Source organism: Pinus tabuliformis, chromosome 9 (genome assembly GCF_031772625.1).
Source record: "Pinus tabuliformis cultivar Carrire ecotype Pingquan chromosome 9, CPIR1, whole genome shotgun sequence".
NCBI lineage: Eukaryota > Viridiplantae > Streptophyta > Pinopsida > Pinales > Pinaceae > Pinus > Pinus tabuliformis.
In genome coordinates, this window is record NC_142307.1 from 339,480,218 (window position 1) to 339,552,306 (window position 72,089).

A 72,089-nucleotide genomic window follows, 5' to 3' on the forward strand; every position below is an offset into this window, starting at 1 on the left:
TTTTTGAGCGCGGGACCCGCCTGTCGGTTTTAGCACTTTTCCCACGATTTTTCCGGTTTCCCTTGTGACTGAGCACTTGGGGCATTTCCTTCTCGAGTGGTTTTGCACTAATCGCATTACAAAAATAGCTTTCGTTTCTAGGTTTGATCTTCCCAACTTCCATTTTTGCACCATGCACAGTCCCCATGGGCCAACAGTTAGCGCTTTGACCGAAGGTCCTCGTTGCTCCGTGCTAGCTACAAATTATCATTATTCAGAGGTTATTTCTGATAGCTATAAGATTTCTTGAAGTTTGTCATTCATTCTTAACAATGATGGAATTGTTTGAGGATCCAGTTCGGATCATCTAGAGTTTTGCATTCAAAAATAGAATTTCATGAGATTTGATCCCTCTTAGCGCTTGGTAAATCAAAAGTTAAGATGGTGGTTAAAAAGTTGATATTTCAATTATTTTTAAATGATAATAATGATTAATATTCATTGAGAATAAAAATGGTTTATTAAACTTTAAAAATGTAAAATATTATTTAGACTTCTTTAAAATTTTATCTCTATTTGAAAAGTATTGAGAAAAACATTCCAAAATAACCATAGTTTCGCTAAGATAAAAGGTCAAGAAGCTTGGTAGCGTGACAAATATCTTCAAAATTTAAATATAATTTAAGTATATGATGAAATATTTAAGTGAAATTTATTTTTATTTTCAACCCTATTAATGTTGCAAAGGTCACAAACTCTTTCATCCTAAAGGGTTTTAAGAATTGACTAACTCTTAATTTTACTATAAAAATTCACTAAAATTTATTTTTATTTTAAATATGTTTATTTTTTCCTTTACACTACTGAAGACAAAAGAATACTTTAGATTTTGAAAATTTAAGTTAACCACCTATTTATAAATTTAATTTCTTTTTATTCTTTTAACACATTAATAACCACTAGTGTAAAAATAAAAAATATATCCAAAGAAAACAATTCTTACCCTAAACATCATTAAATCAACATAAAAATCTGAAAAGAAATTTTAAGGGAATTTGTGAATCTACTTTGAAAATGAATCTCATTTCCCAACTAAAAGAAAAATGTCACATTAAATATTTCTATGTAAAAATATCCTCTCTTAATATTATAAGAAATTCATGCAGTTAGCATTGTCCCAGAAATCCCATGGAGCACAGAATAGATGGTGACACAATGTTTTGTTAAGGTACTCTGGGGTAGAAAGGCTATCGGTTCGATACCTCATGGGAAAAAATATATCCATGCTAAGCTCTAGTGTGGCCCAGGTCGGGTACGATTTGTAAGGGATTTTATGCCACCCCTCGATCATAGCTAATCAAGCCATATGTTATATGTTCCAGTCATCCCAAGACTCACATTACCTAACAAACCAGAAAAAACAACATTGCTCGTAGAACCATGTTTAACAACAATAAATTTCATTTTTTTTTAATCTATGGAATTTATGATTTAAAAAGTTCAAAAAATGTTGGTAATTGTAAAGAGTTTATTAAATTAATTGCTTTAGTATTTTTTATATTTGATTTTTTTATTTTGTGGTGAAGATGTTGGTAACTATTATAAAAAGAGAGATAAATAAAACCATAATAACGACCCATAAAAATAACAACATATGAACACGATAAATTATCTTGTGAGAAAACCAACTCCTAGTAATAGATCTATTACCCTTTGGCTCAAGGTTGTCATACAACGGAGTCATCATTCCTTTAAATATGATACATTACATGAAAATAACATTGGAAAAACCATGAGTTATTATATCTTGAGCTCATAATGAGCAACGATAAACATATTAATTACTATATCAAATTGACTTTCTGATGAGGAAAGTTTAGCCTAACTATCCTAACAATTATTCCCTTAAAATTGACTTGGGAAGATTAAATTAGATATTTTTTTAAGTCCATATAAAAAAATTGATCATCCATCAAAACACATGGGCAACCATACATTGTATTCAATAGTTTTCTTGGAAAATTTTTCCTTACATCAACAGTCTCACATCTTAACATCTCACATTCCCCCATCAAGATAGCATATGAGTACACCTTCCATCGTAATACCTATTCAAGTGGTTCATTCCATAACTTGATCATATGTAACTCCATGTGTTGCTACACTATAACATGTATGCCTGAATAATAGGTCTTACAACAAAAACCTCAAACTAGTATACGAGTACACCTGCCATTTTTGTACCTATTTAAGCAGTTTATTCCACAATTTGATCCTTTCTCTTCTCTATGCATGAGAGGGATGACATAATGTGAATCATTCTATAGTGTATGTTCTTGAATAATAGGTCTTACAACAACCTTGGGCTATACATCTTGCCTATGACTAGGCTTTACAACTTGGACGAAACACTCTAGGCTGTCATGCATTACTGCAACTTTGTATAACATGCGAGATCCTTGACCATGTTTTGACACCATCGAATCCATATATATTCCCTCTTCCTTACATTTATGCAGCCTTTCTCTCACTCTATACCCATGATTTTAAGTGTCTTTATATTATGCCTCCACTTGGTAATCAACTACTATGATTGTCTCACCCTGACCTTCCCTTTCAAACTCATTTACACTCATCAAATCAACAATTCAAATCCAAATCCGATGCTCTCATTATTCCAGTTCATCACTATTAACATCATAAGTGATGTATATAGCCGTTGACCTCACTAATCCATGTGCCTCCTAACTACAACTCAATTATCCTCAACACAACCTGGATATGCTAGACTCATATCTCCATAGTCCATGTATAACCACACAAACTTTATTGCATAAAGTGTTCTAACCTTGACTTTGATTCCACTATTCGAAAAAAAAGAGATAAATGAAAACATAATAGCAACACATAAATGAAACCACACATGAACACCATAAATTATTCTAGAAACTCTTGTGGGCAAACTAGCTCCTAATAATAAATCTATTAATTTTTTTTCCCAAATATGTCTTACAATGGAGTCACTCAAATAATTGAGTCATCGTGCCTTTCAATAAACCACATTAAATGAAAATACCATGAGTTATTGAAACTTCAAACTTATATACTACTAATGTCATGCTTGTTAATGATCATATCAAATTGATTTTATGACAGAGTGAAGTTTACTCTAACAATAATTTTTAATCATCATCCTTTTCAACTTGTATGTCAATATCGTAACAAATAATATAAGTACAAGTAAATATTAATTCAATCTCTTTATTAAAACAATTAACTAAATTAATAACTTTTTTATGAGCTAAATTAACATTTATGTATATTTAACTTGTGGAGAAATAAATTCATGTTTTTCAAATTAAATTTTAGTGTTTTTTATTAATATGTTTTTTATAACTAATATAAAATTCAATGGATGTAATTATAAATATCATTCCAAAGATTTTTTTTTGTTGGAGATTAAGGGATAGTGTTTGGTTTTTAAGGTTCAAATGCTATTAAAAATATATGACTCCATTAGAAATAAGCTCTGCCATGTTTTTAAAAAGTTAGTTTTCTTACAAATATTATTTAAGTTATATATATATATATATAGATAAAAATTATGGTAAAAGACGAACTCTATATGATAGACTAGGAAATCATCTTCCTTCAATTAAAAAAACCATAACAATAGTTCGAAACCCTAAAACTTCATGTAAAAGTGAAAATCTACTCCCTTATTAATTATTTTAAATAAAAATGTTAATTACATTTCCTAATAGTAAGTATCCTCCTTACCAATATATAATTGGATATAATAAATTTTATCACGTAAGAAACTTATAATTAATCATCCTATTTAAACTCAATTCCATTAAAGTAAAAAAATAATGTGAACTATTAAATTCCTCATTTAAAAAATATTTGCAGATGCTTTAATTTCCTTTAAAAAATTTAAAGGCGTTCTAAGCAAGTGCCTATGAATCAGGTCTTTTATGAATTATTGAAGGCTGCCGGTGACAAAGCCATCATATTTGTGAACAGGAAAAGAGATATGTTAACATACGAAAGGTTGGGTGGTGGATAGCAAAGCGGGCCTTTGGGAAGTGTAAGTATCACGTTGATGTGGTTTAAATGTGTTTAATGTTTATTATTGGAAAAAGCGAGCTTTCAAATATAAGTATGCCCGAATTCCTTTTAAACGTGTTCGAAGGCTGTGCTTTAATTATGTTTTTTTTTTTTTTTCCAATTCTTCTCTGAAGCGTCATAAAATATTTAAAGGCTATGCTTTAATAATGTTTTCTATTTTCGAAAGTGTTATAAAATAGTTTTTGCTTTTATGCAGAGAATACTATTATATTGAAGCATTTTCTTATTAGTTTTTGTTTGGTTATGGATTATAGTATTTGTCCCGTGGTCAAAATGTGTTGACTTTGCATTATTTTGATGTGTATTTGCAATTTTAATTAAAGTTTTAGGAAAATGCTTAATATTTTTATTTTCGCGTAAATTCAAAAATATTTTTCTAATTTTTTAGAAAAATTTTCTCTAATTTTTTATTGGTTGAGTGAGATCTGATGGGACGTAATTCCCCTAGTGGAGGGTGTGTTATTTTTAGTATTTGCGAGTGTTTACAATTCATTTAAAAAGAATAAAAAAACTAATTTTGTGAGTGGTCATTATGTCGATGAGTGCTCTCACACTCACGTTGGCACTGTTATGGTACTGCTCTACCTAATAATTTCAGAACTAACACAATTGCATGTCCTTTACGTGGGGGGTTGTGAAAAAACCGCTTAAGGCCACATAGTTTGTGAACATTATGAAATTATTAATGTCACCAGAGCGAGAGCTTTCACAACATAAGTTTTTCCCACATCATGATTGCATCTAATCATTCCTCTTCTATTATGTCAACAACCACAAGATACAAATACAACCACTCATTTTTGTGACTTAAGTATTTTTTTAACATATGACTTCCACCCTTATAAAAATATTTTATCTTAATCAAATCATAAATAATGTGGAGATATGCAATGATTGGATTATCATAAAAACCTAAGAAGATAAAAAATATTATAGAAGCCATACATTATTTTCAAAAAGGATCATAGATTATTCATATGAATTTCCCCTACATTTAAAAAATGACTATCTTATTTATTAATTTGTTACGTATATTTGTATTTCTGCAACATATAACCGTTGTGCAGAGGCATTCATTGTGGGAAGGTGCGAAGTAACCTCCACTCCTCCACGCAATGAAATCCTCTGCACAATTTGGGGGGTCTGAATAAATCTTTAATATTATTGTGGAGCTTTTCTTGTGTGGACCTCTACACAGTGAAAGATTGGCACAAGCAAAGCCATTCCTCCGCTATTTTGTATTTTGTTAATTTTACTCATTTCACATTTTAGAAGAACAATAATTAATTCATTAAATAAAAATGAAGCATTAATAACCAGTTATGTGTCTCCATAGACACAACTTGTTAGAATATTGATTCGAATATGTAAATTCTAATTTTATAAAAAAAATTTCCGCCTCCAAACCCAAAAGGAGACACACCATGGCGTTTACAACTCCAATATACTATAATTATACTCCCCTCTGTCATTTCCTATAATTTTTTCCCTTGTCTTGGTTTGGGGTGTTAAACGAATAAATGTCATTAGTTCCTCACTTTAGAGGGATTATTTGGTGATGATGCCAATAGAGGACATATGTCATTGTTAGACCATGGGACAAATGACATTGCAATGACAAAAAAGTAGATGAAGGTTGGCCTGACCATTTTCAAGAAGAGATGCCTATCGGCCTAGCTAGAAAATCAAGTATGACTCAACATTTACACATTAGGATCTGATATGCATATAAGGAAACCTTGGGAAAGAAGTCCTAACGATCCATTTTGTATACCAAACTTGATGCACCCACATAAGTCCATATAATGATTTCTTCATCATCATGTTTTGACGTCATCATATTCCTTTGTTGGTGTTAATCATCACATTGAAGTGTTAGAGATAAAATTCTAGACTAAATACTTCTTGTAATATTCCATCATTCAATCACAAAAGATATTTATTTTTCATCATTCTCCCATAATCTAAATCATTTGCAATAAATAAATATATTATTTATTTTATTGAATTTGTTTTTACATGGATGAGAAAACACATTAAACATGGTTGAAAAATGAACATTCTACATAGAAGTTTCTTGTTATCCCAATCCAAGGCAAGTAGTGATTACTTATGTTCTATGCAATATTCCAAACAACAAAGTCCTCCAAAGGAAAAGAAATGTACCTATGATCCAAACATAAACAAGAACACAACATAATACAAAACCATAAATATAGAGATGAAACAAAAATAACACTTCATTTCATTAATATTAAAGAACTGAAATATGCTTACATACAGAATGTAAATAAACTAGCTTGGGCGATGGTAGCTTATCTCTGAGAAGAGATGTTGTGGCTACATGCCTCTTAACTGTATTACAATGAGGCTCGAATGCCTATTTATTATTGAGAAAAAATGGAAAACCATAAACATTCAAAAACCTGACCCTAGTAGATGAAGCAACAAAACTATGGGCCTCATTGGGGTAAATTGGTACATCAATTTCCCGAGGTTGTAACTTTCACATACGATCTTCGTTTGACATGCATGATACCTCGTTAGAAATATCTATCACAAGAAAATAACTTTCTATTACGAACATGAACCAAAGTCTTCTATTTCCCCATTTAAAAAAGCCATCGTTTAGGGCCTCAAAATGACTTGGAAAGTTTAGGACCCAAAAAACTGCCAAAAATAGTAAATTGTGCTACAATTGAGAAAACTGAAAAATTGAAAGAAAAAATGGTGGGAGTATAAATGGAATAGGTGGGTGGCCACCAATATCCATTTGGATTAACTTGGAAGGACAACAAACAATGAAGCATATTATATTTCATTGATAAAAGTCTTAGAAATAGCTAGGGAGTATGGATCCAATCGAATTGTAGTCTTCACCAATTATGAACTTGTGTGCAACTAGATGAAAGGTGTGTACCAATTCAAAAAGGAGAGGTTAAAAAAACTACATGGAGAAGCAAAAAATATTGTTAGTCAATTTTAATCATTTAGCATAAGAGATTGTGTAAATGTTAATAGGATGTCTAGTGATCTATTTTATGAAGCAATACCAATTCAAGATTTGTCTGTGAAAGATGAATTCGTGTCAAAAATATTTCCATCAAAATTTACTAATGGACATTGTAAGATATCTTTGATATGTGTGTTTTTTTTTAGTTATAAATGAGGTGTTTTTAATGATCATGTGCTTTTTCAATACTATACTAAGTGTGCCCCCACTATGTAAGCACAACTTGGTAAACCTAACATGTTTTAGAAAAAATTATATTTAATTCTCAAAATGTGTGCTTCAGTATTTGTGTTTTTAGTCTTGAGTATATTTAAGTGAAGAATTTACACCAAATAATTTTGAAGAAACCCTTGGATGGTTAAATTAATTTTCTGAATTCTTGATCTTTTTAGATAGAATTTTTAAATGCATGAGGTAACTTCAAAGGTTTTTTTAAAGATCATATATATATATATATATATATATATATATATATATATATATATATATATATATATATATATATATATATATATATATGGATCGATGGCCTAGATCATCACATGGATAGTTTCCACTTGATTCTTTGAGGCATAAACAAGATAGAGCATCAACTGAGTCTCTTGCATCGACTAGAGGGAGAATTTTTATGCATGCTGACGAGATTGGTCATGGATTGAGGAGATTATTAGATGAATCAGGGGAGGGCCATCATTCGTTACATCATGGTCATGGTATAGATATGTTTATGTGCATGTTTTTAAATGATATTTGTATAATCATATGTACATTCATATGAAATTGATTTTTTTTTAATTTAGCTTTATTAATTTATCATAAGTTTCATTGTTTTTAGGAGAATCTCTTACTAGGTCGAAAACATTATCAAATCAATGAATGGAGTGTAATCATTCACATCATCCTCGTATGGTATATATATGTTTATGTGCATTTAATTAAATCATACATCGGTAGAATCATATGTACATACATATATTGAATAGATTTATGTCAATTTAACTTAATTAATTTATTATATTTTTTGTTTGTTTTAGAAGCATCTCACACTATGTCATCATGTGAGGGTGGTAAACAATCTCACGGTGGTCAACAAGCTCAATCAACTCATGTACTTGGTTGTGATGGTGCTCAGCCATCTCTGAGTGGTCATCAATCTCAACCGGATCTTCATGATCCTCATCATTTTGGTAAATTATATAATTTATTCATTTTATATGTTAATACAAATTTGTACATGTAAATTAATTGTATGTACATATGCATGTACATGTCTAGCTTTCATGTGTATAAATACATTTGAAAATGTTTTTATATTTATGTAATTATATTGAAGAAGGGGGTGACAATGTTGATCGAATTAAACATAGGTGAAGGAGGGAAATTCAAGAAGAATACCATATGCCAACTACCACCTAGCCATCTGATATTCCTTATGAGATTCATTTGGAAAAAAAAAATCCAACAATGTACGTAATAGAGGTGCATCGGTCATCATTCAAAATTGAAGAAATATCTGGCGAGTTTGGAGCTCCCTGCAAAGAGTCGACAAAGCTTAGAAATAGTGTTGCACTCTCTAAGCTCATTTCTTAATATTTACAAGCAACTTGGGACAAAAAAATATTTCTTTATAGATATGATGAGCCATATAAAGGAAGTAGTGATGGGTCCCAATAAATTGACTGAGGTAAGTAGAAAGGTTCCATTCCAAGATCACATGCCAAGTCTACGTTTAATTTCAAAGAATGGCCGAAAAGAAAGATGTTAAAGGTGCAATATTTCAAGCACAATGAAATAATCCATCATTTGTATGATCGGTTCCTTGCAGCGTATGGTAAGATGTCATGGACTAATGAGATTCCACATTATTTTACAAAATTATTTTACGTATAAAAAAAAATTGGGGTACGAGACCTGATTATAGTGACCTTCCATCTGAGTTTTATGGTACTGGGAGAGGTCGTACATATGAACGTAAGGGTACATTAAGGGACACTGAATTGCCTCAAACTTTGTAACCTTTCGTACCTCAACCTCCAGGTATGGTAGCTTTGTGGTCAGAGATGGATGCCACTTCTCAGATTGGTCGAGAAGCAAGGTATGACATTAGAAACAACATACAGATTGCATTGACTTGAATTAATGTCGGTCTAAATCGACAAAGAGAACGATCTTGTGCACGTGCTAATTTTGTATATAAATAAGATAAGGAGATAGATAATATGAATATTGAAGAGGTTAAAGCGTATGCAAAGGGTTTTAGTGATAGTTTGCAAGACCTAATTGGTCATGAGGAAGAGGGCATGGGATCAATATGTGTTAATGGTTAGGGTGGATATTTTAATGTAATGTAATGTATGTGTTAATATTGATTCACATACATTTTGTAAAAAAAATTAGACATAATCTAACACAAATGTAACATATGCTCACCATTTGCAGTTAAGTCGTTTGTTGAAGGAAAATTTTGACAATATCATCGTCCCGGGTTCAAGTTCCAATAAAATTATGTTGAGAGATGTTATTTTTTTTTTAAGTGTTCATCTTGATACTATTATTCTACTTTTATTATATCAATATTGTGAAGACATATTTGTAAAAGAAATAACTACATATATAATTAAATGTTAACAGATTCTAATTCCATCTGACATTGTCAACATAGTGACACCCTCTTCCTCCTTATTAGGAGATGTGTCAAATATTCTCTTGTCACAATTATTGAATATTTCACTTTTGTTTTTTAATAAATTGAAGCAAGTTCCATTAAAAAATGAAATATCTCTATCTTACAGTTTTAAAAATTTCAAATTTTAGGTTTGTGGAGACGGTTCCCTTCTCGAGAGATATTAGTGATGGAGTCAACTATGGGAATAGGATCATCTAAACATTTGGAAAAATTTCTTTAACAATTTATTTAATATTGCGAGTTTATGCATTTTCATGTGCAATTTTAAATTTTTCATATATACATGTACATGTATTGTATAGGGCATCCATGAGGGAAAAATATAGGGTGAACAACACGAGGTATTGCATGGAATTTGAAACTTGGTTCGGTTATAGTGATTGAATCATCTGAACAATTTTAAGAATTTGTTAATTGATTTTTTTAATATTTCGATTTTATGCATTTTCATGTGAATTTTATATATATATATATATATATATATATATATATATATATATATATATATATATATATATATATATATATATATATATTGTACAGGGTATCCATGAGGACGCAATGCATGGTGAACACCACGAGGGAGAAATGGAGGAAGAACACCATGATGCATTGCATGGAATTTGAAACCTTTTGTAATTTTGTTTGATGATTACAATCTCATTTAATTTTAAAACATTAAAATTTTAATTTTAATTATATACTCTTATGTATATATGCATATTACACATGTTGTGCAGGGCACTCATGATTCTAATGAGAGCAGGAGGATGTTGATAGATCGTATATTTAGGCAAGATTCTCTTTGATGCAAATTTTTGTTTGACAATCTTTTTATTATATTTACGTTTATCATGATATAAATTTTGGAGATATTTAAAGTAAAGCTCTCTATTATGAATTGATATTTTTATTTGACAATTTTATTTATATATTTACTTTTATAATAATATACATTTTGGACATATTTTAAATAGAGCTATTTATTATGAATTGATCTTTAATATGCTAATTTTGGAGTTTACGTACATTTTTCATGATGATTCTTATAACGTTAGTAGAAGATAATACGGAATTGGCTTCAAATTCTTTGGTTTTGTGAAGTTTTTTTGTCAAGTTGTTTAATGAATGGTAAAATTTCAAATTACAAAACATGATATATTTTTCATTCATGAATCTGATCATGGTGAAGATGTCTAAAACAATCATAACTTAAAATTACATTATAAAATATGGTATACATTTTGCATTCATGAATAGATCATCATCTTGTATAGAAGAGATACTATGGATGTGGGTTGATACTTAACTTTGAATATAAATTTGTTCATGCAAACATACAATAAAATTGCATTATAAAACATGGTACAATTTGCATGATGTATGATTTTATTCTTAAAGGTTTTACATATTTAATTTCATGAATATGAAGCAATGAAAGTAAATTTGCATTTAGTTGGTACATTTTGAATGATGATTGTTATAATGTTAGTATATGATTCTTAGGTTTTGTTCAAATTTGTTTTGTCAAATTATTTAATGAATAGTAAAATTGCAAATTACAAAACATGGTACATTTTGCATTTTGAATGAATCTTATAATGGTGTTGATACTTAAATTTTAATATAAAGATTCTACCCAACTTTTGATACCTTTTATAATAGTTATACTTTCCCCATACCATATTTTCAAGTGATGTATGTTTCAAATTAAATCATAAGTATAATGCATGCCATTTTGGATTTCATTATTACCCACCAAAGTTCTCATGGATCAACCTTTTCTTGGTTTTTCTAGTTCATTTCCAACTTTTTGTTTGATGTAAGGTTTCAATTTATAGTTTGTGAGTTTAATCAACAATAAAAATTATTTAAGCCCACGGGGCTTTGGATTGACGGTGAATGGGTGCACTGTTAAGGCACTCCTTGCGATAGGTCACCGGTTCAAATCCCTCGTGGGTACTTAGGTTAGTCTTAACTAAAAAAAAAACAATAAACATTATTTAAAACATGTTACATTTTGCATGATGCATGGTTTGATGCTTAAAGGTTTTACATGATGATTCTTATGAATATGAATATGAAGCAATGCTTGTAAATTTGCATTTAGTTGGTACATTTTGCATGATGATTCTTATAATGTTAGTAGAACATAATAAGGATTTGGGTTGATTCTTAGGTTTTGTGAAGTTGTTCAATGCAAAAATACTATAAAATTGCATTATAAAACATGCATTCTAAATTGTACCTTCTTTGTCTTAAAGTCTACTTTCAAATACTAAATTTCATTTTTCATGAAATTTGAGAAAGATTAGAGATTGAGATTTAACAATTGCAATGTTGAATCAACTGAAGTTGCATTAATATCAAAAGTTGCATTAACGTATTTATGAAATTTTCAAATATTAAATACTATGTGTGGAGCATGCATTGTTAGTTTTAATAGGTTTTGTATGCACTACATGTATAGGACAAACACAATAAAATGAATTTCTTTTTAACTTAACAACAAAGCCACCATATTAATGAAAACAATTTTGTAATACTTAGTAAGTTAGCTAGAATGGACAACTTAAGAGTGCACAAAAGGAAAGGCTAACAATCTACTTGAACTCTTTCTCAAAGATGAATAAGGAGAAGATATTGTTGGACAGTTCAATTAAAAAAAATCTAATGGAATTCCATCCTCAATGATCCGTTCATGGTCATCTTTTGACATTCTCCATTTTTTAACTTTCATTTTTTTCTTGATTGAACTTCTATCAACTTTATGCATGTTGCACATGCCAAGTGACTATATTGACAACTTATGGAATTGGGTTGATAGTGTTGAAAGTGAACATGACTCTTACTTTGATGAGTTTCTTGGAAAAAATATCGTTTCAGTATAATAGACCCTCTTTCATATATTAAATTGTTATCATCATAGTCCTCAAATAACTTCATATTTTGTTTAATGCAGCAAATCAAATAATACTTGACATTTTCTATGTATTAAATGGGTGCAACTACAGAAAAACTGTCTTCTGCATAATAAAAGAAAATGTAAATTCAGATCATAATTAAGAAGAAATTAGTATATTTTGACTTATCAACATGTACTTGATTTTATTATCTATTTATACCTATATTTCAACTATTATCTAGATACTTATACACAATGATTTTAAAAACATAAAAGAAAGAAATTGAAATGTTACCTTCTCTAACAAGATCATAAACTTGATCACCTTCAGTTGACACTATAGTCTCCTATGGATTCCATCTCTTCAAAGCTTGCAAGTGACATTTTGCCCTAGTATTAAATTATGTATGTTACCAATAGTTTACACACATATTGCTTTCATAAACATCATTGAATTGTGTGTCCTCTATGCAAACAAGAAAAAAAGAAGATTATTTTCTTCTATCAAATGCAAACACAATTTGATACACTTTTGTTTTAATTGCATGCAATTTTCAAGTCCCTTTAACTATTTTAGCTTCATATGTAATCAATCTATCTACATCTTGGACTCCAGTATGCCAAAAAAACTATAGTAAATTCAAACAAGAATTTAAATATCTATTTAAAATACAATTTACATATCAATGATAATCATCAATCAATTATTTAAAGTATGTAATATATAAAAGTTTAAAATTAGAAAATTAATAAAAATATATCATATATTAAAAATATATAATTGAGATAATGTATGTGTACATACTTGGGTACCTCCTTTGATGGGTTAGTCTCATGGCTTACTGTAGTAAGGCACCATTGAAAAACTTGCTCAACTGAGACAAGTTGGTCTACAAATTGGTCCATTTGATATCTTCAAAGTGCTAATTTTATGCATGCGCCTACGCCATCACATTCTCCTTTTCGATGACCAGTCTCAAAGAAATTCCAACACTATTTAATGTTGGTTTTCATATGAAGAATATATGACTAATAGAATGATCGTGAAGATTTGAATTGACCCGCGCATCCATCTAACCATATCCAATGTTCATTGAATTTTATACTACCTTTCAATGAGTCATAACTCTTGACAAAGAAATGTTGTACAAAATGTGTATCATGTGTATGATCATCATTGATATAAAAATTATATTATTTAATAACATGTCGATTATCACTAGTGCTTTCTATATGATCAATATTTTGTTCACCATGTCTATATAGAACATAGAAAAGCATAGAGACTTGATCAGAATGATAATATTCATTCTCTATTTTATTTTTTGCAACAAATATGTAATTTTCTGCAAAATCAACTATTGACAAAATGGTCCCTAGTGGAAAAAATTCACGAGACTTTTTGAATTGCAGGTCTTTCCATCGAGCTTTATGAGAATGTTTGGTGTATTTATAAATTTTTGTCTCAAACTTCTTCAAAAATCTATGACATAAATTTCTTCTTCTTGTAAAGAAATCATTTTAGCACTTGTACTACTACTTGAACCAACCGATGTATGGATATACTCATATCTCTTCCCTTTCACTTTTATTTTGGATAGTGATCGGTCATTTCTATCAATAGGATATTTGTCATGAAACAAAGTCAAATTTCCACAATGATCACATTTTTACCACCCACACATTTATTTTCGTAAAATATTTCCTGATTTTCTCTTCCATATAAAATTTCAGATATGAAATCATGGATAGTAGAACGAGCAGATGATTTTTTCCAAAATGGTTTACCAAAATTAAGGAAGGTGTCATAATATAATTGGAATTCCACATGATAACAACAACAAAAAGTGTAGCGTATAGTGATAGGTTTAACATACCATGGTTTTTGTTGCACAAAAGTACTGATTGAGACATTAATTCCACGAATCTCTTCTATGAACTTATTGAACAACTCTATCTGAGTGGTGTCCAAAATATGTTTTGCATGTTCTTAATATTGATTTCATTTTATTCTTCACCACATCACATTCCTTACTTTTGGTGAAACACGTGCATTTTTCATCCAATATTCATATAGTAAATTTTTAACATCTTCTCCAAGTCAATCTTTGTATAGTTGCCTCCAAATAACTGTCCAACAAGCAAGCTCATAATTTGCATCTATTTTCAATCGAAATTCCCTATGCTTGTGCAATGTTTTTTTTGAAGTCCCTAATTCTTTTTCCATAGATTTTACCAAACGATTTTCTTTAGTACTTGATGAAACCATTGCCATTTTTATTGTTCTACGTGCATCTAGATCACTTTTCTTTCCTAGACCTTCCAATTGGTTTTAGAGTAGTATTTATATTTTGAATCACATTTTACTTCACCTTTTTATCTTTCGTTGATTCTTGAATACCCAAAAGTGTTGTAGCTTCTTTTAATTTCTTTGTTGTTAAGAGACCTCTCAAAATCTGAGCTTGAACTATCATATTTTCATTTTTAAAGAACCTATCAATAATTAGCTTAAGACGATATCATATAACATGGTCAGATTTTTTATCTCTATATGTTCTAGTGTCACCATTTTCTAACATCTGATCATCGATATTGATTTCATCTGTACATATGAGAATTAAATATAAATGAGTATAAATATGCATTAAATAATTAAATTAAAAAATAGATATCATAAAATTAAAACTAATAAATATATATAATTTCAATAATACATAACATATGTATGCATACCTAAGGGTGATTAACCTTCTTCCCTTGAATCTCTTTCAACATATTCAACAACATCATCAATCATTAGTTTATATTTTTTTTCACTTTGTCTTTCAATATTTTCAATCTCATCATCAATGTTATGAGGAAAACCTCCCTCTGTTTACATTGCAAAATATTTTTCAAATTAGTTCACAAAATAAAAAAATAAAAAATCAATACACTATTAAATATTAAATATCATTTATAATATTTACATTTACATACCTAGTTCAACTTCTTGTTTATATTGATTTGTCCTTTCAATATTTAAGAATTCTTCTTTCTTTCATTTGTGATAGTTTCTCTAGTATTCTCTACAAGCCTCAATGTTTCTAATTTGATCATATTTTCTCTTGCAATTTATTTCGCTTCCCATGATAATTCAATATATGTAGAATTTTTAAAATCAAATCCATAAAAATCACTTTTAAAATCCAAAAAAAAAAAAAACCTCATTTTCAAAATTCATCCCAAAAGACTTACTTTCAAAATTCAGCCCAAAAAACACACTTTAAAAACTGAGTCCAAAATCATTTTTTTTGTCAAAAAAATAGATTCCAAGAAGTTTGGAATTCAAAAGCTGCACATGAAGAATGTGCGTGCGAAAATAACATTTCAACCGAGTTTATTTATAGCATTTGGCCATTTGGCCGAAGCACTTATATCGGAGAGTCACACCCTTTCAATTTTCCGGCAGAGGGAAATTATGGATATTTTTCTGGCTGAACTTTTAAAAATGTTTGACTAAATTTTTTTTCCATTTATTTTAACCACCGCTCAGTGAAATAAGTAATTCAGCCATTTTTTAATGTTTTTTTGCCAAAAATCTACAACTCTAGAAGAACTCGGTTCTCATCACCTTTTTCCAAGTTCTGAATGATTAAACTCCATCAAATATAGTGAATTTTTTTCTTCTCCAATAACAACATTTTCAGAATTGAATCTAATTTTAATAGATATAAATTTTATGGAATTTCATAGATATTTACTAATTTTAACTAGTTTTCTAGTAAAATGTGTGCAAAAAATTTCTGAAGTTCATTATGATTCAGTAAAATTAAAATTTTGTATCTTCCAAAATACACTACAAAAAAATATGGAAAATTTATGGTGCATTACATTGGTCCGTCTTCTTTAATGGGTAACTTTTAGATTTTTAGTTTTTAGCTAATATGTTGAGAAACATGGTGTTATGCTAAACATCTTCAAAATATGCAATTTTTTCATATTAGTTCAATTCAAAAAATTCTAGTAATTATGATGCGCATCTGTTGATTTCGTAAGTCATATTGAAATACAGTTTGTCTAGATTGTTGCAACACAATTTTTTTTTCAAAAACGCAAAAATAAGTCATATTGAAGTAGAGTCTCTCTAGATTGTTGCAACACAATTTTTTTTCCAAAAACGTAAAAATAACAAAAAATAGAACGGTGCCAAAAAACATGACTTTTTATGAATCACTTGATTTTTAAAGAACACAAAGTCAAACAATTTCTACGTTGACATATCGAATGTGAATAAAAAAGTCTAAAAAATAAGCAATAGAAAGATAATAATATTTCTCACAAGTTTATTTTTTAGTGTAAAATTAAATTCTAAATAGAAAAATTACTTTGGCTTGCCTAAAGTTGAAAAACTTCTAAAAGTAATACTTTTTCCTCAAAAAGGGAAAAAAATGTAACCCAACTTCACATTTTTCTTTCAAATCTAAATATCTTATATTCTTTGACCAAGCTATATTTTTCCCCACGCCCTTCTATTCCATTCAGATTATCAATGAAACTCTCGAAATTGAAAAATATCTTCATAACTTTAATCCAAAAAAAAACAAATTAAACCATTCATGACAACCTCTAATTCTAATCCTAAACATTGAATTTTCAAGATTCCTTGTCCTCCATATTTTTATCCTTTTCTTTAATTTTTATTAATAATTTCTATTTATTTTCCATTCTTTTTAATATTTATTAATAATTTATATTTATATCCATAATTTATTAATAATTTGTATTTATTTTGTTTTTTTTTTTCTTTCTTTCCTTTTATTACCTCTTCCCCCATGTCTATTTTTTCTCCCTATTGCCCATTCCATTCTTTTCAACTTTGCACTTTCATTTTTCTTTATTCTTTAAATGAATTAATCAAAATTCTTAGTAAATCATTTCAATAATAAATTTTATTATCTCTACACAATTATTATTAATAATAATAATCATTATTATGTTTTAACTATTTACACCCTCCTTCCTCCTTTTATTTCTTTAATATAATGAATTTATTGAGAATCATTAAAATATGTAAATTTTAATTATATAATTATCTCTACAATTTTCTCAATAGAGTGTGTTTGTAACATTCTCTTTTTACCTAACCATCTGAATGGTTTGTTTTTTTACCTAGCATTCGAAACATCTCTATTCCATTCACATTAAATGTCCCACATACCATATTTTTTCATCACTTAACTTCTTTTCTCCATCAAAATGGGTGGAGTGTCCACCAAAAGGCTTCGATATTACCGACAAGTTATTTACACAAAAATATCACTATTACATTAATTATTTGATGATATATTAATTTTGGCTCAATTAATAATATCTTGATTTCTTTTTTTAACTTGTGAATAGGTTTTATTACTATGTACATTTAAATTTAAGTTAAAAGTCAACTTGTTATATCTTGTTTTTTTAGTAACATGTGAATAGGCTTTGTTACCATGGCATGGACCAATACCAGAGCTCATCAATACCACAAGCCAAAAAACCATCAATTATTTCACAATCAAAATATTTGACAACAATATGACACCATACCATGGCTTATTAATACTCAATAGCATCAATACCACATGCCAAAAAACCATAACTTATTTCACAATAAAGATATTTTATAACCATATGACACCATACCATGGCTTATCAATACTCAATACCACAAGGGAAAAATATTTTATTTTAATTAATTTTATAACATTTTTTGAATTAAATCATAAAAGAGAAAGGTTATCATCGCTTTTAAGATTCTCATAAAATTAAATCAAAGTTTCAATAAAAATAAAAATTAGAATATTTTTTCTATAAAAATGTTAAATATATATAATATAAATAATATTACTAAAACCTTGCATAGATCCATCTTAACTAAGAATCTAAGCCATGAGAGTAAGCAAATTCACTAACAATAATAGAGGAAAGATATTTCATGATTGTCTTAAGTTTTCATTATTTTATTTTTTTTTATATGATTGACCTAGGTTATAGGCTTAATATTTTACAACCAATTGAGTTTCTTTAATTTAGGTACTTTCCTAAAACAACATCATGGTATCAAATTTAAGAGAGAGAAAGGGAGATAGTGACAAGGATGGAAGGCGAAGAGAAAGAGTGATGGGGAGAGAGAGAGGGAGTGACAACGGAGAGATGTGGAGAGAGTGAGGGAGAGAAGGGGAAGAGAAAGATACGCAAACACAGAGTTGAAGGGAAGAGAGATAAGGAGAGAGAGAGAGAGTGATAGTGAAAGAGTTAGAGAGAAGAGAGAGACTGATGGGTTAAGAGAGAGGGAGGTGGGAGAGAATGACACAGAGAGGAAGGAAGAGAGAGATGACTCAATAGAGAGGAGAAAGACAGAGAGCGGGGGGTTGAGAGATGGAATTGGAGGGGGAGAGAGAAGGAGGAAAGAAGAAACATAGAGGGAGAAATGTGGAGAGAGAGGGAGTCATAAGGTGGAGAAATTTCATCAAGTTTTGCACTAAAAAGTATTTGCACCCAAGAATCTTCTCAACCCCTTGATAGATCTAGAGTTAAAATGACTCGAGTCTAGTTATAAACTTTGGTTTTCTATCCTTTTTTGGTTCAATACTGGTACACTGAGATTATGCGAAGGATAAACAATGCCATGCGCATCAACAAATTTTCAAAATAAATGCACACACGAGGTTGTTGCACTGATAACCCTGAACGCACCCCGCTGCTCATCATTCACAAAACAATTTCAAGCCTATTGAAACACAAAAAATGAAATATCCGCTGGTTGCTAATTTAGATACCCAATACTTTGGTCTGCATTCAACCATATCAGAAAAATGGGTTGTTGCAAAACTTTTGTCATCTACATGTAATAATCATAGAGCTGAAGGATCTTCTAAGGGAAAAGAAACTGTGGGTTCGTCTCGAAGGCAACCGTGAAATGAGGCACAAGACGGATCTCTACATCGACACCTCCAAACCCTTCCCTCTCAGGATATGCAAACATTTTGCCATCAAACTTGTTTTCCCACCCACTCCTTACACACACGGGCCATCCCCATCCAAAATTGTTGTCATACATTGGAAATCTTGGAGAGCTTCCCATAATCACATTGTTATCACTAATCATTCTATCCAGTTTCATAGCAGTGGGGTATTGCTTATATTTTTGCAGTGCCACCCTAATGTTTCCATCGCGGTGTGACCATATGATGTCATGGAGCAATCCCACTACAGAACATATATCGCAGGCTAGGATCTCCCCTGCGGTGACCGTGGTGCTAACGATTTGGATGGCGTTTCCGAATTAAGAATAAGGTAATGGATGTTAGAAAAATTGAAGAAAAATTTATGTGGAGAGGCAGAGTAAAATATTTCGCAAAGCTACTTTTGTGCAGCTCACCTTCTCGCACCGCGAAGGTAATTTCGTGCATCTCTATGACATTCACTAAATTGATTTTGCAGACCTAGATTTCGCGGAGCTATTGTAGAGACTTAATAAATGAACATAATTCACTTATGGAAAAAACAAAGGTAAAAGCTTGGAGAATCACAAATAAAACTTAGTATTGATTTCTAAATCTTGCAAATACGTTCACATGAGGTTGCAACTCATTTACTAAGTAAAAAAAAAATACTTCACACAAAATAACACAGTAACTGTTGTTTTCATGCGCCCACCAAACTTTGCTCCACCATTTTCTCCTCAGAGACTCTCACTCTTTTTCTTGAACTCTCTTACCTTGTCACATTACAAAATGACTTTTACATTCATATTTAACTCAACATATGATTTTACATTTAATTCATGACAGAGAAAAATAATTAATATGATGTTGTTGTTGAGTGTGATCAAAATCATGCAGGTGTTTGTGGAGTGTGGGCAATAGTCCTTGAGTGAATGCTCTCCCATATCTATTTAGCAAAATACATTAAATGCTTTAAATTCCTTGTTGTGTTTTAGAATGTTTTGTGCCTGAATTTAGTCCTTCCATCTTCAAATTGAGACACAACCTGCAAAAATGTTTCTGACAAGTATGGTTGTTAGGGTGATTATTATGGTGGTTGGGATTATTATTTCCAACACTCCCCCTTAATCATAGTTTCCGCCATTGACAATTCCCAAATAGTTTCTGAGATAAGAAAAACTTTCACGTGCCAATGTCTTTGTGAAGATATTAGCAAATCGATCCTGTGACCTGCAATGCTGCAACACAATTCCATCATTGTTAATCAACTCTCTAATAAAATGATATTTAGCATCGATATGCTTGGTCCTTTTGTGGAAGACAGAATTCTTTGACAATGCAATTACTGAGGTGTTGTCACAGAAAATAGTTGTCGCTCCCTCTTGGTCATGACGAAGATCCCTCAACATCCTTCTCATCCAAAATGCTTGACACACTGTTGTTGTTGCTACGACATATTCAACTTTTCTTGTTGACAGTGACACTATTGGCTGCTTCTTGGAGGCCCATGAAATGGCTCCGGAACCCAAATGAAAAACATATCCTGACGTGCTCTTTCTGTTATCGACACTTCCTACGCAATCATTGTCAGTGTAACCAACCAACCTGAAATCACTTGTTGTTGTGCAAAAAATTCCACACTATTTTATTCCATTGACATACCTTAGAATCCTTTTCGTTGCTTGCCAATGTCTCCTTGGGTGTCTCCATGAACTTCAACACAAAACTCACTGCATACATTATATCCGGCCTAGTTTTGGTCAAATACATCAAGATTCCTATGATGCTTTTGTATAATGTTGAATTGACATTGCTACTGCAATCTTCATTGCTCAACTTCAACCCCATGACAGTTGGAGCTGGTGTGGACTTTTTGTTGTGCATTTTAAGCCTCTCCAAAATGTTTGCCACATACTTTGCTTGAGAGATAAAAATGCCATTTTCTATTTTCTTCACTTCTATGCCCAAAAAATATGTTAACAATCCCAAGTCAGTGATTTCAAATTCACTCTTCATGACTTTTTTGAAATTAGCGATGAGGAAATCATCACTACCCGTAAAAATCAAATCATCTACATATAAGACGACAATGAGAATATTACCTTTGCTCTCTTTTATGTAGAGAGTAGGCTCACCGTCACATTTGTCAAAACCATTGTCCAACAACTAGGCATCTATCCTATTGTACCATGTGTGCGATGCTTGCTTCAACCCATAAAAACATTTCCTCAACCGATACACTTTGTCTTCTTGGCCTTCTACCACATAACCAGGCGGTTGCGCAACATACACTTCCTCTTTCAGCACTCCATTCAAGAATGTTGATTTTATGTCCATTTGATACACTCTCCATTTGTGTTGCATGGAAATCACCACAATTGCACGCATTGTCTCCATCTGCGGGACTGGCCCGAACGTCTCCGCGTAATCTCTTCCATGATGCTGCTTGTATCCTCTGATAACTAGCCTCACTTTGTGGCTATCAATCTTTCCCTCAATGTTGCTTTTGGTCTTATAGATCCACTTCACTCCAATGACATGTTTTCCTTTCAGAAGGTTCACTAACTCCCATGTGTCATTCGTTTCTATTGCCTCTATTTCTTCCTCCATTGCCGCAAACCACTTCTCTTCTTTGACTGCATCTTCAAAATGGATTGGGTCATCTACATGACAAAATAATGCAAATAAGGAATTCAAACCAGCGCTACTATCAACTTCTTCTTCTTCATAAATTTCATTTAAATTTGTGAATTTTGGTCTTCTTGTGCTTGCTGAAGATGGGCTTGACATGTCACTTGGTATCACGCTTCACAGTGTTCTTGGAGAAGCACTTTCTTGGCTACACGAAACTATCCTATTATTTGTTGATGGCATTTCTTGCTACCTACTTTGTTGTGCTTGAATAGGAGTAGAGGGAGTCATTGTTGAGGAATTACTTGCTCCTGTTAATTCCTCTTTGTTCTCATGTGGTATACATGCTTTCACATTGACTATCTTCTCTAAACTTCCATCCCATGTTTCCTCTTCTATGAACCACATATCTCTGTTGATTATGACCTTCTTGGTTGATGGATTGTAGAGCCTGTATGCCTTGGATTCATCACTGTATCGAACAAATACACATTTCTCCCCCTTTATGTCCAAATTATTCCTTAACTCATCTAGGACAAGTGCATACACCACACATCCAAAAGCTCTCATGTGAGACATTTTTCTTTCTTCCACTCCATGCCTCTTTAGGAACAATGCTCTGGACACTTTTGGCTGGACATCTATTCAAGATATATGTTGCACAAGTGACAACTTCAGCCCAATAGTCACTTGGAAAATGCTTTGCCTTCAACATACTCCTTGCCATCTCCATAATGGTCCTATTCTTCCTTTCTGCCACACCATTTTGCTGAGGTGTATACCTTGTTGTAAATTTCTTGTGAATTCCATGCTCACTACAAAATCGAAGGAAATCATTTGAGATATATTCGCCACCTCTATCAGTCTTGAGGACTTTGATGTAGTGTCCACTTTTCTTCTCAAGAAGAGCCTTGTATTGGTGAAAGTGCTCAAACACTTCACTTTTCTGTTTTAGGAAAAAGACCCATGTCTTCCTTGTGTAGTCATCTACGAAGGTCAATACATAGTGGTTGCCACCAATTGATGGTGTCTACATTGGTCCACATAAATTTGAGTGGACAATATCCAAAGGTGCCTTTGCCCTTAGTGAATTTCCTGCTGGAAATGTCTCTCTATGTTGCTTGCCCAAGATACATCCTTCACATAAGGTGTTTGGTTTTTCTGTGAGTGGTAAACCCTTCACCATGCTTTTCCTATGCAGCAAATTCAAACCTCCAAATTTGAGATGTCCAACTCTCAAATGCCATAACCAGTTTTCATCTTTTACCTCTGCTAGAAAGTTTACTTCTATGACAACTACCTCTTTTCGTGCAGCTTCCTGTGAGTTCATAGATAGTTGTGCTTGTGCACCTTCTTTCTACAAATTTGATTTTAATTTTAAGGGAAACATTCTATTGTTTGTCATCTGAATCTTTGCAATCAACTATCTGCTTGGAGGCATATGCAAAATTGTGCATACATCATCCTTGAAAAAGACATTGTAGCCCTTTTGCATGAGCTGTCCAATGCTTATGAGGTTATGTTTCTGAATGGGGACAAAGTAAACATATGAGATGTACTTCTTCTCCCCCTTCTTTTTAGGATATTAACTCTTCCTTTTCCAATGACAGAGACTTTTCTATCAGTCCCTAACGTCACTTCAGATTTAATACTTTCATCTAGATTTGAAAACATTTCTATGCTTCCTGAAATGTGGTTGTTACACCCTGAATATAAATACCATATATCACTCTGTTTTTCTTGTGCTACATTACAAGCTAAAAGAATGCTATCATGGTTCTTATTTTCTGTTGTGAAATTTACACTCGGTTTGTTACTAATGTCATATTTCTTTTTTCTATATTCATTTGCATAATGACCATACATCTTACAATAATGACATTGGACTTGAGATTTATCATACCTCCGACCTTGTGCTTGATTTTGGCTTGGGCCTTGACTCAGATTTTGATTGCCACCTCTTCCACTTCAGCTTGAAGGGTTGCATCTTCCACCTCTGTGTGGACTTCTTCCTCTTCCTCTAGCATATGATCTTCCTCTGCCTCGACCTTGACCAAATGATACATGTGTCTTGAAGGCATTCTCCAATGAGGAGCTTGCTGCTCTATTCAGTCTATGTTCATGAGAAATAAGTGATGCATTAAGCTCATCCAATGAGAACTATGAGAGATCATTTGTCTCTTCTATGGCCACAACAATGGCCTCAAACCTTGCTGGCAAACTTCTAAAAACTTTCTCAATTATTCTTCTTTCCTCAAGCGTCTCACCATGAGACCTAATTTGAGTAACCAACCCACTTACATGTGTAAAAAATGAGTCTATATTCTTAGACTCTTTCATACAAAGTGTTTCAAAATCTCTCTTCAACATTTGCAGCTTTGTTGTCTTGACTTTTGCCATGCCTTGGTGCTATAGACATATTTGGGCACCGCAACCCCAATCATATATGTCCGTAAACCAAGGGCTTCTAATTCCCTAAAGTGTTGTTTCATACCCTAAAGGAGCAAGGTCTGCTGGTTACATCATCTCCCAGAAGTTTTCCATGAAAAAGCAGGACCATACAGACTGCCCAGTGCAAAAGGTGCCATCCATCTCACCTGCCACATGCAAAAAGTGTGATGCATACTGGAAAGCCCTTCTATAGGGTGCGATGAGCGAGAGCAGACAAATGGAACAAGCAGTTTGCTAGGTGGAAACCCAGAGAATCTTCTAGAAACTACTCACTTGACACTTGCCTCTCTGAGTTCGCTTAGGGATGAGTAAGACATCTAAAATCTCCATTTGGAACTAAGAACTATCAAATAGATGACACTAATCAAAATCCCAGAAGCTGACTCACCCCCCTGCAAATATCTATAAATGGATCCCTCATCCAAGAGATCCAAAGGCTGGAATTGGGTAATTTGCAAAGAGGTGCTACTGGTTTCTATTTGAAGACATGGTTGGGTGATCTTGCTTTGTCTGAGGTGAAGAGGGCTTCCAAGCTGGGAGGATGGCGCTGGGTCAGACCAAGTGGTTGTAATCCTCTCTTCTATGACTTTTACTAATAAAGCTATTTGAGTTTTCCTCCATATTCTTGTGTATCTCTGAATACTGTGTTTGTTATATGCATTTGTATGGTTAATATATATCTGATCCTATATTGTTTACAGTGAAAGATCTATATGATTTGATGGTATTATGTTGTTGTGAATCTACAGGTGCTCTTTGAAGCTAGACAGATAAGGAAGCAGTGGTGAGATTCTGTCAAAGGGGAAAGGAAACAAGTGAGGAGCCAAGCAGAAGACTAAGGTTGGTACTCTTTGCTTCTTTCCCATCTCTCTCTCGTAAAAGAAAAACAAGTGAATTTAATCTGTTTGTTTCTAAGATAGCTACCCGTCTTAGTGGGATTAGCAGCTCTGAATAGACACTAGATTTCCCGATAACAAAATGGTGACTCCGCTGGGGAGCGATTAGTTTGATTTCTTGTCTCTATTTGTTTGATTCATAAACCACAGATGGAGCCTGAAGTCAAGCCAGCTAACCTTTGAACTGCATTTTCTCTGCAAGTGCAAAGTAGATCACCGCTGCTTCAGTCAATCTTCGGGTTTGTTTATTAACTAAACAATTGACTTGCAAACATCATAAGTGCCCTAGAGGTAGCTTGAGTCACATCATTAGATCAGCCCTATACTTTGTAGTTACTGACTATCATTTGCTCGGCCTAAATCCGTGAACTAAACATCAAACTGTGACCAAAAACCAAGTTAAAGTCTCGTTCCTTGACCATCGCACCCTCTCCTTTAGGAAATCTGGATGCATCACACCTCCCGTGTGCAGTAGGTGGGATGCATCCTGGTTTCCCTGTGTTACAGGTGCGATGATCAGACAAGACTAGATCTGCCTCCAGATTTTGGTTTTTTCTTCACTATCTTCAGTTTTATTCAGGAGTTTTGCTATCTGTGATCAGTAGACCATTGTTGAAACCCCCTTCTTTACAACATCCAACCTCTATTATACAAAGAATTGTGAATGTTTTTATGTATTGTGCGCCATTTATAGTTCTCTTTTACAAAATAGTAGCTTAATCGAACTATCGTCTTTTGATTTGGAAGTGTCGCAAGTGTCGTTTTCAGTCAAAGAAAAGAATAATTCTCTTTTTGATAGTCGATTACATTGTTACTCTTGTATTTGATATAAATCTATAAGTATTGCAAGTGTCAAAAGCAGTTTTCAATTCAAAATCACAAAGTGTCGTCTTGCCTTCCTATCGTTTTTGAAAAGAAAATCGTTAGTACTGTCACTTTGAAAGAAGAGATAATTCAGATTTGTATGTAGCATTCTTTTTGTCATTCACAAATTAAGAAAGTGGAAAAAAATACATGCATGTGCATTTGCATTTAGACTGCTTGTTGATTTTGATTTAGGAAAGTGCATCCAGTGTGTGCTCTCTGCTCTATGTTGAAAGGATTTCATTTCTCTTTCCTTAGTAGCTAGGATTTTCATTGCAGAAAGAAGATTAAACGACTGTTTATCATCTTAGATTTCATTTTAGGAATTGTATATCTACATCACGCGTTTAACCTTAAAGGCAAACTTCTTAAGAAAGATCAACTGTAAAATAAATTTAATGAACATAAAAACGCTTTGGAACCTAACACACAACATCTAGAAGTTTAGGCTAGAGATGTATTACGGCATCGTAAAGCCTGGTAACTGTCGCTTTCATCGTAGGTTGGGTGATTCCTCCTCTTTGAGACGATAAGTTCCAATACGTACTTGTGCTCCCACGTACCATCGAGTATATATTGGGAGACTACAATAGGCTATATCCTTTATCCTTAGGAAGTCATGTCTGTCGCCTTATCGATCACAATGCACTGAACATAGCATTCGAGAAGATTGATTGCCGTACCATAAAAAGTATTCTGCAGTTTTGCGATTGGTTTGGTATTCCCTCTGTCTATTTCCAGAGCAGTCTCTTTCATTCCTTTTCAGACTCCTTAAAGGAAAATGTCCATCTGAGCGCTTGTCAATTCAAGCTCATTAAAAATCGAAGGCGACTAGAGTCATCTTTAGCTTTTTCTTGACTCTTAAAAATTGAAAAAGCAACTTGTGTCAAAGCGTCTAAAATTTGTTTTAATCGGAATAACGTCATTGTTCCCTCGTTGGTCTTAGGTTGAGAAAATGGAGTCCACCAACCAAGGATTTCCCCTTGGGGGAAGTCCCAGTCTTTTCTCCTCTTGGGGAGATGTTGGTGCACCTCATATGGCCACATTGTCCCTTCCAGGACTGACAATTGGCCTACCGATATGGCTTTTCTCGACCTCTGTCGTTCAAAGCACCATAATTCCTGAACAATCGAATCAGCAACTAGATGATACCAGAGTTTTCCCCCAACCTTCTACTTCGTTTGTCTCTCCCTCTCCTTCTTCCTCTTCGCTTGGTAAAGATAGTAAAACTAAAAACCAAGTAACTGAGAAGAAGAAGAAGGGGAAGGAGAAGAAGAAGAAGGAGCCAACGGAAAAAATGGGCAACCGTACATTGTCTAGTGAAAAACCACACGCTGCACCATCCAAACCTAAATCTCCATGTGTCATCTGCAAAGGGGACCACTGTCACCGAGATTTTCCTTGCATCCCACAGATCCTAAGGGACTGGTCTCCCCGCTTGCACAATCCGGTGTCGACAACCTCTGACGATCATGTTGAAAGTACACCATCAACTAGTGAAAGTGAAGTCACCAGACAAAAAGGAAAATCTAAATTTCCCTGCAGACTGTGTGAAGGCAATCATGCCCTCCACTGTTGTCCCTTCCTGGACGAAGCTAAAAGAGTATTAGATAATCGTCCTGTATCACCACAGTGACTCCCTCCTGGGTACAAGAAACTCTTGCCGAATCCATTGCTAGTTGAAAATCCGACTGACCCAACTTTGGAGTCGGTCGAAGCACCTATCATTGAAGATAAACCCTGTGAGTCCACATCGGACCAAAGTCAATAGGTCAAGACAGCAGTCGACCCCATCTTGACTTCAAAAGATTTACCTTCAGATGATACAATCACCAAAGAGAATGAGAACAACACCGTTCAAATTCTTTTCGTAAACACAGACTCCGATGAACATGGGGGCAATCTGCCCATTCCTTTACCGTAGGAAGGAAATTCGTTGGAGTTGTATCTGGCCGTTTATTCGGTCCCACCTCCAAGCGACCTAGTCATTTCCTTCGATTGGAATCTACTAACCAGACCCCGTTTACGATCTAATGTACCATTTCGAATCATAGTGAAAACTTACAAAATGGTCATGGTTGGTACCATCATAGATGAAGGGGCTTCTGTGAGTATCCTTTCCTCAACTGCTTGGAAAGCGCTTGGTTCGCCAGCGCTTTTGCCTGAGATGCGAAATCTAACAGGCTTCAATAAAGGAACCAGTCGATCGTTAGGGATCCTTCCAAGTTTGCCTATAACCTTGAGAAGGAAAACCGTTTATCTGAACATAATGGTAGTCCAAGGACCTTTAGATTACAATCTACTCCTTGGACGTGACTACATTTATAGCATGGGAGCCATTGTATCCTCACTCTTTCGAGTAATGTGTTTTCCGCATGAAGGTGGAGTGATCAAGATCATAGACCAGCTTTCATTCCCCCGTTCACACATAGCTAATAGTCAAATGCCATCCTTAACAGGTCTTTTTTCACAAGGAATGTCTCATCAATCTCCAGTCCATCCACCTGATGAGCGCGAGTGATTCGGTGGTCAAGGCTGAAACCCAGGGGGCATGCACCCTGGCCTGCTTCGGCAAAAAAACTTCAGGTATAGGGTAGGTTTCCACAGAGGATATATGACTGGTCTGACACACCAGTCCATTTAGGAAAATTGGATTAGACCGGAATCAGATACCTCTGTTAGAAGGTAGGCCTTTCTCGATAGAACAAATGTTTTGTCCGCAAATTGAAGGGTAACCTGAAAAGGTAGGCCTTTCCCGATAGAACAAGTGTTTTGTCTGCAAATTGAGGGGTAACCTTGGAAACTCTACTTCGCTATACCTGGGGGCATGCAAAATTTTTGCGTGAAAGTGAAAAGAGACCATTTATTTTCTTAGTTTGTAGGTTCTTAACACTTTAAACTCGTAGGATTGGTCGTTCCTAGCTTACATAATAAAAGGAGTCGGAGCATAATTTCGAATGGTGCAATCTCCCTAAAAAATGAACCTATCGATGAGACATCCTTATTATATGACTAGCACGAGCAGTTTTACGTGAAGTTCAAGCTCGTGAAAAATTAAACCTAGCAATGAGCATATGTTCCACCAGAGTTTAAGCTCATTAAAAAATGAACCCATCTCCGATAAATAACCGTTGTGAATGCATTATCATCAGGTTTTGAGCCTTGGTCATGTTCTTACCATCACCTCCACTCTGTTGTTGCCGATCATTCACCTCCATTTGATTGTTTACCCCTTTTGAGGAACAGCTGCGACTAGTGATCCTATTAGCAACATTTTTACATTGTCATGATTATAAAGTTCCAAACCTTACCTAGAACCAGCTGATGTCTGAAAACATCACTCGTTCCTCAAAAAACAAGTCTCCTTTAAGCTCTTTTCATCTGACTCATAAAATATGAAAATATTTCCGAGCGATTGGCCTCTCCAGCTCGTTAAAGTGATTGGAAGTGCTATCCCTCCTCTAGATTTTAATCTTTTTGGACCTGAGGGATTATTACACAAAAAGATCGAGCGTTTGTCTTGTCAGCTGGTTAAAACTATCGAAAAGTCATCCCTTTTGCATTGTTTTATACGTTTTCCGACTTAAGGGATTATGTTACGAAAAAGGAATATTGGAGTCTTCTTTCCGTCTCTTTTCAGACTCTCTAAAATTGAAAAGAACCAAGTTATCCTTGTCATTAAACTCGTTAAAACAATAGCGACAAACTTGTCCATTCAGACAAGAGCGAGTTTCACCGTTGCTAGGCTTGCTAATACATAGCAACGGGTTTGCCCGAAGGGAAAATTATAGAACAAGCATATGTTATCCTCCTCAAGCTTGACAAAAATAAAGAGGTATTGGTCAGAAATGACTGGGGAAAATTGGGAAGAAAACTTGAAGAAGCTTTATTGGTAGCAGGTCGCTCTTGAACATGACACTTTCACTCCATCACCATCATTGAGTCAGGTTGGGTTATTCCGTTCACCGGTCATATCACCATTGGTCCACTGTACCATCCACTTTTGGGGTTAACGCTACCAATCCATTTGAGTGTTGTCGATATGTTCAAGAGAAGTCACTCATAGAATTTACCTACCCAGCAAGTGTCTCATCCGTTACAATACCTTCACGCTTCATTCTTTCATGACCGCCATCCTGAACCTTGTATCATCAGATCGTTTTCACCTCTACAAGATCATTTGCTCCGTTCCATGTCGTAGATGTGGGATCCATTAATGCCCTCTTATGACAGGTCACTTCTTGTCGACATTAGCTCATTATCCAAGAAGCCAACCTATTGACAACCCTTCCAGTACTTTGAAGCTTGCATACCTCAATGGAAAGTTTCTCACTTCCGTCGACAGATTTACACTAATGGCCTTCGATAAAAAGATTTGTGTGGTGTTCGACATGAACTCATGTATTCACACCACGTGAATTGTATTGCAGTACCTTGATGGTCATCATCATCATCGGTGATTCCTCTTGGATCTGTTAGCAGCTTACATCATTGGCTGGTAATCAGGCGATGTCCTTCAATGTTCGACATCAGAACATCTTTTCACATGCATCGAATTATACTTTCGGATGAAGATTGAATGAGTTTTGAAGACCCCGGATCTAGTTTCATCCATCCGAGCTACGATATAATCAGGAAAATAAAGACATCAAATGTACATCATTGCTGCATAGATAATCATCCAAACTAAGGGATGATGGCTCTACCAGAATCATCAGTCTGCACACAGACGATTGTCTGTCCTATGTGCATGAAAATGAATTTATCAAGTTGAGCATGGGAATTCCCGCCTCAGCTAGATCATGAAAATATTATGAAGATAATGTATTGTATTGTATCTTATTACAGGTCACCTTCCATTGCAAAAAACCTCGGATCCTCACTATAAAGCTTTTCACCCGACATCAAAAGATTTATGACCTCATGCTTTAGAGGGCAACCGTTATAGACATATTTGGGCACTGCAACCCCAATCATATATGTCCATAAACCAAGGGCTTATAAGTCCCTAAAAGTGTTGTTTCATACCCTAAAGGAGCAAGGTCTTCTGGTTACATCATCTCCCAGAAGTTTTCCATGAAAAACCACTTAGAACTGGTCAAGGCAGGACCATACAGACTACCCAGTGCAGAAGGTGCAATCCATCTCACCTTCCACATGAAAAAGGTGCGATGCATACTGGAAAGCCCTTCTATAGGGTGCGATGAGCGAGAGCAGACAAATGGCACAAGCGGTTTGCTAGGTGGAAACCCAGAGAATCGTCTAGAAACTGCTCATTTGACACTTGCCTCTCTGAGCTCACCCAGGGATGAGTAAGAGATCTAAAATATTCATGTGGAACTAAGAAATATCAAAGAGATGACACTAATCAAAATCCCAGAAGCTGACTCACCCCCTTGCAAATATCTATAAATCGATCCCTCAGCCAAGAGATCCAAAGGTTGGAATTGGGTAATTTTCAAAAAGGTCCTGCTCGTTTCTCTTTGAAGACATGGTTGGGTGATCTTTCTTTGTGTGAGGTGAAGAGGGATTTCAAGTTGGGAGGATGGCGCTGGGTCAGACCAAGTGGTTGTAATCCTCTCTTCTATGACTTTTACAAATAAAGCTCTTTGAGTTTTCCTCCATATTCTTGTGTATCTCTGAATACTGTGTTTGTTATATGCATTTGTATGGTCAATATATATCTAATCCTATATTTTTACAGTGAAATATCTCTTAGCTTTGATGGTATTATGCTGTTGTGAATCTACAGGTGCTCTTTGAAGCTGGACAAGTAAGGAAGCAGTGGTGAGATTCTGTCAAAGGGAAAGGAAACAGGTGAGGAGCCAAGCAGAAGACTAAGGTTGGTACTCTTTGCTTCTTTCCCATCTCTCTCTCGTAAAGGAAAAACAAGTGACTTTAATCTGTTTGTTTCTAAGATAGCTACCCATCTTCGTGGGACTAGCAACGCTGAATAAACACTAGATTTCCCGATAACACTTGGTAGGCTGTATGGTGGGTGTCCCATGCTTTCTTGCACTTCATTGCTACTTCAACCCTTGGGAAAATACCTTCATGAACTTCCTAGAAAATATAAAACAAGGATTTTGAATCCTTGTTCCTGTTGTCTCTTAACAAATCTCTTTCTTGTTGAGATAAGGCATCGTATGCTACTACATCTACTAGTTCTTGAAAACCATTCTCCACCAAATCCCAAATGTCTTGAGAAGAAAACAGAGCCTTCATTGTAATAGCCCAATAATCATAATTTTTTCCATTAAACTGAGGTATTTGACGATTAGTCAAGCTTGCGCTTGAAGTTTCCATTTACAAGTGTAAAAAAAACTTTCTACCTGCTGGTAAATATTCTAAAAACAATCTTCCTTGAAAACAATTCTTACTGCTAGTAAAAAAAACTTGTTTTTACACTAACAATATTTAATGTGCTCAGATACCATGTTATAAAAATTGAAGAAAAATTTACGCGAAGAGGCAAAGTAAAATATTTCAGGAAGCTACTTTCGCACCGCTCACCTTGGCACATTGTGGAGAGAAAACTTTCTACCTGTTGGTAAATATGCTAAAAACAATCTGCCTAAACAATCTGCCTTCAAAACAATTCTTATTCCTAGTAAAAACACTTGTTTTTACACTAACAATATTTAACCTGGACAAATACCATGTTAGAAAACTTGAAGAAAAATTTCCGTAGAGAGGCAAAGTAAAATATTTCGTGAAGCTACTTTCGTGCAGCTCACCTTCACGCACCACAGAGGTAATTTCGTGTAGCTCTATGACATTGGTGAAGCTGATTTCACGGACCTGGATTTTGCGGAGCTATTGAAGAGACTTAATAAATGCACATAATGCACTTATGGAAAAAACAAAGGTAAAAGCTTGGAGCATCACAAATAAAACTTAGGATTGATTTCTAAATCTTTCAAATACATTCACATGAGACTGCAACTCAGTTACCAAGTAAAAACAAAATACTTCACGCGGAATAACACACAGTAAAACAAAGTAATTGTTTTCACACGCCCACCAAAATTTTCTCCACCATTTTCTCCTCAGAGACTCTCACACTTTTTCTTTAATTCTCTTATTTTGTCACTTTACAAAATGACTTTTACATTCATATTTAACTCAACATACGATCTTACATTTAATTCATGACATAGCAAAATAATTAATATGATGATGTTGTTGAGTGTGATCAGAATCGTGCACGTGTTTGTCGAGTGTGGGCAATAGTCACTAAATGAATGCTCGCCCATATATATTTAGCAAAATACATTAAATTATTTAAATTCCTTGTTGCATTTCTAAATGAATGTTTTCCCATATCTATTTAGAAAACTATATTAAATGCTTTAAATTCCTTGTTGCATTTTGGAATGGTTTGCACCTGGCTTTAGTTCTTCCATATTCAAACAAAGATGCAAGCTGTAAAAATACTTCTGACAAGTATGGTTGCGAGGGTGTTTATTGCGGTGGTTGGGATTATTATTTCCAACAATGGAGGTATCAATTTGGGTCAACAGTTCACCGTGAGATTGAAGTTCATCGTTTCGTGGGAAGGGAGGGCACGAGCCCTATGATGGCCTCCCATATGTGTGCAAAGAGTTCCTGTGAAGGATGAGATTGTATTTGGCTCCTTTGAATTCTTCTGGTTATCTCTTTCCTTTAGCCTTGAGATCATCTCCTTGCTGAAGTGAAATACTTTTTTGATGAGCGCAGGCGGGGAAAATTTCTCAATCGTTTGGGTTATGGGCAGATTGAGAGTTCTGTGGGAGCCCTATATGTTGAAACACCAGCTGCAAAGTGATGGGTGAGAGATTGTGGTCTCTCCTCTGCAAAGATTTGCCCATGAGTTGATGAAATGCCACAGTGAATTCCCATCTACCACCATGTGGTTAATCATGAAACCTATCGCAACTCCATATCTCAGCTTAGTTACCTGATTATTATCAAATTTAGAATGTAAGAAAGAAAAAGAGAAAATCAATGATCTTATTCCCTGGTCAAATGAATTCAGATTTTTCATTGAACAAAAGGAAAGAGAGGAATTTTTCCTTTTCAAAAATGATAGGGACAAAGCCTCTCCTGTTTGAGCTCTAGATAAAAAATGAGCAATAATTTTAAACACTACCTAAGAAAGTTTAGAAAGGGCATGAACTCACCTGGACCACCAGTGGAGGGAGAAAATGATCATTATGATTGATAGTGCCATCTAGAGAAAAAAGTTGACGAACCACTAGACTGACCTTCGGCCTCGTTATTTCTCGAATTCTGACATCTAATGTGGATGCTTCGATCAACTCGGTGCTGGCATCGTTGCAGTCGATGTACAGAATGCCATTTGAGAAAGTGATGAGCCTTCCTGCCAATGGGTAGAAAAGGACGAGTGTTTTGGAGAGGCTCTTCTTCAGGAGCTCCACCACTGAAACGAATTGGGGATTGTGATGGGTGAAGGGCATGTGGTATATGAGACCCTTCTTAATATAATTGCAGCAGAGCATCTGCAAATCTGAAGGGCAGAGCTTCAATTTTTGGGGCTGCGAAAGGCGAGATGGGATTACAGTTGACGTTCTGTCCAGGAAAACCTGTCAAGCAGTGCAGGAGATTTGAGGTGCAACAGACAGTAAAAAACTTAAATGTTTGCAACGATGAGACAACTTTTATAATTCAATGTGATGAGAATGGGAATCTTTAATAGGCGAAACCCAAATAGTTTCAATAGGCTGGTACAAGCTTGTGCTTGATAAAGAATATGATTTAATAATTATTCTACAAATGAATTATGATAATCCTACACCAAACCTTCCCTAAAGGTGGCAGTTGTGAAATATTAATTTTTTAAATAAAATTTAATAAATTATATTTATTAAAAGTAATTTTACAATTTAATCTTTATTGTATTAGAATAAATACATGTAACATTAAAATCCAAATTTAGTATTCAATTTTGAATCTGGTTTGAATAATTAAATATACTTGAAACTTCAAGATTAATAGACTTTTTCAAGAATAGTTTGCTTTGAATTAGTTGGTTTCATCTAGTCGCGAACGATTGTGCCACGATGGATATGCCCGAAGAATTATATATATATATATATAATGATTTTTTCCTAAATAATTATCAGTATTATAATTTTAATGATTTTAAAAATGGTAAGGCTTAAATGAAAAATAAGGTAACGATTTTATATTATAATTACTTTTATTATCTTTCCAACTAAAATTGTGTGAGAAATTTTTTATTTTTGTATAAAATATTTTTTAAATTTATTATTTTGATAGCACAATTATTAAGTTTTGAGAGGCTTTCATAGTGCATTATATTGGATATTATGATTTTTGAATAGTCCACTTAGTATTACTAGTGAAATGAATCACATAGCATCAATCATCACTTTATATCCACTTTATATTAAATATCATGATGTTTTAATAGTCCACTTAGTATTGAGGAGTCCACTTAGCACTACTAGAGAAATGAGTCAATCAACACTTTATTTCCACTTTATATTAGATATCGTGAGTTTTGAATAGTCCACTTAGTATTGAGGGGTTTTCGCTGTGATTTATATTAGATATTATGATTTTTGAATAGTCCACTTAGCACTACTAGTGAAATGAATCACATAGCAGGACTTTCTGGGATCACCTCTAGCTCAAGCACGCTTAACTGTGGAGTTTTCCCCACAATCAAGCCCACTTAGCTTGCTACCCCATTTGCAAAACCTTAGCAAGTATTATGCCTCATGGGATTCAACTAAGTTAAGTAAGTCATTCATTTATGACCATTTCCATAAGAGGTAGTCGTAACTGACTACTTTCTCATGATTTTTGAATAGTCCACTTAGCACTCATTGCATCAGGTGAAGAAGTGGGATTGAAACTAGTGAAATAAATCACATAGCGTTAATCATCACTTCCGGGGCTTGCACCTGGTAACCAGGACTTCCCCAAAGGTCACCCATCCCAAATCACCTTTGGCCCAAGCGTGCTTAACTGTGGATTTTTCCCCACAATCTAGCCCACTTAGCTTAATACCCCATTTGCAAATACATAAAAAGTATTGTGCCTCATGAGCCATTCAAGTAGAGCTTCGTTCACTCTTTTTTATCTAAGTATTGAGGAGTTTTTGCAGTGCATTGTATTAGATATCATTTCTAGGATTCAACTATGTTAAGTAAGTCATTCATTTATGAACATTTCCATGAGAGGTAGTCGTAAATGACTAATTTATCATGATTTTGGAATAGACCACTTGATACTCATTGCATCGAGTGATGCTCACAGGGGTGAAGAAGTGGGATTGAAACTAGTGAAATGAATTGTATAGCGTCAATCATCACCAGAAGTTAAGCTAAGTGGGCTTGATTGTGGGTAAAACTCCACAGTTAAGTGTGCTTGAGCCAGAGGTGATTTGGGATGGGTGACCTCTCCAGATGTCTTGGTTACCAAATGCAAGCCTCAAAAGTGATGATTGACGCTATGTGATTCATTTCACTAGTTTCAATCCCACTTCTTCACCCGAGTTCTAAGTGCACTATTAAAAAATCATGAGAAATTAGTCAGTTACGACTACCTCTCATGGAAATGGTCATAAATGAATGACTTACTTAACGTAGTTGAATCCAAAAAATGATATCTAATATAATGCACTGTGAAGAATCCTCAATACTTAAATACAAAAATGTGAAGGGAGCTCTACTTGAATGGTTCATGATGCACAATACTTGCTAAGGTTTTGCAAATGGGGTAGCAAGCTAAGTGAGCATGATTGTGGGGAAAACTCTATAGTTAAGCGCACTTGAGCCAAAGGTGATCTTGGATGGGTGACCTCCCAGGAAGTCTTGGTTACCGGATGCAAGCCCCGAAAGTGATGATCGGCGCTATGTGATTCATTTCAATAGTTTCAATCCCACTTCTTCACCCTTGTGAGCATCACCCGATGCAATGAGTGCTAAGTGGACTATTCAAAAATCATGAGAATTTAGTCAGTTACGACTACCTCTAATGAAAATTGTCTATGGGATTCATTTCACTAGTTTCAATCTCACTTCTTCACCCCTGTGAGCAGTGGACTATTCAAAAATCATGAAAAACTAGTCAGTGATGATCGATGCTATGTGCTTCACTTCAATAGTTTCAATCCCACTTATTCACCCTTGTGAGCATCACCTGATGCAATGAGTGCTAACTGGGCTATTCAAAAATCATGAGAAATTAGTCAGTTACGACTACCTCTCATGAAAATGGTCTGTGGGATGCATTTCACTAATTTCAATCGCACTTCTTCACCCCTGTGAGCAGTGGACTATTCAAAAATCATGAGAAATTAGTCAATTATGACTACCTCTCATGAAAATGGTCTATGTGATTCATTTCACTGGTTTCCATCCCTGTTCTTCACCCCTGTGAAGATCACCCGATGCAATGAGTGCTAAGTGGACTATTCAAAAATCATGAGAAATTAGTCAGCGACAACTACCTCTCATGAAAATGATTATAGATGAATGAGTTACGACTAGCTCTCATGAAAATGATCATAGATGAATAACTTACTTAATGCAATTGAATCCCAAAAATAATATCTGACATAGTTATTAGTTTCAAACAATTTTAAATAATATCTATAAAATAATAAATGTTAATTTATATAATAATCATTAAATGAAATATTTTTTTAACCTTATATAAAATATTGTCTAAATATTATTATTTTGATAGCATAATTATTAGTTTTAAACAATTTTAAGTAATATCTATAAAATAATAAATGTTAATTTCTATAATAATCATTAAATACAATTATCATTATTGTATAAGGGGTGACCGTACAAATGTTCTTTAAATATAATTAAATTTTTAATTCTAACAATTTTAATCATCCTTAATAGAGAAATCACTATTTCTGTAATATTTTGTGGAAAATGAAATTTAATATTATCTTTTATTTTATTTTTAAAAAATATAATATTTATTAAGATAAATTTATTTTAATATTCAAAATATTAAATACTAGGAAATATTATAATCAAAATATAAATAAATATGTATTTACTTAACTGATTATTTTTTTTCAAAATGTTATTTAATATCTCATTCGTCAATACCAGATAGTGACTGTTGTTTAATTTTACAATGTAATATTTAGAAAAATGGATAGTATTCATGATATCTATAATTAAATAATATGATATTAAATAATATGATAGTAACTTTAGTAGTCGCTTCATTAATTAAAAAAAGTGTTTGCTAATCTTTAAAAGGTTATTTATTTTAGGAATTTTATATGGAGTAATTCAAGGGTATATTAAAGAGTTTTTTCTCTCAATACAAATGTTTTAAAAATTTAATAAAAAATTTTACATAATCAAACAAATTTTATAAACCAAATGTCATGTATGGTGAAATAATATTTTTAGAATTTTTTTATAAATGGATATAGAAGATTGAAATTATAATTTTTAGTAGTTAAAATTTTTAACTTGGTATAGTGTTGAATTGTGATAATATATAGTAAATATGTTACAAAATTAAATGATTCTATTTATAATTTGAGTATTTTATTTATGTATTTTTTTAATATAAATTTAGTTTTATTTTTTATTTTATTGTTGAATGATAAATAAATAAATAAATATATATATATATATATATATATAAACAAAGGATAACGATAATCTATTTGAACAATTAATAATAAACAAAATAGCAATGCTCATGCATTTATGGTGGTAGGATGTATTATTTTATATATATGTCATTATATAACACTATTTTAATAGGCCAATATCTTTAAGTTAATGTAATAATGTTTATATAAAAATGTTGTATCAAACATATCTATGTTTATTGGTGTTTAAAAACACGAAAGACCATGGTTTTATTTAAATCTATTAATTTAATGTGGCATGATTTGATGTTTAAGGTATTAATTTGGAATTTTTTATTGAAAAGATGTAAATTTGGTCCTAGCATTTGTGTGTTATATATTACAAGTGTAAAATACAATTAGTGTATATCCATTATAATCATAGATCTAGCATGCACAATTAGGGATCAAATATTTAGGTGCAAACCTCCTTTAAGATGCAAAATTTGAAGAAATATATATATATATATAATTTGTCATCTTTCATTGTTGAAATTGTATTTTTGAATTATATATTACAGATTACTCACATGTCCAAAAAATTTTGTTGGATTTAAGGGAAAATTGACAACAAAATAATCTACACAAAGACCAAAATGTAAAATAGTGAGACTACTTGATATGTTTTAATCATAAAATCTATTTTTTTTTTTTAATTGCTTTATATATGAGATATACACATCAATTTTCTTTAATTATGCATAATAAAGTATTTATTGATGACCTATATTGAATTTTTTTATTATTATGAATGTTTATTAATTTTATATCAAGAACTAAATGAATTACGAATTCCTTTCTTATTATTCTTATTACGAGGTATCTAATATTTTTATTTTGTTTTTTTAACTTTAATTAAACATTTTGTTTATAAATATATATGAAGTTCCTATGGACATAAATTAATTAACATAAATCTTCAGCATTCCCTTCTTATCAATCTTATTACGAGGTATTTGATATTTTTATTTTTATTTTTTAATTTGTAATTAAACATTTTGTTTATAAATATACATCAAACTAGTATAGACATAAATTAGTTAATATAAATCTTCAATTGTTTATTTAAATCTCGTGTTGATATATGTTTGAAACGCTTACAATTTATTCACATTTTTTTTTCACGTTTAATTACTTTAGCTCATTTTAAAGTTGATATGAAACTATATTAGGTCATATTGTAATAGAAATATTTTATTTATGAGTGAGAGTGAGGAGTTGAGTTGTAATATCAACAACAAATCAAGTGGCCATAATGAGAGTAAAATTAAAGATGTTTTACAGTGATTTTAATTAAAACTAACTAAAAATGCATATTCATTTTTGTTTTTTTAATATAGCATACATTGCTTTCATATTTAAAGAAAATTTAATTTTATTTGGAAAAATTTTAATTTTTGGTACATGTCTCAACTCCACCCACACAGATAAAATGAGAATGTTTGGATATACTAATATTGTTTATTAATAGAATGAGAATGTTTGGATGTACTAATATTGTTTATTAAATTATTAAATAAGTGGATAAAGAAATTTATATTGCATTAAATTGTTGTTTGGTTGAAAATTAAAATGCAATTATAAGGATTATAAAACCAAAATTAATTTGGTTTTTTAACTATTTCAAATTTAATTTTAATTTATTTGATTGGCTGAAATGATTTGCGTCTTATTTGTAATGGTTACAATTTTGGGAATCGTATAAACTCTGGGTACGACAATCACCATTCACACTGCACCTTTATATACAAAATTTTACACCCAAAGTCGTTCATGTCGGATAAATAAATCTCATGGCCTACGACTATATGCTTGTCATTCTCGTGATGGACCTCACGGCCTCGTCGACTATATACTTGTCGTTCTCGTGATGGACCACGCAACCTCTTCCCATGTGATTTTCATGTTTCCTTTGTACTTGGCATATTCAATGATGGGGATTGAATTTGTGAAATCAAAGGGCTGGGATGGCTTTGGATAAAACCTAACCGTGATACCCTAGTACCCTTGATACCCTAGTACCCTAGTTCTCATTCAAATTTCATTTGGCTTTTTAGGTTTAGTAGAGCGCTGCTCTAAGGGTTTCAAGGTATCAAGGGACCTGCTTGAATTCTCTAGACACTTGGCCTCATTATACTTGTAATTTTTTCACTAGGACGCCTATCATCTCCAAGCAGAGCTTGATACACACACATCTGTATAAATTATGGTTTTCTTTGTTTCGTTCAATTTTATGTATTTCTTATTATTCTCGTTTCTTATTTGCAACTGTGCTTAACTATTATGAATGGGTTGCAGGTCCTGTACAACATTAGGGTTTCCATTTTCAACTCCGAATAAGAATACAAGTTTCATGGCTAAAAAGTGGTTCTGAACATGAAACTGGATTTCTTGTTTCGTGTGATGCCATAGAAGTAATTCGGGAACTTCTACGATCATACTTTTTAAGGGTTTTGTTTTATAACATCAGTTATTGATATTAATTTGGATTCTCACAAAACCCTGTGCTATATCCCAAACTTGGCGAATGTTATCTTTGGTCGCTTCATAATGTTGGTTTTAGTGAGAGAATGGGCGATTACTCTCACTGTAAACATGTTTAGTACTGTGTTGCTCGATTTATAGTATGAATAGAGGGTTTGAAATTCCATTTTTCTTTTTTCAGACTCCAGTGTATTCAAAGCATTCTCCGAGAGAGAAATTGAGCAATTATTCTTATCACTTTTGATTCTTACCACTATTGGTGAATTTCTAGTGCTCTAGTGCGGAAAAAATTAGAACAAAGGTGTGGTGCTAGGTATAATGGTTATATTTTCCCTCCTTGGGGTATTGTAATTGTTTTCTATTCAACATTTAAGGGTTATAACCCCAATTGTTATTTGTCTTCGCACATATGGTTATCGGCATGATGGTTTCTCATTGGATTTAAAAAGTTAATTTCTTGAACACTTAATTCGAGTAACATTGATCTATACCCCACTTGTTATTTGTCTTCGCAGGTATGGTTATCGGCATGATGGTTTCTCGCTGGATTTAAAATGTTAATTTCTTGAACACTTATTTCGAGTAACATTGATCTATAGGTTGAGTTCCTCTGAAATTTCCACTCAGACATGGTTATCGGCATGATGGTTTCTCGTTGGATTTAAAATGTTAATTTCTTGAACACTTATTTCGAGTAGCATTGATCTATAGGTTGAGTTCCTCTGAAATTTCCACTCAGACATGGTTAATGGATTTCTATTTCGAAAAATCCCATGCAAGGTTTCTTTAAGTTATTTTGAATTTGTCAATTTTACTCTAAGAGGGTTTGAACTACACTACACGTATGTGACTTTTAATTGTTATTGTAACTATGGCATGGGGCCTTAACTATACTACAATGGCCAAAACAAACAGAGTAGGCCCAAACCAAGCCATCTACACCGAGTGTAGGCCAAAACCAAACCATCCGCAAAGTCAAAAAGTTACAAACATGTGGAGTTATAATTGGAAATAGTTATTCTATTCCAATTCATGTTGCCTTTGGTCTCTATTGGGTGATAATTGCTTACTAGCCAAAAGAAAAATACTATAGATTCATACAATCTGCATAATAGATAACAAGAATAGTACTAAATGGTTTCAACATAACTTCATATAATATGAAGAGGTAAAATTTAAAAACTATGAGTATGATTGCATCAAGCTTAGCTATGCTACAAGGAAAGTCCAGAGAACTAAACCTCAAAACTAGACAGCAAGAAGCTAAAATACTTGACATATGGAAAAGACAATTATCTTCTTCAATATTAGAGTCTACCAAGAAGTAAAATTATTGACTCCTAGTCATTGAATCTTTTAGTGTGCCAGTATAGCTCAACCATTCTAAAGAATTTTGTGTCTTGGCTTCTCGAGAGTTATTGTGTCAATATTCCACTTAGAAGCTCTTCATCAATTTCCTTAACAACTTTATCTTCAATTTCCTTAACCCCAACCTTGATGTATGCATAGAACCTCTTATGGTAGCAGTAAACTAATTCCATGGCTTTAATTCCGTGCCTTCTTTTTTTTTTTCAGATTATTCTCAACTCGTTCCATCTTAGACTAGTAGACAACTCCTCCTTTCCTTTAAAAAGTTTTGAGCTTAGTTGAGACTACAAACTAGAGGATATAAATGGTTTCAATCATGAAGGATTTCCAAATAGAATCGAAGGACCGAGAAAGGTTGTCACCTACGGCCGAGTGTGAAACCCTAATTCCTAAGAGGTATCTAACTAAAGGTTTCTACTCAAGGGAAAAAAAAAAGTTACTATTTTGACATGCCAACACAATTCTTGGACAGATGATTCACCAAGAGATCAATCCCCCTTAGTGTGATAGATTTATTTTCAAGAAAACCTCCACTAACATCATGAAGACATAGTAAATACCAACATAGATTCAACACTATTAACCTTTACTACAATGTCATAAGGTTCCTATGGTTTCTCTTTGCAATTACTCTATGCTCTTTCTCCATTTGAACGAAGTGACCATGTGATTTCATCGTTGTGACAAGGCATTTGAATTCTTGATGTAGGTGGTGATGAGAGCTCCCAAAACAAAAAACCATAGCTTCCTTATTTAAGGGAGTGACCATGTGAGTTCACCACTATGGAGTGACCATGTGAGTTGACCACTATGACATAAAAACCATAGCATCCTTGTTCAAGGGAGTGGGAGTGACCATGTGAATTCACCACTATGACATAAAAACTATAACATCCTTGTTCAAGGGAGTGGGAGTAACCATGTGAGTTCACCCCTATGACATGACATTCAAATTCTTGATGTAGATGGTGAGAATTCATATTAACACCATTTTCCATGACACAATCCCACTACCCGTTGTCACTATTATTGACGTATGTACTCCTCTTCATCTTGATGGTGATGGTGTACACCATCACATATATCAAAATTATAAACATCATTGTTCTAATAGCATGAGGCAAACACTATGAATTTATTTGAATTATCTTTCACAAACATAGATACATAGATGTCATAAGCTCAATATTTGTGGTTCATGGTATTGAGTTTTTTAAAGTTTAATATAATTATTATAATTTTTTAATTTAATTATTTATATTATAATGAGTTAATTTGTAAACAAATTTAATTAATCTTAGAGATATTGTTTCATATTAGTTATTTAATTAGTAAATTACATTGAAATATACAAGTAAATGTATACATTTATTTATTTTTTATGAGTTTTGTTTTAAGTAGAGTTTTATTTTAATTAATTAATTTATTTAAAATTTAAATAATTATTTTAATTAAAAAAATGAATAAACAATAAAAACAATAACAAAATCTTTAAAATTATTTCCAATTTTAATGATGAATTTAAATTGAGATAATATAAAGATGTTAATTTTTTACTGAATTATTGGAAATTAAAAGAGTAAGTGATTTTGCAAAATATCATAATATTAAAATATTATTACATTTAAATTTAAAGAAAATTTGTAGTGGAGTAAATAATTATAGGATAAAAGAGAATTAATATATTATAATGAGTTAGTTAAACCTAATCTAAGAAATAAAAATGTATCTTGGGGTGTTGACTAGTGTAAAGAGAAAATAATATTGTTGACCCTTGATAGTAAGTTTCATGGATGGATTAGATTATTTTTAAGTTACATCTAAAGTAAAGGGATTGTACCTTTTCATTTCATATGAAATAAAAAAAGTACTTTTGAAAAAAACAGAGTAAACTAGCACAAGTTATATTGTGAAATTGGACATTGAACAATTCCAAAAACACTTTCAAACAAAAGAATCTATCATCTATGCACTCTGTATACCCAAATTAGATCCAATTTCAAAATATTTATCACCATGCAGATCTTTGTAACATTAAATCATCAAAACTATGATGATCTTAAAATGCTTCTCTTAATGCTTTTCCACCACATATTTTTTTTAAAGAAATTTAAGTAATATTTTTATTTGCTTAAATATCAATAAACCAATTCTAATTGAGTAAGAATCAATCATCATCATTAAAATAAGTGATATCCACCACAAATAAAATTTTATAGTAAAAAATAATTAATTAAATAAAAATATAATCTTAAACAAAAAAAATTATTTAACTTAGAAAATATTTGAGTTTATCTATTGAGCAACTTAAATATTTTTGAATAAATATATTTCTTTTAAATAATTCTAATTAATATTATTTTAAAGAGATTAAAAAAATATATCTTGATAAAGCCTGTATATGAAATATATCAAAAGCTTAATTGAAGGATGATTTCATAAATAGTTTGAGAATATTGTATTTTTTATCCCATAGGTTAATGGATGATATATAATTATGAATATATAATTATGAGAGTTGATTTTATGAAAAGTAAAATTAATATATTTTAGATACAATATACGTTAATGGATGGGATATAACTATGAGAGTGTATTTTATAAAAATAAAAATTAATAGATTTTAGATATTGGAGTTGTATTATATTAAGAATGAGATATAAAATAAGTATTTATTAAAAAAAAATGATATACATAGTAAAGGTAGGAAATTGCAAAATGTGTTGTTTTTTAAAAATTTAAAGGTTGGATGAATTTCCAATTTTGTCAAGTGTAAATAGTCTAATGAGGTGATATATTAATCAAATTTTAGAAGATGAAGAAACTAGAAATAGATTGAGGGCAAGAAGTGAAGGTACAAGGATAGAAAGAATAACAAGCCCCTAAAGGGAAAATAGTTATGAACCACCCTCACTGTGAATTTGTGAAAGAATGTATGGATTAGAAAAGACATATAAAATTAATTTAATTAGTATTTTTATTTAAAATATGTATTAGAAAAATGTTTATTAAAATATTTTCAAATATATTAAAGGGAAAATGATTATGAACCACCCTCATTATGAATCTGTGAAAGAATGTATGGATTAGACAATAAACATTTTTCTAATACATGTTTTAAATAAAAAGACATATAAAACTAATTTAATTAGTATTTTTATTTAAAATATGTATTAGAAATTTTTTTATTAAAATATTTTCAAAACGGAAAATGGTTATAAACCACCCTCACTCTTTGTGAAAGAGTATATGGATTAAAAAAGACATAAAATTAATTTAATGAATCTTTTTATTTAAAATATGTACTAAAAAATATTTATAAAAATATTTTTAAATATATTTATCAATGTTTAAAATTAAAAATATTTTTTAATATTCCAAAAAAATATAGACTATATGACATATTAAGAAAATAAAAAATGTAATTACAATAAAATATTTGGATTTGAGAGATCTGTGGTTTTTATCTTTTGAATTGATCGGAGAATCCACAGTGTAAACATTTTTGAACCAACGTTTCGAATCCCAAGTGGGATCCATCATCAGGGTTGAAGAATGATGATAAGAGAAGAGCAAGCAGGGAGAATAAATACTAACGAGGCCAAAACTATCTAAGGAGGAACAAACAGTCGGCTAGAACCCTAATTTTAAATTATTATTATTTTTATTATTTTTATTTTATTTTATTTTAATTATTCTTAATAATTATCATTCAAATAAATTAATATAATAATAACTTATACATTAATTAATATAATATTAATATTAATATGATACTAAATAATTATTATATAATAAATAATTAACTATTACTAAATAATAATAATTAAAATTTTTCTTTTTTATAATACCAATTATTAATTAATAACTAAATTAATAAGATCAAAACATATTATAAATGAATAATATTTACACCTAACCTAAATAATAAATTTTTAAATCATATTAATTGATTAATATATTAATTTAAATTATTTTAGAAAAATGGTCGCGTCAAATATTTCTAATGAAAAAATATCCTTCTTAAAAATAAAAAAAGAAGAATGTTATCGTGTTAACATCATCCCTAAAAGCATGGTTAACAACCATAAAATTAAGTTAGGGGAGAAAATGAAAAGAAAGAATATGAACAGAGATCTTGCTGCTATTACTCAAGAACTCTTGGATATTTGTCCTCATTTATTTGAGCATTTTCTATTTGATGATATTCGAAGCCGCATACATGCTCTCGAAATCCAAAGGAAAAAGATGATCCACATTAAAGAGATTACATGGAATTTAAAGAGAAGAGCAATTTGTACTCGAGAAGGTGACTGAAATACCAAATTTTTTCATAGATATTCAAATTATAGACGAAGGATAAATTCCATTTGGGAGAATTTTTATTCAAATGGTACTAAGCTTCAGTCACAACAAGACATCAGTCGCACGATTGTTTCCCACTTTCAGCAAGCATACAGTCAAAGGATTTTGGTCAACCCAGAGGATCAAATCTGGGGGGTCGAACATTTTCCCACCATGTTTGATGAGGATGCAAATCAGGCACTCTTTCATCCTGTTTCGACTGAGGAAATCTTGGGGGTCCTTAAATATTTCAAAGGAGATAAGAGTCCCGACCCTGACGGATGGACAATGGAGCTCTTCACACATTTTTTTTATCTTTTTAAACATGATCTTGCTGATATGGTCAAGGAATCATGGGATCGGGGCTTTATACATTCTCACTTGAATTCCACTTACATCATGTTGATTCTGAAGAAACCTCACTCCCACACCTTTTTAGATTTCTATTTGATTTCTCTCTGTAATCTCATTTACAATATTATCTCTATAACTATTGCAAATTGAATGAGGCACTCCCTCTCTAAGTTTATTTCCCCACAACAGTTCGGTTTTCTGCAACATTGATAGATGCATGATGTTGTGGCGATTTCCCAGGAATGTCTACACTCTATTCACAAAAAAAAAAAATGCGGCTATCATGAAAGTGTATCTAAAAAAATATTTTGATTTTCTGGATTGAAGCTATCTGAGATTGGTTCTGCACAAAGTTGGTATACAAACCAGTGTAGCCGAATGGATTATGGCCTGTGTCTCTAATGTACAATATCTTGTGGTCATTAATGGATAGCCTATGACTTTCTTCAAGGCTGCGAGGGGACTTCGACAGGGCTGCTCACTATCCCCGCTATTATTTATTCTAGCTATGGATGGGTTGAGCTTCCACATTAAAAAGGTTGTGGCTGAGGGCCATTTCCTCAATGGCATCATTTTCCACTCACCATCATAAAAAAACTCAATGGAATCATAGAAAATTTCATTTGTTTTGGTACGAAAAACAAGAAAAAATTCCATCTTACCAAACTGGAACATATTGCCATGCCGAAGTGTGTGGGATGCTGGGGAATTTTGAATCTGAGAAGATTCAGCTATGCATCACTTAAATCATTATGGCTAGGGATATTTGGGGATGGCACATCGTGTATGATTATTAGTTACAAATATTTGAAGGATCAAGATTTTCCTGTGTGGTTGCATAGGGGAAGTATTGGCAATAAATCGGGCTCTGTTATATGGCTCGGTTTTACAAAAGTTTGACACTGCTTTCTTTTGCTTCTCGCCTAGAAAATGGATACTAGTGACCACATTGTTATCGGACAAGATAGAATTCTGTGTCTTGAAGATGCTTCCAGGCTTCCTGTTTGTCTCATATATGGTTTAAACAGCCGAGGCATATTCTTCTGGAAGCAAGTTATAATGGCATGGCATGACAGATGCCCCATCTAAGAATGGTTCAGGGAGTTAGGATTGAATGGACAGGAAGCACATGAATGGGATAGGCTTCGAACACACCTACAACTTGCTGGAATCTATAGAGATGTGAAAAGAGATATGATCATCTGGAAAAGTAAAATGAAGCGCGCAAATGTCATGGTGGCGGATACATATCATACTCTGTGTTGTCACGATGTACAAAAAAAAGAGGTATGATAGTTCTTTAAATACTGGAAAACAAATATTCCCATTAAGATCACATTTTTCCTTTGGTTAGTCTAGAAAAACAAGAATTTAAGATGGGAAAACCTCCAGAAGAGAAAATGGTTTGGTCGAGGGATATGTGTGCTTTGTAAGAATGCGGAAGAAAACATCCTCCACCTATTCATAACATGCTTAGTGGCCTCTCAGATCTGGCATAAAATTGCTGGTGAATTTGGCTTTCAATACACACAGTTTACTTGCATTACTGACTGCCTCAAATGGTGGAGCCAACAGAATATTACTTGGCGCTATATCCCTCCTATTCGCTTTTGGGAGATCTGGAGGTGGAGGAATAACATTATCTTTAAAAATTTCAGAGAAAGTGTTGCACAGGTGTTGGAGCGCATTAGAGATACACACTCTATTGGTTTACAATCTTGAAAGGGAAAAAGTAAAAATAAACAAAAACAATCTTGTCCCAAGATTGAATATCCTACTGGTTTCTTTGATGGTGCATCTAAAAGAAGTAGATGCACATGTGGTTTCTTGATCCTTCATTCACCTAATCAGGCATTTTGGGTTCATTGGGGTGCTGGAAATGACACAAATGCAAGGGCAAAAGACATGGCTATATGGGGATTACTGTAGAAATTTCCACTGTAGATCTCCTGATAATGCAATATACAAAAGCAAAATACTTGATCTACTTCTACAAAAAAACCTGCGGAAGCTTAATCGATTTTAAGCAAGATCAAATAGAACACATATAAAAGAGAACGAAAAATCAATCACACATAAACACGGAAGAATACTTTGTGGAAAGCCTCAGCTAAAAACCTCAATCTCTGTATTATCATACAAGTGGAAATATATATGGATTACACAAAGATTTAGCTCACAAGCTATCCAACTTTCAGTACAATCCCTCAATATAGCTCACAAACTGAATAGACACAACATATTCCTTCTTCCAATCCTCCAAGCCTCATATTTCCTTGCGCAGTTTCTCCTAGCATCCAATCTTCCACCTGTGTGAATTACCTCACACTCTGCTCACTAACCTATGAAATAACTATGCAATCCTGAAGGAGATAATTCCTTCTGCATGGATGAGTTTCTTTTATAGCAAAATTCCTTCAACTGATAGTACAATGTCCCTTGTTTTTAATCTCAACTAGGTCTTTCTCTAAACTGACATGCATTGGTTATTTATCAGAGAATATTCAGTTATCTAGAGAACATTAGTTGCATGCATGCATGCATTAACTGATTGAACTCACAATTAGTTCCTCCAACTGTTTGGAACTAATTTAACTGGACCTAACTCAGTTAACCGAGCTAACTAATTACAACTCAGCCTTATCTCCATAGTTAAGGGATAATTTCCTCAATCAAAGGGATAAATGTTGCATGTCTTCACAAAGACTTTAAGTTTGATTTTCTCCAACTGATTAACTCAAGACGAATTGATTAATTATTTTTCAAACATCTAGTGAGACTAAATTCGAATCTTAATTCTCAATTTTGATTCAAGGACAAATCAAAATTGGAATATATCCTGAAATGTTATTTATAGCAATATTATTTATAGCATTTCTATTTTTTGCTATTTCCAACAGAGTTCGAGTATATCCTGAAATGTTATTTATAGCAATGATATTTTTAGCATTTCTTGTTGTTATTTTCAACACTCCCTCTCAACAAGAAATGCATTCAACTCGAACGTGATCCTGAACCTTTGGAATGTTCTGGATGCAACACTTCTCTCAAGTGTTGTTGCTCCAACAACTCTAGAAACACAAAAAATATCCAACCTGAATCAAAATGATGCCTCTGTCATCAAAGTCTCTGACTTCCATTCCCTTTGTCGATTGAAAACTCAGCACCTCTGTGCTCTTCAGTGTCTTACTGCTCTAGCCTTTGTCACTTTGATCTCTGACTACATCAATCACAGGGATTCCTCCTGCTGCATCCGTGCTGCCACTGGTCCTATCTCCCAAATAACCTCCTTGTTGGGAAAGAAACGCCCTCTGATGCTGAAGCTCCCTCTGCCACTGATAAGTGCTCCCTCTCTGACCTTTGCACTACTACAACAACTCCATGCATCTCACACCGTTGCACACCTCTCTGTGCCATCCTGCATTGGTGAAAAACTCATGTGACTCTCGCATTGCTATAGCCTGCTATCTCTGCGCTCTCTTGGACTCCTGCACTCTACCTCTCTCTTTCGCTCCATCCACATCCATCTCTACCCACTCAGCCAGTCTTGCTACTCGTCACCGGGGCTCCCGTAGCAAGGTCTAATCAAAGAGGTTGGGTACCTCAAATATCCTGCCCCTATTTCAGCCTTCTTGGGACTATCACTTCACACCGCCCCACCTCACATAGGGAGGTATGACTGCATGTGATCCCTCTACCCACTTGGCTCAAAATTTCCCCCTACTAGAGATCTTTGCATGAGTGGATGCCTCCACTCAATCTCTTCTTGGCATGTCTAATTGTGGCTCCTCCACAATTGTCTGAGAGTTCTTTTGGCGTTGCATGTTGAGAGGTAATTTACTCTTTCTCTCAACCACCAAGTATTTGACCTTTTCCTTGCTCATCAACGCTTTGCATGCATCTTTTACCTCAAGCACACACAGGTTCTTGGCTAGCACACCAATCTATTTCATCTTTCCCGCTGTCATGGAATTTTCTGGAAAAAGTGTTGATTTTAAATCAGCGATATCTCCCTCATCCGAACCCCAATTCAACTATTATTTTTTTTTTGAATTTGGGTCTTTCTCCGCAAGGAATCTAGATCTGCCATTTGTTTCTGAAAATTTTGCAGAAAAATTTTCAGATCTTCTTTGAAAGCTTGCAGCCCAATTATTATTTTTTACATTGAATTCTCTTCTTCGTATATTGTTCGCTAGTCCGATAAACTTTGCACCAATAAACCTGACTCCGATACCATGTAGAAATTTCTCTATGGATCAGCTAGCTCTGATACCATGTAGAAATTTCCACTGTAGATCACCTGATAATGCAATATACTAAAGCAAAATTCTTGATCTACTTCTACAAACAAACTTGTGGAAGCTTAATCGATTTTGAGCAAGATCAAATAGAACACATATAACAGAGAATGAGAAATCAATCACACATGAACACAGAAGAATACTTTGGGGAAAGCCTTAGCTAAAAACCCCGATCTCTGTATTATCATACAAGTGGAAATATGTCTGGATTGCACAAAGATTTAGCTAACAAGCTATCCAGTTCTCAATACAATCCCTCAATACAGCTCACAGATTGAATAGACACAACCTATGACTTCCTCCAATCCTCCAAGCTTCCTATTTCCTTGCGTAGTTTCTCCTGGGGTCCAATCTTCCACCCGTGTGAATTACCTCACACACTACTCACCAACCTCTGAAATAACTGTGCAATCCTGAAGGAGATAATTCCTTCTGCATGGATGAGTTTCCTTTATAGGAAAATTCCTCCAACTGATAGTACAATGTCCCTGTCTTTAATCTCAATTGGGTCTTTCTATGAACTGACATGCATTGATTATTTATGAGAGAATATTCAATTATCTAGATAACACTAGTTGCATTCATGCATGCATTAACTAACTGAACTCACAATTAGTTCCTCCAACTATTTGGAACTAATTTAACTGCACTTAACTCAGCTAATTAAGCTAACTAATTACAAATCAAATACAACTCATCCTTATCTCCTTAATTAAGGGATAACTTCCTTAATCAAAGGGATAATTGTTGCATGTCTTCACAAAGATTTCATGTCTGATTTTCTCCAGCTAATTAACTCAAGATGAATTAATTAATTTTTTTCAAACAGCTAGTGAGACTAAATTCAAATTTTAATTCTCAATTTTGATTCAAGGACAAATCAAAATTGGAATATATTCTGAAATGCTATTTATAGCAATGCTATTTTTAGCATTTCTATTTTTTTTTATTTCCAACACAGTTGGAGTATATCCTAAAATGATATTTATAGAAATGATATTTTTAGCATTTCTTGTTGTTATTTTCAACACTCCCTCTCGAGAAGAAAGACATTCAACTCGAACCCGATCTTGAACCTTTGGAATGTTCTGCATGCAACACTTCTCTCAAGTGCTTCTCCAACAACTCTAGAAACACAAAAAATATCCAACCTGAATCAGAATGACGCCTCTGTCATCAAAGTCTCTCACTGCCATTGCCTCTGTCAACTAAAAACATTACACCTCTATGCTCTTCAGTATCTGACTGCTCTAGCCTCTATCACTTTGATCTCCAACTACATCAATCACATTGATTCCTCCTGCTGGATCTATGCTGTCGTTGGTCCTATCTCCCAGCATGCATCCACACTGTACCTCCCCTCATAATGTTGCATCATGTTGCCCAATGCTACAATGAAACTCAGTTACTGAGAATTAATTAACTAATATCCCAATTGACCTCCCTGTTGGGCTAGAAACACCCTCTGATGTTGAAGCTCCCTCTGCTACTGACAAGTGTTCCCTCTTTTACCTCTGCGCTACTACAACAACTCCCTGCATCTCGCACTGTTGCACACCTCTTTGTGCCATCTTGCACTGGTGAAAAACTCCTCTGCCACTCGCATTGTTGCAGCCTGCTAGCTCTGCGCTATGTTCAGACTCCTACACTGTAGCTTTCTCTTCCACTCTAACCGCATCCACCTCTACCCACTCAGCCAGGCATGCTACTCCTCGTCAGGGCTCCTGTAGCAAGGTCTAATCAAAGAGGTTGGGTACCTCAAAGATCCTGCCCCTATTTCAGCCTTCTTGGGACTATTACTTCACATCGCCCACCTCACACCTGGAGGTATGGCTGCATGTGATCCCTCTTCCCACTTGGCTCGAAATTTCCCCCTACTGGAGTTCTTTGCATGAGTGGATGCCTCCACTTGATCTCCTTTTGACATCTCCAATTGTGCTCCTCCACAATTGTCTGAGACTTCTTCTGGCACTGCATGTTGAAAGGTAATTCACTCTCCCTCTCAACCACCAAGTATCTAACCTTTACCTTGCTCCTCAAGGCTTTGCATGCATCTTGTACCTCAAGTGCATATAGGTTCTTGGCTAGGACACCAATCTGTTTCATCCTTCCCCCATCAGGAAATTTTCTAGAAAGAGAGCTGATTTTAAATCAACGATATCTCTCTCATCCAAACTCCGATTCAGGCGATTTTTTTTTTGAATTTGGGTATTTTTCTGCATGGAATCCAAATCTGCTATTTTTTTCTAAATTTTGCACAAATTTTTTTAGATATTCTCTAACGAAATTTTGCACAAAATTTTTTAGATCTTTTCTGAAAACGAAATTTTGCACAAAATTTTTTAGATCTTCTCTGAAAACTTGCGGCCTTCATTTTTTTTTTTTTTACTTCGAAATCTCTTCTTCGTATACTGTTCACTGCTCTGATAAACTTTCCTCCGATAAACCTAGCTCCAATACCATGTAGTAATTTCTCTATGGATCAGCTAGCTCTGGTACCATGTATAAATTTCCACTGTAGATCACCTGATAATGCAATATACTAAAGAAAAATATTTGATCTACTACTACAAACAAACTTGTTGAAGCTTAATCGATTTTTAGCAAGATCAAATAGAACACATATAACAATGAATGAGAAATCAATCACACATGAACACAAAAGAATACTTTGGGGAAAGCCTCAGCTAAAAACCCCGATCTTTGTATTATCATACAAGTGGAAATATGTTCAGATTACACAAAACTTTAGCTCACAAGCTATCCATCTCTCAGTACAATCCCTCAATACAGCTCACAGACTAAATAGACACAACATATGCCTTCCTCCAATCCTCCAAGACTCCTATTTCCTTGCGTAGTTTCTCCTGGGGTCAAATATTCATCTTGCGTGAATTACCTCACACACTACTCACTAACCTATGAAATAACTGCGCAATCCTGAAGGAGATAATTCCTTTTGCATGGATGAGTTTCTTTTATAGGAAAATTCCTCCAACTATTAGTACAATTCCCCTGTCTTTAATCTCAACTGGGTCTTTCTCTGAACTGACATGCATTGGTTATTTATGAGAGAATATTCAGTTATCTGGAGAACACTAGTTGCATGCATGCATGCATTAACTGACTCAACTCACAATTAGTTCCTCCAATTGTTTCGAACTACTTTAACTGTACATAATTCAGTTAACTGAGCTAATTAATTACAACTCAAATAAAACTCATCCTTATCTCCTTAATTAAGGGATAACTTCCCCAATCAAAGGTATAACTGTTGCATGTCTTCACAAAGACTTCATGTTTGATTTTCTCCAACTAATTAACTCAAGATGAATTAATTATTTATTTTTCAAACAACTAGTGAGACTAAATTCAAATTTTAATTCTCAATTTTGATTCAAGGACAAATCAAAATTGGAATATATCCTGAAATTCTATTTATAGCAATGATATTTTTAGCATTTCTATTTTTGGCTCATTAGAAATATTTGACGCGACCATTTCTCTGGTCAGGAGCCCGCCAATAAATCTGCGCAGAACATAAACTTTAAGGTTAACTCCAATATAAACCACGCAGGTGATTGTAATCCGAGAAATTTGATCAACATAATGGTGGGCAGCAAAAGTAGTCCAAACAGCGTTAGCTCTGAAGATAGCATAGATTGTAATACAAGCAGATTAATGGACAGAGTTGTAAGCGGTTTGAATGTTGATTCATTTGGGAGACAATTCGCAGCAGAAGGTTCCAGCATTGTGAATTCCAGCTCTGGAGATAGCGTAGTTGTAAACGGTTTGAATGTTGAATCATTTGAGAGACAATTCGCAGAAGGTTCCAGCATGGTGAATTCACAAAACGCTGTCAATTTAAACACTGTCAATTTAAACGATGAAACCTTTGAGAGCTGCGCAGTTGATTCCATCCTTGAAAACCGTGCCTGCTACGTTAATGATCCAACTAAAAACAGCGCAGTCCTTGAAGACCACGGAGAAGCAAACGATTTTATTGTCACAAGTAGCTGCGCAGTTAATGATAATAATAAGGTGAAATTCGTTGAACATTCCAGTAACTTAGCAGATTGCGGTGTCAAGTCTCCCAAAGACACAACTGAACCAGTTAGCAACAATGACAGTTTAAAGGTTTCAAGATATTATGCAGATGGAAGAAACGACTGCGCTATCAATATTAATAATAATAACCCTAATTTATTAATAAAAGACAATGTCATCGGTTTCGGTCAAAACAGTCTTGTTGATTCAAAAGAGGATAACTTTGAATACAATTCATTAAGTACTCTCAGGTCACATAATTGTGAGCGCATTCAGAACTCTGGTGATGGCATGGGAAGCAATAAAAATCAAGGCTTAGTCATGAATGTCCAGATAGAAGGAAAAGATATGTCTTCAGAGAATACCGGTGAGCCAAGACCTAATAGAAAAGTGGTCAACCTTTCTTCCCAAGAATTAGATCCTCTAGTAACCAATGTTCTCAGCAAGGGTATGGGGTTTGCGGTTGCTCCTAGAAGCCTCCCCATTGAGAGCATGATATGCAACATAGAAGATGGGATCAGTAACCTACCTCTGGATCAAACAGAAGCATTAAGGCAAGAAATTTCTCTCATCATGAGAAAAGCCAATGCTCCCAAAAGCAACCTGAGTAGGGAGGAACAAAAAGCTTTCAAATCTTTGCGAAACAATGACAAGGTGGTGGTTCTTAAAGCTGATAAAGGAGGAGCAGTAGTCATCTTAGATAAAGAAGACTATGTGCGCAAAATGAATGATCACCTAAACTGTGGCAGTTATAAGAAGTTGAACAATAATCCCATCCCCAAAATCATGAAGGAGGTAAAAAAGATCATCTCAGATTCTAATCTTGACGGAAAATTAAAGAAGAAATTAACCCCATCTTGTGAAACCATCCCCAGAATCTATGGATTACCCAAGATCCATAAGGAAGGGGTTCCCCTTAGACCCATTGTCAATACTATTGGCTCCCAAACATATGAGCTTGCAAAATATGTTGCTAAAATCCTAAAACCCCTTGTCGGAAATATTGATTCCTTCATCAAAGGCTCCCATGATTTTGTGAATCTTATCAAAAATGAAAAGATGGAACGTGATGACATTCTTGTTAGCTTTGACGTGGTTTCCTTATTCACAAAGATTCCTCTTGATGAAGCCATTCAGGTTATAAAAGATGTTACTGATCCGGAGACTGCAAAGCTGGCGGAAATCTGCTTAAGGTCAACAGTATTCACCTTCCAAGGAATATTTTATGAGCAGACAACAGGTGTGGCTATGGGATCACCCCTATCACCGATCGTAGCCAACTTGTATATGGAACACTTTGAAAAGAAGGCCCTTGAATCTTATCCTTTAAAGCCGGCGTGGTGGAAGCGTTTTGTCGATGATACCAACATAAAATGGACCCATGGTAAAGCAGAACTTGATAAGTTTTTCATTCACTTAAACTCCATCTCTCCAGAAATAAAATTTACAATGGAACTTGAAGAAAATATGAGCATCCCATTTTTGGACGTTCTAATCATCAGAAAGGAAGATGGCTCTCTAGGCCACAAGGTTTTCAGAAAGTCTACCCACACGGAAAGTTACCTCCATGCGGATTCCCACCATCACCCGGCCCAGAAGTTTGGTGTTCTAAACACCCTTGCCATCAGAGCCCTTCGAATTTCCGACTCAGAGCATCTGATTGAAGAAAAGAGGCATTTGGTTTCAGTTTTCAAGAATATAGGCTACAAAGAGCATGAGGTTAAAAAAGCCATAGAGAGAGCTGAAAGAAAGTTGGCATCCCATGAGCATAAGGCGCAAGATCAACCTCAGGGTAAGATTTTTCTTCCTTATATCCTTGGTGTTACAGACAAAATCGCAAAAATCCTAAGAAAGAAGAACATCTTCACTCATTTCTCAGCTCCGGGTACCATCAGACAAGGTTTGAAGTCTGTTAAAGATGATATTGACAATCTTCAGCTTAAGGGAGTCTATAAGATAGACTGCTCTTGTGGAAAAAGCTACATAGGTGAAACAGGTCGCTCCCTCCAGACAAGGCTCAAAGAACATGGCGTTGATATCAAGAATGGAAGATCTCGTACCTCAGCACTCGCAGAACACTCCTTGAAGACTAAGCACCATATTTGCCTGGAAAACGCTTCGATTATCGCAAGAGAGGAACACCATCAAAGACGGAAGATCAGAGAAGCTCTTGAAATTATGAAGTATCCTCAAAATCTGAATAGAGACAATGGTTTGGAAATTAGCGGAAGCTGGCTGCCCTTGATCAAGGAAGTTAAAAGTCGCCATCCCATCCCCAGGTAATGCGTCCTCAGGTATGTTGTCCTCTTTTATTCTATAATAATTTAATTTCTTTCTTTATAGAGCTATCAATTAATTTATTCATTAGTTAACTATATATTAACTATTTATGTTTTCTAATATAATGTAATAAATATATAGAATTTATTAATTTATTCTTTATAATATTTATTATAAGAATTATTAACTTATTATAAGACATTAATTTTATAATTAATTAATAATTATTAATATAATATTCAATTATTAGTATATAATAATAATAATAATTATCAATTATTAAATAATTATTATACATTATTCAAATAAAAATAGAAATTAATTATTTATTATAAAATAATTGATTATTAATATTAATTTTGATTTATACATTATTTATTTTATAAATATATGAATTATTATATTAATCTAGTGAAAATTAATTATTAATAAGATCAAATATTTATTAATTTAATTTATTTTGAATTCGAATAGTTGATCATTATTAATTTAATTATATAAAAATATTTTATATAAAAAGTCTATGTTAATTTATTTATCAGCTATCTTATTAATTAATATATGAATTATTATATTCATCTATTTTAATAATTATTAATTATTCATATTTTCTAAAATAATTTAAATTAATATATTAATCTGATTTAAAAATTTATTATTTAGGTTAGGTGTAAATATTATTCATTTATAATATGTTTTGATCTTATTAATTTAGTTATTAATTAATAATTGGTATTATAAAAAAGAAAAATTTTAATTATTATTATTTAGTAATAGTTAATTATTTACTATAATTATTTAGTATCATATTAATATTAATATTATATTAATTAATGTATAAGTTATTATTATATTAATTTATTTGAATGATAATTATTAAGAATAATTAAAATAAAATAAAATAAAAATAATAATAATTTAAAATTAGGGTTCTAGACTGTTTGTTCCTCCTTAGATAGTTTTGGCCTCGTTAGTATTTATTCTCCCTGCTTGCTCTTCTCTTATCATCATTCTTCAACCCTGATGATGGATCCCACTTGGGATTCGAAACGTTGGTTCAAAAATGTTTACACTGTGGATTCTCCGATCAATTCAAAAAATAAAATATTTATATATTTTTCAAAATAAATCCTAAAATTTGAAAAGTTTTGTAAACTCTTTTTACATTTACATATTAACATTCTTTCCCAACCAAAACTTAATCCCTAAAAAATAATTTAATGCAGAACCACCTTCTTTCCCACAAATTTGACAATGTTTTCCCACTATTCGACAAAGGTTATTCAAATTCAACTTCAGTTTTGAATTTCAAACATTAGGATCTAAGGACTCTTCTCGTAAGATAAATGTGAGGATACACACGTACGAAGGGGTTTCTGAATCTAGAATTTTGGTACCAGTTAAATAAAACGATCTTTCTTCATAATGGACCTAGATTCTCCAATTGCATTGATCATTAAAACATTAACAACTACGATGAACAACGAATACGCTAAAATGTTCTCTTACCGTCATAGGGAGTGAATGCCTCCAATATTTGCATTCTAAATCCCTAGTTATTATATGGATACTATAGGTTAAATTTATATTTTTATTTATTTTTGTTGTGTAAAGAAGGGATTTATTTAAAGGGGATATAATAAGTAAAATTGTTGTTTGTTTGTTGAGAAGGAATTTACATGTGATAAATTTGTATAGAGGTTGATATGAGGAATGTTTATGTATTGATATTTTTAAATGGGGATAATAATTAATAATTATTAAGATTAAAAATGATTTGTCTAATTCTAACACACTAACATATTATTTGGAAATTTTTTTCTAAAATTATTATAATTTCACTTAAATGTAAAGAAAGTTACTTGTGCAATAAACATTTATGTGAAAGTATTTTTTATTTTTTGTTTTCAATTTTTTTAGTATTATAAATTTGATAAACTCATTATTCCCAAAACAATTTAGAAATTATCTAATTTTTAATTTTACTATATAATTAAAAAAAAACTTCTTATTTTAAGAATATTCATTTTTCCTTTTACAATAAACAAACAATTTCAATTTTTAAAATTTAAATTAATCATCTCTTTATAATATTTAATTTACTTTACTCTTTTAATTTCATATTACATAATTTCCTTTACTCTTTTAATTTCATATTACTTGGCAAGTGTAATAATAAAAAATCTATCTCAAACTAAACATCATTAAATCAAAGAAAATTATGAAAATTATGAATCTGCTTTGAAAGTCCATTCCATTTCCTGTCGAGACGCATTAAATCAAAGAAAGAAAAAAATTATGAAAATTATGAATTTGCTTTGAAAGTCCATTCCATTTCCTAATCAGAAAAATGGTCGCGTCAAATATTTCTAATGAAAAAATATCCTTCTTAAAAATAAAAAAAGAAGAATGTTATCGTGTTAACATCATCCCTAAAAGCATGGTTAACAACCATAAAATTAAGCTAGGGGAGAAAATGAAAAGAAAGAATATGAACAAAGATCTTGCTGCTATTACTAAAGAACTCTTGGATATTTGTCCTCATTTATTTGAGCATTTTCTATTTGATGATATTCGAAGCCGCATACATGCTCTCGAAATCCAAAGGAAAAAGATGATCCACATTAAAGAGATTACATGGAATTTAAAGAGAAGAGTAATTTGTACTCGAGAAGGTGACTGAAATACCAAATTTTTTCATAGATATTCAAATTATAGACGAAGGATAAATTCCATTTGGGAGATTTTTTATTCAAATGGTACTAAGCTTCAGTCACAACAAGACATCAGTCGCACGATTGTTTCCCACTTTCAGCAAGCATACAGTCAAAGGATTTTGGTCAACCCAGAGGATCAAATCTGGGGGGTCGAACATTTTCCCACCATGTTTGATGAGGATGCAAATCAGGCACTCTTTCATCCTGTTTCGACTGAGGAAATCTTGGGGGTCCTTAAATATTTCAAAGGAGATAAGAGTCCCGATCCTGACGGATGGACAATGGAGCTCTTCACACATTTTTTTTATCTTTTTAAACATGATCTTGCTGATATGGTCAAGGAATCATGGGATCAGGGCTTTATACATTCTCACTTGAATTCCACTTACATCATGTTGATTCTGAAGAAACCTCACTCCCACACCTTTTTAGATTTCTATTTGATTTCTCTTTGTAATCTCATTTACAATATTATCTCTATAACTATTGCAAATTGAATGAGGCACTCCCTCTCTAAGTTTATTTCCCCACAACAGTTCGGTTTTCTGCAACATTGATAGATGCATGATGTTGTGGCGATTTCCTAGGAATGTCTACACTCTATTCACAAAAAAAAAAAAATGCGGCTATCATGAAAGTGTATCAAAAAAAATATTTTGATTGTCTGGATTGAAGCTATCTGAGATTGGTTCTGCACAAAGTTGGTATACAAACCAGTGTAGCCGAATGGATTATGGCATGTGTCTCTAATGTACAATATCTTGTGGTCATTAATGGATAGCCTATGACTTTCTTCAAGGCTGCGAGGGGACTTCGACAGGGCTGCTCACTATCCCCGCTATTATTTATTCTGGCTATGGATGGGTTGAGCTTCCACATTAAAAAGGTTGTGGCTGAGGGCCATTTCCTCAATGGCATCATTTTCCACTCACCATCATAAAAAAACTCAATGGAATCATAGAAAATTTCATTTGTTTTGGTACGAAAAACAAGAAAAAATTCCATCTTACCAAACTGGAACATATTGCCATGCCGAAGTGTGTGGGATGCTGGGGAATTTTGAATCTGAGAAGATTCAGCTATGCATCACTTAAATCATTATGGCTAGGGATATTTGGGGATGGCACATCGGGTATGATTATTAGTTACAAATATTTGAAGGATCAAGATTTTCCTGTGTGGTTGCATAGGGGAAGTATTGGCAATAAATCGGGCTCTGCTATATGGCTCGGTTTTACAAAAGTTTGACACTGCTTTCTTTTGCTTCTCGCCTAGAAAATGGATACTAGTGACCACATTGTTATCGGACAAGATAGAATTCTGTGTCTTGAAGATGCTTCCAGGCTTCCTGTTTGTCTCATATATGGTTTAAACAGCCGAGGCATATTCTTCTGGAAGCAAGTTATAATGGCATGGCATGACAGATGCCCCATCTAAGAATGGTTCAGGGAGTTAGGATTGAATGGACAGGAAGCACATGAATGGGATAGGCTTCGAACACACCTACAACTTGCTGGAATCTATAGAGATGTGAAAAGAGATATGATCATCTGGAAAAGTAAAATGAAGCGCGCAAATGTCATGGTGGCGGATACATATCATACTCTGTGTTGTCACGATGTACAAAAAAAAGAGGTATGATAGTTCTTTAAATACTGGAAAACAAATATTCCCATTAAGATCACATTTTTCCTTTGGTTAGTCTAGAAAAACAAGAATTTAAGATGGGAAAACCTCCAGAAGAGAAAATGGTTTGGTCGAGGGATATGTGTGCTTTGTAAGAATGCGGAAGAAAACATCCTCCACCTATTCATAACATGCTTAGTGGCCTCTCAGATCTGGCATAAAATTGCTGGTGAATTTGGCTTTCAATACACACAGTTTACTTGCATTACTGACTGCCTCAAATGGTGGAGCCAACAGAATATTACTTGGCGCTATATCCCTCCTATTCGCTTTTGGGAGATCTGGAGGTGGAGGAATAACATTATCTTTAAAAATTTCAGAGAAAGTGTTGCACAGGTGTTGGAGCGCATTAGAGATACACACTCTATTGGTTTACAATCTTGAAAGGGAAAAAGTAAAAATAAACAAAAACAATCTTGTCCCAAGATTGAATATCCTACTGGTTTATTTGATGGTGCATCTAAAAGAAGTAGATGCACATGTGGTTTCTTGATCCTTCATTCACCTAATCAGGCATTTTGGGTTCATTGGGGTGCTGGAAATGACACAAACGCAAGGGCAAAAGACATGGCTATATGGGGATTACTGTAGAAATTTCCACTGTAGATCTCCTGATAATGCAATATACAAAAGCAAAATACTTGATCTACTTCTACAAAAAAACTTGCGGAAGCTTAATCGATTTTAAGCAAGATCAAATAGAACACATATAAAAGAGAACGAAAAATCAATCACACATAAACACGGAAGAATACTTTGTGGAAATCCTCAGCTAAAAACCTCAATCTCTGTATTATCATACAAGCGGAAATATATATGGATTACACAAAGATTTAGCTCACAAGCTATCCAACTTTCAGTACAATCCCTCAATATAGCTCACAGACTGAATAGACACAACATATTCCTTCTTCCAATCCTCCAAGCCTCATATTTCCTTGCGCAGTTTCTCCTAGCATCCAATCTTCCACCTGTGTGAATTACCTCACACTCTGCTCACTAACCTCTGAAATAACTATGCAATCCTGAAGGAGATAATTCCTTCTGCATGGATGAGTTTCTTTTATAGCAAAATTCCTTCAACTGATAGTACAATGTCCCTTGTTTTTAATCTCAACTAGGTCTTTCTCTAAACTGACATGCATTGGTTATTTATCAGAGAATATTCAGTTATCTAGAGAACATTAGTTGCATGCATGCATGCATTAACTGATTGAACTCACAATTAGTTCCTCCAACTGTTTGGAACTAATTTAACTGGACCTAACTCAGTTAACCAAGCTAACTAATTACAACTCATCCTTATCTCCTTAGTTAAGGGATAATTTCCTCAATCAAAGGGATAAATGTTGCATGTCTTCACAAAGACTTTAAGTTTGATTTTCTCCAACTGATTAACTCAAGACGAATTGATTAATTATTTTTCAAACATCTAGTGAGACTAAATTCGAATCTTAATTCTCAATTTTGATTCAAGGACAAATCAAAATTGGAATATATCCTGAAATGTTATTTATAGCAATATTATTTATAGCATTTCTATTTTTTGCTATTTCCAACAGAGTTCGAGTATATCCTGAAATGTTATTTATAGCAATGATATTTTTAGCATTTCTTGTTGTTATTTTCAACACTCCCTCTCAACAAGAAATGCATTCAACTCGAACGTGATCCTGAACCTTTGGAATGTTCTGGATGCAACACTTCTCTCAAGTGTTGTTGCTCCAACAACTCTAGAAACACAAAAAATATCCAACCTGAATCAAAATGATGCCTCTGTCATCAAAGTCTCTGACTTCCATTCCCTTTGTCGATTGAAAACTCTGCACCTCTGTGCTCTTCAGTGTCTTACTGCTCTAGCCTTTGTCACTTTGATCTCTGACTACATCAATCACAGGGATTCCTCCTGCTGCATCCGTGCTGCCACTGGTCCTATCTCCCAAATAACCTCCTTGTTGGGAAAGAAACGCCCTCTGATGCTGAAGCTCCCTCTGCCACTGATAAGTGCTCCCTCTCTGACCTTTGCACTACTACAACAACTCCATGCATCTCACACCGTTGCACACCTCTCTGTGCCATCCTGCATTGGTGAAAAACTCATGTGACTCTCGCATTGCTATAGCCTGCTATCTCTGCGCTCTCTTGGGACTCCTGCACTCTACCTCTCTCTTTCGCTCCATCCACATCCATCTCTACCCACTCAGCCAGTCTTGCTACTCATCGCCGGGGCTCCCGTAGCAAGGTCTAATCAAAGAGGTTGGGTACCTCAAATATCCTGCCCCTATTTCAGCCTTCTTGGGACTATCACTTCACACCGCCCCACCTCACATAGGGAGGTATGACTGCATGTGATCCCTCTACCCACTTGGCTCGAAATTTCCCCCTACTAGAGATCTTTGCATGAGTGGATGCCTCCACTCAATCTCTTCTTGGCATGTCTAATTGTGGCTCCTCCACAATTGTCTGAGAGTTATTTTAGCGTTGCATGTTGAGAGGTAATTTACTCTTTCTCTCAACCACCAAGTATCTGACCTTTTCCTTGCTCATCAACGCTTTGCATGCATCTTTTACCTCAAGCACACACAGGTTCTTGGCTAGCACACCAATCTATTTCATCTTTCCCGCTGTCATGGAATTTTCTGGAAAAAGTGTTGATTTTAAATCAGCGATATCTCCCTCATCCGAACCCCAATTCAACTATTATTTTTTTTTGAATTTGGGTCTTTCTCCGCAAGGAATCTAGATCTGCTATTTTTTTCTGAAAATTTTGCAGAAAAATTTTCAGATCTTCTTTGAAAGCTTGCGGCCCAATTATTATTTTTTACATTGAATTCTCTTCTTCGTATATTGTTCGCTAGTCCGATAAACTTTGCACCAATAAACCTGACTCCGATACCATGTAGAAATTTCTCTATGGATCAGCTAGCTCTGATACCATGTAGAAATTTCCACTGTAGATCACCTGATAATGCAATATACTAAAGCAAAATACTTGATCTACTTCTACAAACAAACTTGTGGAAGCTTAATCGATTTTGAGCAAGATCAAATAGAACACATATAACAGAGAATGAGAAATCAATCACACATGAACACAGAAGAATACTTTGGGGAAAGCCTTAGCTAAAAACCCCGATCTCTGTATTATCATACAAGTGGAAATATGTCTGGATTGCACAAAGATTTAGCTAACAAGCTATCCAGTTCTCAATACAATCCCTCAATACAGCTCACAGATTGAATAGACACAACCTATGACTTCCTCCAATCCTCCAAGCTTCCTATTTCCTTGCGTAGTTTCTCCTGGGGTCCAATCTTCCACCCGTGTGAATTACCTCACACACTACTCACCAACCTCTGAAATAACTGTGCAATCCTGAAGGAGATAATTCCTTCTGCATGGATGAGTTTCCTTTATAGGAAAATTCCTCCAACTGATAGTACAATGTCCCTGTCTTTAATCTCAATTGGGTCTTTCTCTGAACTGACATGCATTGATTATTTATGAGAGAATATTCAATTATCTAGATAACACTAGTTGCATTCATGCATGCATTAACTAACTGAACTCACAATTAGTTCCTCCAACTATTTGGAACTAATTTAACTGCACTTAACTCAGCTAATTAAGCTAACTAATTACAAATCAAATACAACTCATCCTTATCTCCTTAATTAAGGGATAACTTCCTTAATCAAAGGGATAACTGTTGCATGTCTTCACAAAGACTTCATGTCTGATTTTCTCCAGCTAATTAACTCAAGATGAATTAATTAATTTTTTTCAAACAGCTAGTGAGACTAAATTCAAATTTTAATTCTCAATTTTGATTCAAGGACAAATCAAAATTGGAATATATTCTGAAATGCTATTTATAGCAATGCTATTTTTAGCATTTCTATTTTTTTTTATTTCCAACACAGTTGGAGTATATCCTAAAATGATATTTATAGAAATGATATTTTTAGCATTTCTTGTTGTTATTTTCAACACTCCCTCTCGAGAAGAAAGACATTCAACTCGAACCCGATCTTGAACCTTTGGAATGTTCTGCATGCAACACTTCTCTCAAGTGTTGCTCCAACAACTCTAGAAACACAAAAAATATCCAACCTGAATCAGAATGACGCCTCTGTCATCAAAGTCTCTCACTGCCATTGCCTCTGTCAACGAAAAACATTACACCTCTATGCTCTTCAGTATCTGACTGCTCTAGCCTCTATCACTTTGATCTCCAACTACATCAATCACATTGATTCCTCCTGCTGGATCTATGCTGTCGTTGGTCCTATCTCCCAGCATGCATCCGCACTGTACCTCCCCTCATAATGTTGCATCATGTTGCCCAATGCTACAATGAAACTCAGTTACTGAGAATTAATTAACTAATATCCCAATTGACCTCCCTGTTGGGCTAGAAACACCCTCTGATGTTGAAGCTCCCTCTGCTACTGACAAGTGTTCCCTCTTTTACCTCTGCGCTACTACAACAACTCCCTGCATCTCGCACTGTTGCACACCTCTTTGTGCCATCTTGCACTGGTGAAAAACTCCTCTGCCACTCGCATTGTTGCAGCCTGCTAGCTCTGCGCTATGTTCAGACTCCTAGACTGTAGCTTTCTCTTCCGCTCTAACCGCATCCACCTCTACCCACTCAGCCAGGCATGCTACTCCTCGTCAGGGCTCCTGTAGCAAGGTCTAATCAAAGAGGTTGGGTACCTCAAAGATCCTGCCCCTATTTCAGCCTTCTTGGGACTATTACTTCACATCGCCCACCTCACACCTGGAGGTATGGCTGCATGTGATCCCTCTTCCCACTTGGCTCGAAATTTCCCCCTACTGGAGTTCTTTGCATGAGTGGATGCCTCCACTTGATCTCCTTTTGACATCTCCAATTGTGCTCCTCCACAATTGTCTGAGACTTCTTCTGGCACTGCATGTTGAAAGGTAATTCACTCTCCCTCTCAACCACCAAGTATCTAACCTTTACCTTGCTCCTCAAGGCTTTGCATGCATCTTGTACCTCAAGTGCATATAGGTTCTTGGCTAGGACACCAATCTGTATCATCCTTCCCCCATCACGAAATTTTCTAGAAAGAGAGCTGATTTTAAATCAGCGATATCTCTCTCATCCAAACTCCGATTCAGGCGATTTTTTTTTGAATTTGGGTATTTTTCTGCATGGAATCCAAATCTGCTATTTTTTTCTAAATTTTGCACAAATTTTTTTAGATATTCTCTAACGAAATTTTGCACAAAATTTTTTAGATCTTCTCTGAAAACGAAATTTTGCACAAAATTTTTTAGATCTTCTCTGAAAACTTGCGGCCTTCATTTTTTTTTTTTTTACTTCGAAATCTCTTCTTCATATACTGTTCACTGCTCTGATAAACTTTTCTCCGATAAACCTAGCTCCAATACCATGTAGTAATTTCTCTATGGATCAGCTAGCTCTGGTACCATGTATAAATTTCCACTGTAGATCACCTGATAATGCAATATACTAAAGAAAAATATTTGATCTACTACTACAAACAAACTTGCTGAACCTTAATCGATTTTTAGCAAGATCAAATAGAACACATATAACAATGAATGAGAAATCAATCACACATGAACACAAAAGAATACTCTGGGGAAAGCCTCAGCTAAAAACCCCGATCTTTGTATTATCATACAAGTGGAAATATGTTCAGATTACACAAAACTTTAGCTCACAAGCTATCCATCTCTCAGTACAATCCCTCAATACAGCTCACAGACTAAATAGGCACAACATATGCCTTCCTCCAATCCTCCAAGACTCCTATTTCCTTGCGCAGTTTCTCCTGGGGTCAAATATTCATCTTGCGTGAATTACCTCACACACTACTCACTAACCTATGAAATAACTGCGCAATCCTGAAGGAGATAATTCCTTTTGCATGGATGAGTTTCCTTTATAGGAAAATTCCTCCAACTATTAGTACAATTCCCCTGTCTTTAATCTCAACTGGGTCTTTCTCTGAACTGACATGCATTGGTTATTTATGAGAGAATATTCAGTTATCTGGAGAACACTAGTTGCATACATGCATGCATTAACTGACTCAACTCACAATTAGTTCCTCCAATTGTTTCGAACTACTTTAACTGTACATAATTCAGTTAACTGAGCTAATTAATTACAACTCAAATAAAACTCATCCTTATCTCCTTAATTAAGGGATAACTTCCCCAATCAAAGGTATAACTGTTGCATGTCTTCACAAAGACTTCATGTTTGATTTTCTCCAACTAATTAACTCAAGATGAATTAATTATTTATTTTTCAAACAACTAGTGAGACTAAATTCAAATTTTAATTCTCAATTTTGATTCAAGGACAAATCAAAATTGGAATATATCCTGAAATTCTATTTATAGCAATGATATTTTTAGCATTTCTATTTTTTGCTATTTACAATAGAGTTGGAGTATATCATGAAATGCTATTTATATCAATGCTATTTTTAGCATTTCTATTTTTAGCATTTCTTGTTGCTATTTTCAACAAGAAAGGAATTCAACTTGAACCGACTCCTAAACCTTTGGAATGTTATGCATGCAACACTTCTCTCAAGTGTTGTTGCTCCAGCAACTCTAGAAACACAAAAAATATCCAACCTAAATCAGAATGATGCCTCTGTCATCAAAGTCTCTGACGACCATTGCCTATGTCAATTGAAAACTCTGCATCTATGTGCTCTTCAGCATCTCACTACTCTAGCCTCTATCACTTTGATAAATGACTGTATCAAATCACACTGATTCCTCCTGCTGCATCCGTGCTACCACTGGTACTATCTTCCAGCATGCATCTGCACTGCACCTCCTCTCATCATGTTGCATCATGCTTCCCAATGCTGCACTGCAACTCAGTTACTGAGAAGTAAGTAACTGATCTCCCAACTGACCTCCCTGGTGGGCTAGAAACGCCCTCTGATGCTGAAGCTCCCTCTGCCGCTGACAAGTGATCCCTCTTTGACCTTTGTGCTACTACAACAACTCCATGCATCTCGCACCTTTGCACACCTCTTTGTGCCATCCTGCAGTGGAGAAAAACTCCTGTGCCACTCGCATTGCTGCAGCCTACTAGCTTTGCACTGTCTTAGTACTCCTGCACTGTAGCTCTCTCTTCCAGTCCATTTGCATCCATCTCTACCCACTCAGACAGTCCTACTACTCCTCGTCGGGGCTCCCGTAGCAAGGTCTAATCAAAGAGGTTGGGTACCTCAAAAATCCTGCCCCTTTTTCAGCCTTCTTAGGACTATCACTTCACATTGCCCCACCTCGCACCTGGAGATATGGCTACATGTGATCCCTCTATCGACTTGGCTCAAAATTTCCCCTACTAGAGGTCTATGCATGACTAGATGCCTCCACTCGATCTCCTCTCGGCATCTCCAATTGTGACTCCCCCACAATTGTCTGAGACTTCTTCTGGCCCTACATGTTGAGAGTTAATTTACTCTCCCTTTTAACCACCAAGTATCTAACCTTTGCCTTGCTCGTCAAGGCTTTGCATGCATCTTGTACCTCAAGTGCATACAAGTTCTTGGCCAACACACCAATCTGTTTCATCTTTCCTTCGGTCACAAAATTTTCTGGAAAAAGAGCTGATTTTAAATCAGCGATATCGCCCTCATCTGAACTCTGATTCATCTGATTTGTCTTTTGAATTTAGGTATTTTTCCACAAAGAATCTAGATCTTATATTTGTTTCTGAAAAATTTCTACAAAAATTTTCAGATCTCCTCTGAAAACTCGCAGTCCAACTTTTTTTTTTACTTCGAATTCTCTTCTTCGTATATTGTTCACTGCTCCAATAAACTTTGCTCCGATAAACCTAGCTCCGATACCATGTAGAGATTTCTCTATGGATCAAATAGCTCTGATACCATGTAGAAATTTCCACTGTAGATCACCTGATAATGCAATATACTAAAGCAAAATACTTGATCTACTTCTACAAACAAACTTGTGAAAGCTTAATCGATTTTCAGTAAGATCGATTAGAACACATATAACAAAGAATGAGAAATCAATCACACATGAACAGAGAAGAATACTCTGGGGAAAGCCTCAACTAAAAACCCTGACCTTTGTATTATCATAGAAGTGGAAATATGTCTAGATTACACAAAGCTTTAGCTCACAAGCTATCCAAATCTGAGTACAACCCCTCAATACAGCTCACAAACTGAATAGACACAACATATGCCTTCCTCCAATCCTCCAAGCCTCTTATTTCCTTGTGCAATTTCTCCTGAGGTCCAATCTTCCACCTGTGTGAATTACCTCACACACTGCTCACTAACCTCTGAAATAATTGCGCAATACTGAAGGAGATAATTCCTTCTGCATGGATGAGTTTCCTTTATAGGAAAATTCCTCCAACTGATAGTACAATGTCCCTGTCTTTAATCTCAACTGGGTCTTTCTCTGAACTGACATGCATTGGTTATTTATTAGAGAATATTCGGTTATCTAGAGAACACTAGTTGCATGCATGCATGCATTAACTGACTGAACTCATAATTAGTTCCTCCAATTCTTTGGAACTAATTTAATTGGACTTAACTCAGTTAACTGAGCTAACTAATTACAACTCAAATACAACTCATCCTTATCTCCTTAATTAAGGGATAACTTCCTCGATCAAAGGGATAACTATTGCATGTCTTCACAAAGACTTCATGTTTGATTTTCTCCAACTAATTAACTCAAGATGAATTAATTAATTATTTTTCAAATAGCTAGTGAGACTAAATTCGAATTTTAATTCTTAATTTTGATTCAAGGACAAAACAAAATTGGAATATATCCTGAAATGCTATTTATAGCAATGTTATTTTTAGCATTTCTATTTTTTACTATTTCCAACAAAGTGGGAGTATATTCTGAAATGCTATTTATAGCAATACTATTTTTAGCATTTCTATTTTTTATCATTTCTTGTTGCTATTTTCAACAATTACTCTAGTTCACAAATTTTTTGAACATTCCTAAAATCCATATATAAGGAGATTCCAAGATTATCATTGATTATGTCAGGGGACATGAAAATATATACTAACCCACTCTACAAGGATGGGTACAACAAACCGCATATCTCTGGAATTCTCACAATCACTCTATGATTCAACACATTGGTATAGAATACAATCAAGTAATGGATGGGCTTTCAAAGCAAGGACTACATGACAAGCTGGATGGGATGCATATTGAGGTCAAGATGGGGGACTCTTGCATGGATGTCAGGGTACTGTCACTGCAAGGATAAATTCACCTTCTCCATGATTTCCAAGTTTGC

General features: G+C 33.8%; 1 pseudogene; it reads right to left on the reverse strand.

Annotated features, from left to right (window-relative positions):
• Positions 1–19,609: 19,609 nt before the first annotated feature.
• On the reverse strand, positions 19,610–48,406 carry LOC149148603 (putative acetyltransferase At3g50280; annotated as a pseudogene).
• Positions 48,407–72,089: the final 23,683 nt, after the last annotated feature.